Source organism: Triturus cristatus, chromosome 9, assembly GCF_964204655.1.
Source record: "Triturus cristatus chromosome 9, aTriCri1.1, whole genome shotgun sequence".
Lineage (NCBI taxonomy): Eukaryota > Metazoa > Chordata > Amphibia > Caudata > Salamandridae > Triturus > Triturus cristatus.
The window spans coordinates 166,997,840-167,069,928 of record NC_140592.1 but is presented as its reverse complement, the minus strand read 5'-3'; positions in this window follow the sequence as shown (position 1 = coordinate 167,069,928).

Below are 72,089 nucleotides of genomic sequence, written 5' to 3'. Positions count from 1 at the left end.
CTTGAACTGTACCCTCCGACGAACAGGGAGCCAGTGCAGAAGCTTTATGCCAGATGATGTTGGATGGTGTTTCGGGAGATCTAGCAGTACTCTTACCGCTGCATTCTGCAATGACTGGAGTTCTCACATTATGTTGCTCTGCAGTAGTGTGTGCCTGTGAGTGCATGTTAATGTGGATGCAACCTAATTGTTCATATACCATGCTCCATACATGGCCTAGTGAATATTGCACTTGATTATTTGGGGAGGATGGCAACATGGACATTTCTACAGCCATTCTTCAGCAAAAACAATACAAACGTTGGTCTGAGACTGGGTAATGTAAATGTGTGATACACTGCCTAGCATGCTGACTTCATGTCAAGGTGGTGTGTAGCCTTATTTCCACAGATCCATGACTGCATTGAAGGATGGGAGGGACATGCAGTGTTTTTGCAGCCATCCAGTAACACTGCTGGTTTGTTCAGTTTTAGTCTGAACAAACATTGCCTGTGCTATGTGATGTCATAGTGCATGAGGTTTTCACATGCTCATTTGTGACATTACAAAAGTATTTCGTCCACAGGGTACTGAAGAATGTGTGTACATTTTTCATATTGCCCCCATGGATATGTGTGCATTATGCACAAGATTAAAATGCTTGTGTGTAACACTCTTGGTGGGAATTCACCTATGAAACATCAGATAAATGTTATTTGGAGATATCATCCTTCCATTTCTTTCATTATGTGTTCTGTCTTGCATGTGTAGGCACTGTTTGCCCTCTCATCTTGTACATGCTTGTGAATTTTCTGATGCCCCGCGTTTCACCTCAGTGTGAGTCACCCTGGGCTGCACAGAGGCTGCACAATTTTAAAAGGACCCATCAGTAAATGGACTGAGTGAAACAAATGTGTTGTCCACAACCCTATTTCTCAATGAGCTATCTTAGGCCTGAGGATTGCACAAGACAGGCCTACACCTTGTGAGAAGAGTGTGAGAATGTAAGATCACGTCCCTAAATGTGACCTCCATGACACAGGTAGCCATTCACTGGCCAAGGACATTGAGGGGTGTGTAGTGTTGGACACAGTGAGTCTGCTCAGACACATCATGCCAAATACATTGTATGTATTGCTCACTCATACTGCATCACAGAGGAGGGCTTTCTTCACAATGGTTTCTGTGCAGGCACTCTGCATGTGTATGAGATGGCCAGGGACTGTGTGCATCATCGTACATGTATACATTTCTATGAGATTATTTGATGCGAATGTACTACGTCGCCTGCTGTATGGACTCTGCTCAACATTTATGTATTGGTGTGCTATGTTTTTTTCATGCTCCTGTACTGACACACAGTGGTACATGGCACAGTGTCACTGAAACTTCCTCTTCTTGTCTCCCTTGCCTGCAGCTTAAAGTCCACCAGTGTAAGGCCATATGGAGGGCCATTGCACGCAAGGTGCGGGCTCTGGGTGCCTCCAACCGATGGCACACACACTGTCACAAGAGGTGGGATGACATCTGCTGGCTGAGCAAAAACGTGGTAGAGATGACACTGGGGATGCTCCCTCGTACTGGAAGGTTGGTGCTCAGGAGCATGACACCACTAATGGCCCACATCTTGGCAGTGACACAGCCAGAGCTGGATGGAAGTTTGAGGGCCCATCAGCAGCAAGATGGGGGTGAGTATTCTGCGAAGGGTGACTTTGGGTGTGAGTGACTGCATGTATCCCAACCCTGAGCCAGTGTGGAGCTCTGTGATGTTTCTAGTATGATGCAATGGCTTCAAAGTGGCCTCTGTGTTGAGTGCAGCTGTCATGCATTTTTGCTACATGTACTTTCTCATGTGTTTAATACAATGACCCTTGACATTGCAAGATCAGATGTGGCCTTATGACATCTTCTGCATTATGGGTGTCATAGACATCACCGTGCAAAGAACAGCAGTGTGCATCATCTTAGTGTGCTTTTGTAGATGTGTGCAGTGCCTGAATTGGAAATTGTGAGAATTACACATCTGACACCAATGTGCAACGGTTATTGTGCTTCAAAGCACAACATGGTGGATATCAGTAGCTCATGGCCATTGCAAAAGGACATTTTGGAGTCAGTATCTGTGTTGTTCCCTTAAAGTGACTCCATATGTGACAGAGACAACATGTTGAGATGTATATCTATTTCACCTACAGGCACGTAGGTATGCTTACAGAGATCAGTATGTTAGGTTACAAGGAGGCATTTATGTCAGTTATGCATATTTCCATGCATCTTACAAGTTTTGCATTAAGGTTGCACATGCAGACCGCACAGGGTGGTGGGCAACATGGAGGTATCATATTCTAGTTTTGTGCTTTGCTTGCTTATGATGTTTGTGAGTATGGCACTATAGAAAACCTACGTCCCTGTCTATTGCAGCATCTACCGAGGGCAAGCAAGGACAGGGGACGGACACCAGTGGTGAAGGTTCTGGCATGACTGCTACACATGAGCTCACTGACACTGATGTGACCAGCGCCTCGTAGGGGGACAGGAGTGCCCCGGAAGAATCATGCCCAGAACCACCAACCTCAACATCATCTGACTCCAGCAGTGACTCCTCGATGTTGGCGGGCACAGGGAGTTCGAAATCTGCCTCTTCTTCCAACACACATCGTCCAGTACCCACCCTCTGAGCTACTACCACTAGTGCTGGCTGTGCCCACAGCACTAGTGTCCTTCCCTCCAGGCAACGCTGCCCCTGTCTTTGTCTCCCCTGCTGCCCTCAGTGTGGAGGCGGTGGACCTTTTGCGCCAGCTGTGTGTGGGGGCAGACTACTCTCCTGAATGCCTTGCAGGATCATGACAAGAAGCTGGCACAGGTAGTTGCCTTCATGGAGGGCACTCTTTCTTATGTGGGTGGGCTACACAGAACTGTCCAGCCTTTGTCCTCCCCAGTGACGGCAGCCATTCAGCTGCCACAGGCTCCCAATCCAGCTCCAGTCCCTTCAGCAACCACCTTGCCAGTGGCACCACCTGACGAGAGTGCCCACACACCACAGCCCTCAGGAGCCAAGTACTCCACACGCAGCACACAACAGCAGCATTCCAAGCAGCCCAGAGCACAGACACCATCCCCAAAATACAAAACAGGCACACAGGAGCGCAAAGGCAAAAGCCCTTCACGTGATACTCAGGGGCATCAGCCCAAGAAGCAGGCCTCAAGCTCACATCCATCCAAATCACCCTCATCCAAGGGCACTCCCATCCCCCCACCTGCTCCCAAAGACAAACAAAAATTGCCCTGTCTGCTGTAAAGCTGGTGCCTGCAAAGAGTCAGCACAAACTGTTCTCTAAGGCAGATTCACCTACAACATCAACTCCCACCCACACCCCTGTGAAGCTGGGACAGGAGAGGAAAGTGGGGAGTTTACCTGGACAACAGAGGATGGCAGGAAAAAAGCAAGTCCACCCCAAGCGTACCACCAGATCCAGCAAATCCCCACAGGGAGAGCCACCTGCACCTGATACTCCTTGTTGGAGAGTGAGGCTGTTGTGCCCACCCCACTTCCCACTCCTGCCAAGACAATTCTTGCCTATCGAATCCCCAAGAAGTGGAGACCCAGCCCTCCACATTCACCCTCACACACTGTGTCTCACGGCAGCATGTCTGCGCCTCCCCGTGCCACCATGCCACCTGGTCCAAGCAGCCCTCAGGCTCCCACAGCCACTGATGCCTCTACCTCAGTTGGTCCTCTCTCTCCCAGGTCCAGTCCTCCAACTGGCCCCAACAACCAGTCACCTCCCAGTTCAACTGACAGACAAGTCTGAGGCAAAGTTCCCCTCCCAAACCCATCTCTCCCACAGCGGTGCCTGGACTGCCCGTTTGTATCCCCGGAGCTGTGGTGATTCCCATGGCAGTGTACGGTGTTACCCATTGCCTGTGCAGTTTCTCATGCACACATGTGCACACCGGAACTATGGCCAGGCCAATGGCCTTGCTGTTTGTCACTTTGGATGCCCATTCTCTGTGCACTTTCTCATGCACACATGTGCACCCCCGAACTATGGACTGGCCAATGGCCTTGCTGTTTGTCACTTTGGATGCCCATTCCCTGTGCACTTTCTCATGCACACATGTACATACTTTGAATTTGTTCTGGCCAATGGCCTTGCTGTTTGTCACTTTGGATGCCCATTCCCTGTGCACTTTCTAAGGCACACATGTACATACTTTGAATTTGTTCCGGCCAATGGCCTTGCTGTTTTGTATTTCTTGATTGCTATCTGGGTCTTATGTAATAAAGACAGTTACTACTGTTGTCTCCTTTGTCAATGTCCTTGCTAAGTAAAAACATTTCTGTATGGGTATGGTTGCATGTGACACATGCTCAGTATGCCACTTTAACATTGCCAATTGCTTGTTTTCCTTTTTCAGAGTTTGCCAGAGGTGACAGGCACTTTTGTTCTTGTAGACTCTGAGGCTTGAGGGTGCAATGATGGTTGTTTGTGATGATTTACTGTTATCCTAATCAGTCTATGGTCAGGTTTGCTAAATTGTACATATGTCATGTTATGATGCAATACCACAACAGAGGTGAATTCTATCCACAGGATTATTTGCGAGGTGGCCAGGGTCCATTATATCTGTGTGATCTTTCTTGATGTGTGAACAGCAGTGTTGATGTATGGTCATCCTGTGTAGGCCTGTATTCCTAGTCACATGGGTATATTTGAATATGTGAACTTGAGTAGTCATACAGTGTGAATGGGCTGTCATTGTCAGTAGTGTTGATGTGTGTGTGCCTCTGCAATGCCAACTACACAGATGTATGATCCAGGTAATGAGTGCTTGTTTGTTGCAGTTGTCAGCCATGTGCTTCAGATTGTGGGCACATGTAGGAGTTGTAGGTTGGACACTGTGCAGTGTGTTGGTGTGTCCTTGCACGCCTGGGGGACACCTACTTGTTGTCGCTGCCAGTTGTGAGTATGCAAAGTGTGTGACTGCCAAGTCTGTGTTGTGTTTTGTTGATCAGCCAGGTGTCTTGTTACTGTTTGTGCTCACTGTGCAGACCTGCTCAGCCACACTGACATTATTTGTGAGTTTTCTCATACATTGCTGTCACATGACCCATTTGTGGCTCCAGTATGGTATGTGGAGTCATGCCATCCCCTATATGTGCTTCTGATGCCTACACATTGTGAGCGACTCCTCTATGTGATTGTGTACTGTACACTCCTCACCTGTCCACTACTGAAGTACACACCACTTCAATCTCATGTCTTCCACCCAGTACCAGTGTGTGAGCCTCCCCACCTTTTCATAGTGTGACACTATATTGTGGGACACTGATCTGTCTACAGGACCAATGTGCCACTCAGGACAGTTTCACAATTAGTAATGTGTTATTTTCTTCTACCATTTTGCAGTCATGGTTGCTCATGTGCAGTGCATATGTTTGAGCAGCACAGTCCTCTAATCGTGTTGTTTGCATCTGGGTTTCCCCGGGTTGTGCATCTGTGGGTGATGGGTAAGCTGTATGTGTGTTTGCTGAGGTACTGCTACCCTTCCTGAGTGTGATGTTATCTGTGTGCTGTGATGATTTGTGTTGTGGGAGTTCATGGTGTGGCACTCAGATATGTGTGCTACTGGTTTGGTTGGTGTGCACATACTGCTTGGTGTGCATGCAGTGCTGTCAGTGTATGTTTCTTTGTACTTGCCTGGTGTGCATCCCCCTGATGTCCAGCTGAGTTTGCTATGTGATGGAGTGGTATGTGCATCTGTTGTGTTTTTGTTGTAGATGTATGCAGTGTTTGGCCTGTGTTGGCTCTTTCTATTGACAGATGCTATGTGTGTGGGTGATGTTCTATTTGCATGACATTGTGTGTGAGTAGTTTGTGCATTGTGATACATGCAGATGTGTGTTGCATGCGTAGTGTGGATTACATGTGTGTCTGTCACATGCAGCAAGGTGGAGTCTTGTTCATGAGCTTGTTTTGAGTGCACAATGGTGGTTGTTTGTACTCCTATTTTTTACCTGTCACTTGTCAGGATTGTGCAAGTGCATGCTTGTGGTACACTATGACGCCATGTTCACTTGATGACTGGTGTGGTGTCTATGTCTGTTAGCTGATTTGTCAAATTGATCCCAGTTAGTGTTCATGATTGGCTTTTGATGATGCCGTTCTTGTTTATGTTGGGGTGTGGTGTCTGTGCATTGGTCCAGAGTGCCAATGTTGTGTATAACCTGTTCTGTTTAGGGTCACTTTGCCTTTCCACTGTTTGGCTGCTCATTGCTGGGCTTTTTGGACTTCTGTGGATGTTGTTTGTGAGATTTGTGTTTGGCTATTGTTTTTGTGTCAGCATTGGTTCAGGCATCCCTGAGTGTGAGTCTGATATTTGTGGATGCACCACAGGGTGTGTGATTGGTTGTCTGTGAACTCACAGGACATCATTTGCACCATTATGTGTGTTTCTCACAGGTGTTGAGTGTTGCAGGTGTGAGGTGGGTAGAGGAGGGGTATGTATGAAGGTCCTACTTGTGTTTGACAGTCAGGGAGTGTGACAATGAGCCATGTGTGTCGTGCTGATGACATACACATGTCAAGTAAGTTGACACAGATGTGTGGCTGGTCACTGTATGACTTTAGACACTTCCTATCATTCCTGTGCCCATGCATGACTTGGGTTGATGTATCCCTGAGTTGTTGCACAGAGGTCACTTTGGTTTAATTTCACTCACTGTGTCACCCATGTCTGATTTGATGGCCTAAGGGTGGTGTGATATGTTCATTCTCTTGCATGTGTTGTACACATGCTATGTGGCTTGCTCCATGGTTTTCCAGCACTGTCCACTTCACTTTTGGCTGGCCCACTTATTGTCCTCCATTGCTGCTGACCTATGGTATGAGTATGTGGCTGGGTGTCCGTGTGGGATGTTTCTGAGTGACTTGACAAGCAGTGTGAACAGTTCAGTGGATGTTCATATGCAGTGTGAGTCTTCATTTTGTAATTATACTCATTTTGATTCACATGAGTGTAAGGTAGGTGTGAGGAGGAGGGTTGTCCAGCCCCTGAGCTACTGTGCAGGGTGTTCCTCTTCACCCCTACCTTCCCAGTCAATCTCCCTTGTCCTTTGATGTGTGAGGTGCGAGGTCTGGCTACACCTGGCTGATTAATTGTGCAGGAGGGCACAGGAGGGGCACACAGCATGTGAATAATCGGGTGTGTGATGCGTACTGTGGGAAGGGTGAAGGTGGAGCCCTGTGAATCTAGGCGGACTGCCCATGCCTGGCACCGTCCCTGCCTACTACATTGTGTGCGGATTTTCCCGCGTCTTCACCGCTGCGGTGACTTTCCTGGGAGATTGCAGTGATTTCGCGGTTAATGGGTGACTCAGATGCAGAGATGTGGGTTTCTAACAGGTAGGACATGTGTGGGTACACTGGGGGATATGTTCCTGTCCCCACCAGAGTGTCTGATGTGGACAGGAACCTTATGTCAGCACAGGAGTTGTGTGTTGTGGTTGTATGCGGAGTTGTGTATTTGCGTACCTGCGGCGTTGTCCATGATGGTGTCTTATTTGCTGGTAGTGTATGAGGTACAGCAGTGGAAAGGCTTGAAGAGCTGGATCCATAGTGGTCAGGACCGCGTGGAGGGGACAGGGAGTCGAGTTTCGCTCTCCACTGTAGTGCTTCCACCATCTCCGGGTGGGTGGATTCTCCACTGCGGTGTGATGGGCTGTTTGCGGCATCGTGATTTGTACGGCGGACGGGACGTCATTCCGCATGGCGGTGTGTCTCTATTGGCTCCCTCCACCGCGGTTGCGGGCAGGAATTTCTGGCGGTTCACGTAACTACGCAAGGGATGGAAAATGGTCTATGTTTGCCCATCGTAATATGGTGGACGCGAGGACCGCAGCAGGAGTGCAGAAAAGGACATTTTCCACCAGCACCGTGGATGTGCCTCCATCCGCCATCCTAATGAGCCCCCAAGTTACTTACCTATAACTGCAGTTATCCAGTATTGGTATCTTTCATAGATTCACATGCGACCCATCCTCCTCCCCTAAGAGGCTTCCCCGTATAGCTTGGGAGTTATTATTCCCACTTGTGCTTGAAAATCTGAGGGACTCAGCCTCTGTTGTGAGTGTTCTAAGGGGATGCTGTCGCCTGATTGGTAGAAATTTAAGCTTGGTCCTTTCTTAAATAAGGACATAGATGGGCTACTAAACTAGTTTTTTCTTTGCCTTTATAGCCTATGATAGTAATATATACTGCTTTATTATGGTACTGTGGGACTCCCACCTCGCCGACGGGGAATGATTCAAACATGTGAATCTATGGATACTTGATAACTGCAGTTACAGGTAAGTAACTTATTCTCTTATCCGTCCCATGTCAGCCTATGCTCTACAGCCTCTTACCGTCTAGAGACCTCATGCCCCTTAACCCTTTGTTTTTCTGAGTATGTATTATCACTTATTCGGGTTGTAGTCGTTTTCAAAAATGAAAAATCCTCATAGACGTAACATGGGGACAACGTGTTTTGGGCCCCTTCTTTTTTCTCGGCCCCCGCTTGACCGATCACCCTGAAACTTCAACACAGTAGCTGAACACAAAATAGGAAGTTTTGTGAACATTTAGCGGAGATTGGTCAAGCAGCGCCAAAGTTATTGGCAAAACAAAAAAAGCTTTTCCTATGGAAATTTTGGTCCTAACTATAACTACCTACTGGCGACCGCATTGTAAGGTAGGCAGGGTAATGGTACTGCGTGGTTCCGGCGACTTTGTAAAGGCTGTTCCTCCTTAGTGCCATAGCTTTGAGGTTCTGAACTAAGGAACTTACGGACACCAGGTGAAGTTCAGGCAGTTTTGACTCTTTGCACAGAGAGTCTGAACTAAGGAACAAACTGACACCAGAGAGCAGATTTATAAAAAAGTTTCTCAACACAGCAAGACAACTTGCTGCGCTGCGTTGCATAACAGGGAGCGAGCAGATATGTTCCATAACTACAAAAATATTATGCATTCCTGCTTTCTACCTGCGCTGGTGCACTGATTGCTGCCTAGCGCCAATGCAAGCACCCTTGTGCCACGGTACAAGCAGGATGGTTTTTGTGTTACAGGCAGGATGGCTTTTGAGCAGGAAAGGATACCTTCCTGCAGAAAATCAATCCTTTTAAGCGATTTCCTCTTTCCATGTGACTTGACTTGTGGGAGCCCCCCTGCAGAGTGCATGGATGGGGCCCCCACACTCCAGACCCAGTCAGGTGCTCTCATGCCCACCCGAGCACAGTGGTGGAAGGGGCCTGTAGGAAGTTGGCTCTCAATATTCTATACCAAAGTAAGGTATAGTGTGCACAGAGTCCAGTGGATTCCCAGAGGTATAGCAGAGGATAAATGAGATAATCACTAACAGCTCTCTTTGTGGTAGTGTGGTTGAACAGTTAGGCCTATCAGGAGGGTGTGTTAAGCATTTATTGTAATCACTTCAATCAAGACTGATGGCATACACTCAGAGACAAAATCCAGACCAATTAGGTAAGTATAAAAAAGGTATACTTATGTTTTATTTCTAGAACCAAGCAAGGCATGGCACAGGTAGGTAAATTTACTTTACAAGGAAATGCAATTGTGAATGAGATTGGCTTTGTTACAGGTTTGTATTTGCTTTTAAAATAGTTTAGAATACATAGACATTAGTTTTGAATAATTTTAGATTACCTTTTAGTTACTTTGAGTTTTGGGTTGATACATCGAGATATCACCCACTGGGTCTTACAAAATACAGGTTTGGTTTTAAAGCAGTTACTTTTCTGTCATACAAAAACAGTTCAACACTTGGGATATTTTTGGAACAAAAACTCGTATCATTGGTTCCTATGGGAGAACGAAGGTTAACGATTTGCAGGTAAGAGAGCGACCTGCAAGAATAGCTTTTGGGCGTTAGAAACAAGGTTCCCCAAAGTTCCGTTGGGCACTCAATTCGCACCACCAGCAGCACTGGGGCAGCCGGGTTCCGAGTGCAGGGGCCCAATGTTAGCAAATGGGGATAGGGGAGCATTCCGTCAGGGGCTGCTTATGAGCAGGCCACTCTGTTATTGGAGCAAAGCTCCTGGGCTTAGGATCAGCACTGCAGGGGCCAACAATCAGCACAGAAGCTGCACCACCAGCGGCACAGAGGTGGCCGGATTTAGAGTGCCATGGCAACCTCAAGAGCCCTGTGATTTGCACAGGAGATCTCTGGTTCAAAGAAAAGGCTGCAGACTCAGGCAAGGAAGTTTCCTGAGGGCGACCACGAGCAGGAGAGGTATGTTGGGTTCTTGCCTGGACACCATTGGTTGGGCCACCCAAGGCCGTGGGGAAACGGGTGCAGGGGTGTCTTAATGCGTCAGATCTTCTTACTAGCTCCGGTCACAGGTGGGGGGACCCCTCAGGTTGCAGGCGTCGGTCTGACGCTTGAGGCAGGTCAGGGATCACCAGATCCCAGGTCAGGATTGCTAGGGAGACCTCCTCGTGGTGTTGGAACACTCGAACTCGGGCTGTGGGTGTCGGGCACAGAGTGGCGCAGAACCGCCTGGACGTGGGGTCTGTGTTGGAGTCTTTTGTTCACCAAATCTGATGCTCACAGGAGACAGAGTCTGTTGTATGAACGCAGGGCAGGTCCTACAGGTTCTGGATGGCTGCTGGACATGCCAGGATTTTGCTGTAAGCAGGTCGGAGTCTGGACAGGCTGGTAGGGCTGTGGCCAAAGCAGTTGGTGTCCCCTTCTTAGTGGGTCAGCACAGCTCTTTGGTGCTTCTTCTTTCTTCCTCGAATCTGAGGAGGCAAGGTTCAGGGTCGCCACTAAATATTAAATTTAGGGGCGTTGCAGGTGTGTGCAGGTCGGAACCAATATGTCCCTTCCTTGGGGTGAGTACACCCCCTATTATGCCATCCTCCAGTGGGGAGGGACATGAGCCTCTCCTCTATTTGGTTGTGTCCCCTCATCTTCAAGATGGAGAGGACTGAGATGTGTGCTTACCTCGCCTCCCCCACCTGAGGGGTAGGGTTGGCAAAGGTGGGCACACATCTCTTCCTCACTTGGTTTTCCCACCGATTCTCCCGCCCAAAGTGGGGGCCAGAACTAGTGGGAGTCAGTTGCTGGGGGCAGTAAAAAGCAGGGTCAGCTCACAATGGCAGCAGGCCTTTGAAGCTTCCACTTCGTGGACCCAGGCCATCCTAAGGGAGGAGGCTTGGCACCACTGCCCAGGATGGGCTTTGTTTCTGGACCAAGAGAGAGGAGGTCCTCTTCCCAGAGGTCTAGAAACCTGCCTGGTGGTTGCAAATGGCAGGCAGCCATTCAGGATCCACACCAAGGGTTGTCGTTTTTCAGGAGGCATCTTTAAGATGCCCTCTGAGTGCATTTTCATTAAATCCCACACTGGCATCGGTGTGGGTGTAATGTGCTGAGACATTTGCTACCAAACTTCCCAGGTGTCAGTAAAGCCATAATGGAGCTGTAGAGTTTGTAGTGACCAACTCCCAAACCATATACTCTTTATGGCTTTACTGCACTTACAATGTTGAAAAAAGGACTTAGACACTGTAGGGGTACAGTGCTCATGCAACTGTACCCTCACCTGTGTTCCAGTGCACCCGGCTAGAGGGGTGACTTACCTAGGCCACAGGCAGTGGACTGCAGGCATGGCACATGCCGACGCTTCACCTTTCTCTGCACCAAAACATGCAGCCAGAAATAGTAGTGAGTGGGTGTGAAGGTACAGGGCCTCTAAAAGGGTGGAACAATAGATGCTGCAGCCCTTAGAGGCCTTCCCTGGTCACAGTACCCTTGGTACCCATGGTACCTTTTACAAGGGGCTTACCTGTAGCCAGAGATGTGCCAATTGGGGGTAAAAAGGTACCGTTTTGGTAGGGAACACAGGCCCTGGAAACCTGATTGGCAGGGGTCCAGGGCATATCAAGTCAAAGTGCATCAAATAGTGGGGGGTAACCATGCAAAAAGGGGCACTATCCTACAAGGCCCACTAGAGCTCAAGCCCCTTTGCACTGCAGGGGTTGAAGAGGCTATTGTTACGCCACTGTGCAGAATCCTGCACACGTATAAAGAGGAAATACCAAGGACAAATAAAGATATTTCTCCTTGTTATGCCTCTGTTGAGAAAGTGTACCATTGTGACACAATCTCAGCTTTACTAACCTTAGTAAATCTGGGATTGCATCAAAATCCATGAGTGGACACATGGGAACGTCCATGCTCCTCTCATGGAACACCTCCCTGGCGGAAGGTAACGCAATACAGAGATTTTTGCCACCTTGCGTTACTCGGGATTTACTAAGCCATGCAGAGTCATGCAAGGCGGCTTTGCGTGGCTTAGTAAGTCTCATTAAAGGGCTTGTGGTGCCTTGCGTCACCTTGCGTAATGCAAGGACACCACGACCCCTTTGTAAATCTGGACCCAGGTGAGGCTCAGACTGTTAGTCCCTGTGCCCGTGCATGGGAGTCTGAACTAAGGAACGTACAGACATCAGGTGAGGCACCGAATTGTTTGTTTCATTGCTTGGAGTGTTTGAACTAAGAAACTTACAGACACCAAGGGCCTCATTTATGGGGTTTTGGCATAGGGCAACGCAGCGAGTTACCTTGCTGCACTGCCCTACGCCAAAGTGAAAGGGCAGGAATGCACTAATTTATCCGCAAATGTTGCATTCCTGTCCTTTACCTCAGCGCTGGCAACGTTTCGGCAGCCTAGCCCCAACGCAGTCATCCTTGCATCATGGTGCAAAGGTGCCTGTGTTGTAGGCAGGATTGTTTTTGTGCAGAAAGGGGTACCTTTCTGCACATAAACAAACCAGAGTTGTTTTCCTCCTTCTGTATGTGCTGCATTATGCAGCACACATAGAAAGAGGAAAAACCTTGGAGAAATTCCCAGGTTTACAAGTCCTTATAAATCTGGGAATGCGTCAAAACCCATGGGAGTTGTGTGGGAACACCCATCGCAATGTCCATGGAACGCATCTCTTGCGCAGAGTAAGGTGACTCAGCATTTTGTGCTGCGTTGCCTTACTCAAGATTTATAAGGCCACTCAAAGCCACGCAATGTGGCTTTGTGTGGCTTCATAAATCTGACTCAGAGCCTTGTGTCACACATGTACCACTTGGTGTGGTGCAAACTTGATGCAAGGCTCTTATAAATATGCTCCCATTGAACCCTACTTAGTCAACTAGTGGGAAAGGTATTGGCCTCTGACGATCTATCTTCTATCACTCTGGTTTTCCTTCGCTTTTCTTCTTCTTTCTCTCTTTTCTCTCCTGATCTCTTGTAAGACACGCATAATTCTTGCCATTCCCCACCGGCCAGTGGTTGTAGGGGGGTGTTTTGTTTAAATTGGTCAACTAAAACTGAAATAAAATGATTTAAACCATAAATATGCTCCCAGGTGAGGCTCAGACTGTTGGGCCCTCATTTATGTGATTTTGGCATAGTGCAGCGCAGCAAGGCACCTTGCTCCTCAGCCGTACGCCAACATGAAAGGGCAGGAATGTACCGTATTTATACAATACAGTGCATCCCTGTTCTTTCTCCCTGCGTTGGCGCTGTTTTGGCAATCTAGTGCCAACGTCAGCCGGCTTGCACCATGGTGCAAGGATGCCTCTGTTGCATGCAGGATTGTTTTTGCTGCCCAAAAATAATCCTGAGAGGCGTTTTGCTCTTCTAGAGAAAGAGGAAAAAACAAGGAGAAATACAAATATTTGTCCTTGTTACGCCTCATCTTGGGACGCTATGATTTGGCACTTCCCCAGATTTACATGATTTAGTAAATCTGTGGCAACGTCAAAATCCATGGTTGTTGCATGGGAAAACCCACCGCAAAGCCCATGGAATGCCTCCTGAGCGTAGAGTAAGACAATGCAGCGTTTGTGCTGCGTTGCCTTACTCAAGATTTTTGAGGCCACTCAATGCCAAGCAGGGTGGCTTCATAAATCAGATTGAAAGCCTTGTGTCACGTATGTACCACTTTACATGGTGCAAAAGAGACGCAGGGCTCTCATAAATATGCCCTAGAGTCTGAAGGAACGTACAACCATTGGGTGAGAGAGAGAGAACTGCTGGTCTCCTTAAAATGGAGACACTGAACTAAGTGACACATATTGGGGAGAGGAGTTGGCCTAACGGCTAGGGCGGTCGACCTCGAATCTAGGGAACTGGGTTCGAGTCTCGGCAATGACGCTGACCATCCTGTGATTCTGGGCAAATCACTTAATCTCCCCATGCCTAACCAAAATGAATGTGTGTCCTCGTGTAACGTAACTGGTGCTATGTAAAGCGCTCTGATATCCGAATCGGGTCAAATTCGCGCTATATAAAACTCTGCAAAAAAAAAAAAATACATAGATATCAGGTGAAGCACAGAGGGATTTACCAACCCACTCTCAACACACTCACACACCACGACCCTTGCCACGTGTGCTTGAACCAAAGATTCTTGGAAACATTGGGGTGAGTCACAGCTTTGGGCTCCCGATCACCTGTACCAAGCAGGGCCAGGCAGCTTGTTTCCAGCCTAAAACCACCTCTCTTCTGCAAAAGGCATGAGTCTGATAGAAAGACCTCCCCTGTCTGGCGCACACTGGAGTGGACGGGCCAGTCTCCCACTGGGACATCTCATTAAACAGCAGCTGACCACCGGAGATGGCGCTATTATGTTACTAACCCCGCTGTGCACGACGCTTTGTCAGCCGGCGATTATCGGGGACAAATTAGCTGTATTTTGGCCGCGGCCAAATAATAGAGGGGGGCTGAGGAAGAATTACCCTGACTGGATTAGTGCGATCTGTTGCTATTGTGGGGCGTGTTCATTGCATTAGGGTGGACAATGGACGGGATTTACCTGCAGAAGGGCTAACCTACGGATGGAATCATACATGTCTCGAGGGTCAGGGGATTCCCTGGGCATGTGTAATACCACCTTGGTTCTTCTCAGGGATGGGCGCTTTCTCAATACCCTTTGCCCAATCTTTAAATCCCGTCACAATGTATCCACTCTGCCGCTGCTTCACACATTCACAGGCTATTTGGGATTAGTTCGCTTCCCCCCTCACCCTGGCTTTGTCTACCTCCTCTAATTCTCGTGGGCAGCTCTGCTACTTACTGTTATTGGGAGTGTATCTGCGCAGCTAATGATGCGCGCCGCGGCCCGTCATGCACTGCGCGCACATCCCCACTCTCAGATTCTAAACCTCCTCTCCCATCGCGGCGTTTTGATGCTGTCTGTTGTTCGAAGATTATTTGCATTGTGACAGATATTACATCTTTTTTTCGTTTATTTGTCTAATTACTGAAGCGGCGCAGCCTAGCCAGGAGACATGGAAATGTATTAACCTGTCTCATGTGGCTCACATTCACCGAGTGCAGTTTGAGGGCAAAGCTTTCCTCAGAATAAAATAATACCTCTTTTGTTTACTCAAAAGGTGTAAGCGTCAAGGGAGCAGGGATTCACTTATGTAGGTGTTTGAGGCATTTTCCCCCCTGTGGAAAGAGGGAGGCGAGGCTGACCAGGGCCAGGCGATCCACTACAGATATGCTGATTAACCGATCGATTGAGGCGGTCTGTCTACAAAATATATGTATACTGTGATACCATGATATTTATACTGTTATGTGTAGCACAATGTTGAAATTAATGCATCACTGTAGATAAAAAAAGGGGGGGGGGGGTAAAAACAATACAAAGATTAGCAGAGCTGAAGAGGTACAAGATATAAGGAACAGGTATACAATGGGTTCGGATGGCAGTAGCCAATCAGCAGGCTTTGTTTACTTGCAATTGAGACATACCTATTTGCAATCCTAATTGTGCGATTCAAAAGAAGCATTTCAAAACCTCTGTACCTTGTGAATAAATGGGGCGTGTCCACAATACAAGGGAGTAAAATATAAAAGCCAAAATATTTCTGAAATGTGGAAACATTTGCAAAGAGGAAGCTGTCCTCGTGGCATCTATTCACCTCTGCTCTGGCTAACCTCTAACGTAAAAGACACACAATTGATGGATGGAATGCAGAACAAATCAAAATATTCACCCCCAGTCAAGATATCTGGGTTAAATCCAACATTCTTTTGCTCACCATGCCACCCCAGTTTAGACCTGGCCATATGCAAATCATTCTTGACCCTGTGCCTCATGGGAACAGTCCAGCCTGAACTGCCAAGCCAGGTCCTCCCTGGACCGGGCACGGCCCTGGACATAACCTTGCCAACCAATCCACTTCAGTGATCAATGTCTCAACCGAATCTCGTCTACCCAAATGTGCCAAGTCATTCCCTCCCAAGTGCAGGATATAAATCTTAGGGCGAGCCTCCTCCCTGTCTAGCAGATCCAACACCAGACCCCTGAATTGGTCAATGCGCAGTCCACCCTGCCAATGGAAGGATACACTAAAACCAGCCTGCCTCGCTCTCCTTTCGTAATTGCTTGAAACAAAAAATGTGTGCAAACGTTTCACATACGAATGGCCAATGACCCATACATTGTGCGCTCCATGGTCCCAGGCGTGCACCCGTTCCCGCATAGATCCAGACTATTGCTGTGCCGTCGCCAGTTTCCCCCTGCGTCAGAGACTTGAGAAACTACAAAATGAACAGAAAAAACATACCATCAGAAAAAAACGTCTGTGCAGTCTTATAGCATATGCAGCCGCACATAGCGCTTGTAGCAATTAGAGGACCACCTACCAGTCGTCTGCACTTCGCTCCTAGTGAAACCCCGTATTGCTGCTTCAGTGGCGGCCCCTATCCTGAATGAGTGCGTTCCAAATCTGCTGGAGTCCAAACCTGCCTTCTGCACTGCCATATCCATGACCCTTTTAAATTGAAATCTCGTGAGTGGGGTAACATCTGTGTGAATTATCAATGGCCCCCCTGCTCCCTCGGGCCTGCGCACCAAGAAGGCTTCTAAGTTGGTGATAGGGCAGCAAGGGCTCCCTTGTGCCCGTCACAGCACCAACCCTTCCCCACGGGCCTCCTGATTGGTCTGGGATCTCTGTATTGATATTAACAATGAGTCTCCCTGTATCCTGACATGGCTGAACTGTAGTCCCCCTGCCAATCCTGCTTATTCTTTGCCACCAGTTCCCAATCCTAAAGGCGCCATAAAATGCCAGGGAAAAAGCTGTGCTGAACAAGCAAGTTTCTGCCTCCGTGTTGCAAACCTGGCCTAGAACCTCCAGTATCGTGGCCAAGGTATTAACACCGATTGGCCGCCTTGGGTCCGGCTGCGAACTCAGGAGACGCTGGCATTCCTTTAAGGCTTTCTTTACCGTGAAGGCATTAGTGGGGTCCCTCCCAGCCCTTGCTTGCGCAAAGAAGGAGATAGCTGCTACATGTCGTCTTGCTGCTGCCACTGAGCGCCCCTCATCTTTTAGCGCCCCCAGGTGGGGGAAGACTGCCCCTGTGTCATGCCACCTCTCCCCCCATTTGTGCCCCAAGAAGTTGCAGTAAGCCCAAAACGCCCCTTCGTATCCCCTCCTGGTGCTAGGCTAGCTGCCACGAGGTCCGGTAGTTGGGGTCACCAAGCTGCCAAAGTCGTTCTGGAAAAGGCGTCGGGTTCTCTGCCGCTCCTGGGAGATGCGACCTGAATACCTGCATCTTAAAGCGAGAGAGTGCATCAGCAGCGTGATTTAACACCGGGACATGCTTAGCTCTAAATTGCCTAAACCTGGCGATAGGAAACTGTACTTCCAATTAAGAGCCGGTTCCTTACCACTTAGGTCCCTTACAAGTAGATGGTCCAGTGTTGGCGTGGAACTATTTCCTGCTTGCGGTCTGCAAGCTGAATCAGTTGCCCACTTTTTGTTTGTTTGTCCCGTATATGCTACCCCAAGAAGAGTCTGGTTGTCTCCAATGTGCAAAACCCTAGGTACAAGAAGCAGTACTGTTGCTCTAAGAATCTTACGCACAAGTACTCTACCGATCATCTCTATTGCTCTAGCTAAGTACTTGGGCTGGGTATGGTTTTTAAGAAAGAAGGTCCCTAAGTACATTCCGGTAGTATCCCTATGAAGTTATGTTAAGTAGGATTGTGGGTCTTTTACAACTGCTGTTTCCCATTCTTCTCTTTGTATATGTTGTTTTTTCAACATTTTAGCTCACTTTCTAGTCTTATCATCTGTTTAATGTCCTTTTAACAAATCTTTTAAGTATTTATTGATGGATTTCAAGTATTTTATATGGTATGCATTGCTTGTTTTTTTTTCTTTGTTTTTTTGTTTGTGTCTTTTATGATATTTTATTATCGAATAAAGACTATGATGATGATGATGATGCATATTCAGTTTCATGCACAAGAGAATTATTTCCTTCAAAAGACATAGGATCATCTTACACCTTGCTGCTTGCTGATTGATGCATTCTACCACCGACATGTTGTCTGACCAGAATACGACTGATTGATTCCTCAGACGCTCTGGCCACACCCTCAGTACCACAAAGATGGGGAACAGTTCTAAAAACCCAATGTTGCCTGTTAATCCGTTTTGGACCCACCATGCCGGCCAGCGTTGTGCCACCCATTCAGAACCTAGTATAGCTCTAAAACCCTCACTACCTGCAGAGTCGATCATTAAACCCAACTCTGCGGAAGGTGTGAGCGGGCTGGGCCATAGTACCGTGCCATTGAAGTCATGCAGGAATGCCATTCAAATTCGCATATCCTGCTTAACCTCGCTGGACAACCTGGTGTGACGGAGACCTGACATGGCTTGCGCCATGGATCGTGAAAATGGTCGCGCCATAGGGATGACCTTCAAAGCAAAGTTTAACTGACCCACGGTCTGTTGCAGCTGATGCAGTGTAACCTTTTCTTTTGCCAAGCATTGCTGTAAGGCTGACCTGAACTTTGTGATCTTCTCTTTGGGCAGCCCCACGCAACCTTGGGCCGAGTCCAATTCTATCCCTAAGAATTCAATCACTGTGGAGGGCCCGACCATCTTACCTTGTGCCAGTGGTACCCCAAAACCTTGCATGAGTGCACAGAATTCCCGCAGTGCCCACCCACACTCTGGGGAGACTAGCGCTCCCAGAAAGAGGTAGTGCAACACATAGTGGTGCCCTGTCACTTGCCTAAAGACCCATTCCAGAAAGGAACAACATTTCTCAAAGTAAGCACAAAAGATTGAGCACCCCATAGGCATGCATTTATCCATGTAGTACCTCCCCTGGAACTGGAAACCCAGAAGATGGAAATCCAAAGGGTGGACTTGCAACAAGCGGAAGGCTGATTCAATGTCCGACTCCAGGGCCCAATCCCCTGAGCATTTCAACAGCCTGATCAAAGGATGAGTACCTGACCAAACCCAGCTTATCATCACTGGCATTGTTTAAAGATTGACCCCTAGGCGCTGAGAGGTTATGAATCAACCTAAATTCCCCAGGATCTTTCTTGGGAACCACCCCCAGTGGAGAACAGACAAAAATGTTTTACTGGAACGCTGTCAAATGGGCCTGCCACTCTGCCCAAACAAAGCTCCTTCTCAATTTTTGCTGCTGCTACCCCAGGATTGGCCCTCACGACAACTGATTCTTGTATTCTGGTGACCCTACATAATCTGGTGCGGGAATCCTGAAACCATCTTTGAAACCTTCTAGTAACAACCTGGCAGATGACGGACAATCATATCTATTTAACCATGGAATCAAAGCACTCGTTACAATGGGGGAACGGGCTTTAGCAAGTGAAATACCATAATTCATGCTTCTTTCCTGCCCTGTCTTTTGACTGCTTAAAACACTTGGATTCAGGGTGGGAGGTATTGCCACAGAAGGAGCATGAGTGCTTGAACTTACACGTGCCTGCAGCCCTGGTGCATGTACGCCTGTTGAAATCCCAACATGCCCCCTTCCCCCTGCCACTGGCCGGAGGGAATGACCGAAAGGACTGGCTTTTGGCACTGTCCTGTGCCCCATGCCCCAAGTGGTCTAACCACGAAATCATGTCAATTTGATCCCATGTGAGGGCAGGATCAGAAGCCTTCGCTCTTCTAAAATCCTTATCATACTCCTTCCACCCTACCCCACCATATTTGTCGTGTGCCCCAGTGATCCTGCTCTGGTAGCATGCCATTTCAGCCGCTAGGCTTGGGAACCATTTAACCATGACTGCCATATAGTCTGAGAAGCCCCTTACCCAATTAATCAGAGACTCCTCAATCCTATATTTCTGCAACTCACTTGCCCATTCCCTTGGGAGCATCCAATCCTTCTTTTTCTTGGCCTCCTCCCTTTCAGTCTCATCCAGCAGTAATGAAAACATATTGACATAACTCCCCTTCCAAATTTTTTCTTTCATTTCTTGTGTCACATGTCTCGCCAGCCTTTCCCTGGGCGTGCGCGCTTCACCCACACCTAACACTGGCAGAGTCTGCCGCTTACCTGATGCAGCTGCCCCTGCTGGCTCTGCTGTCTTCTCTTTTGCTGCATCCACACCTGTGCTTACTGCCGGTACTTCTTTACTGGCCCCAGGAGGGGTCGCCCCATTTACTGAAGCGCAAGGAAATGGAGCTCCCTGCCCTTCGCCTGGCTTGCCACCTGATGCCCCGTCTATTTGAGCCACTATCTTCCTGGCCTTATCAAGAATGTTCTTCCTGCTGCCAGACATCCCAGCTGCCGGGGACCAGTTACCCACTTTCTCTAGCCAGTGGAGGACTGCTGCTAAGCTGGCCACCAAGTCCGGTTGAACTGAAGGAACATCCGCCGGGGCCCCTGCCGTAGGGACGCACAGGGCCTGTGGGTTGATACCTGACAGTCCCGGCTGACCCCCTGTACCGAGTGGAGTATTACCCCCACTGCTGCCTGGCGGAGCACCTCCCCCAGCCGGCCCTGGCTGCCCATCCCCCCTGACTGCCTGTGGGACTGGCACAGGGGCCACTGGTTCAATGGGTCCGTTCGCTTCCTCCCCTGCTATTTGTGCCCCCCCCTTCTTGGATCTACTCCTTTTGGGCACAGGAGGGAATGCTGCCCTGGGGGCCACCGTGGTTCTTCTGGGCCTTTCCTGTGTCTCTTCATGCCCATCAACCTTATCCCTTAAGTCTGCAATGGCCTGGCCCATTTCATCAACCTTTTTTAACCTGTCCTCCATAACCACCATTTTACGCATCATTGCTTCCATAAAATTCTCCATGCGGTAGCGCTGCTCGCTCCACATTGCCTTAGGGGCTATTGCACTATGAACATCAAAATGCCTGCCACACGCCAGTACAGATAGGTCAACCACCACACCAGCCTGATAATGCCAACCCCAAAAAGCTAAGGCACCCTTGGCGTAGCCCACCTAGACTAGTACTAATCACGAGTACTCTCCCACAGTGTTACTTGGCCTGGGACAATGGCCCCACCCTTACCTGACAAACGTAGGGGGTACACGACCGGCCGTAAGCAACCACGCAACCAGTGCCACGCCCACCAGCTAATCCAGTGGGTCAGGTGAGAATTCTCAAATCCGCGTGGCTCCCGGAAGCGCTGGAATGCAGGCCTGTCCATGTCCCCTAGAAACACCACGAGCGCTGGAGACCTCCAAAAAAGACTCCAATCAGCACCCTAGCTGCTGCTCTCTGCAGGTACTGTGACTTTCAACCTTCTCTTCCTGGCGCTGTTAGCCTGCAGTTGGAGGAAACCAGAAAAACAGATCACCCTGCTCCCAGCTGCCTGCTGGTGTCCCTTGGTGACCTTCTGTCAGCTGCTGCCCTGCGAGCTCTCTCCCTTTAATGCCGAGCCTGGAGATCAAAGAAAAAGTTGCCCTGACTGCGACCGAAGCTCCAGCTGCCTGCCGCCTGCTCCCGAGATCGCCGACCTGAAATGACAAAAAGAGAAATTGATGAGGCCTCCTAGCGAGGCCAGAGGAGCAATGCTCCGTGTCAGCTAGCTGTGGGGGTGGCGAGCAAAGAGGCAGTTCTCGCCGCTCCCCAGCCTTTTATGCCAATTGTGAGCCGGAAGCCGGTTCTAACCAGCTCACCTGCGTTGCACCTACGCGTGCCCTGGAAATGATTCTCATTACTTCCGGGTCACATGCAGCTCAACCAATGTAGAAGGGAGGCGAGGCCGCCACGTCACCATTGTGCGCGGCCCCAGCTTGCCTCCCTGTGACGTAATCGGGGGCCGGCACGACCGCCATACATGCAGCGTGTCCGATGCCGGCCCCTGCCTTACTCTTCTATCCATATCATGCTTTAAATCGCCCCACTTCTCATATTAATTTCCCTTACTCCTCCTTGTTATCTTCCTGGGTACAGCCCATTTGTCACACTCTACTAGTGTTCTGGGAATTGTATGTCCGAATATCAATCCCAAATATATTGTGCCACCAAAATATCACACAGGGTCAAGACTGATTTGCATATGGCTGGATCTAAACTGGGGTGGAATAGTGAGCAAAAGAACAATGGATTTAACCCAGATCTCTTGACTGGGGGTGAATGTATGATTTATTCAGCATTCCGTCCATCATTTGTTTGCGTAGCACCAAAATATCCAAGGCAGAATATTGACGGCCAAAATATTGTGAAGGTAACTGGCAAGTATAGATCTACTATTCTTAACTCCACATCTATGTACTTTAAAGATATATACATCTTAAGGATACATACATTCGGGTAGTATATTTTTATGGTATTGCAAACAGTTTTTGTATTTCCCCCTTCCTGTTCCTGGCCTATGCAGCACCAGGTGAATTGAAATAACTTTCCTAGGCAGCTCAGGACCCACTGAAAATTAGGTCTTATACATAACCAACCGATAACGAACATAAGATCAGTGTACCACACAAAATCAATTAAAATTCTGTGATTTTGTTCTTACAAAAGTTAAAATTGTGACATAGACACACATAATGGAGAATATACATAACATAACATATAAGGAATGTATTGACTGACTAACAAATACATCTAACAATGATAATTCACAAAACAAAGACAAATAATCAATTCAAGTGAAAATGACCACAGTGGCAGAGATGTAAGAAGAACTCATTGAAGAACTTACAAATGTTATTACATCTGTGCCACTGTGCATATTCTCCATTATGTGTGTCTATGTCACAATTTTAACTTTTATAAGAATACAATGACAGAATTTTAATTGATTTTGTGCGGTACATTGATCTTATGTGGTTATCGGATGGTTATGTATAAGACCTAATTTTCAGTGGGTCCTGAGCTGCCTAGGAAAGTTATTTCAATTCAGTTGGTGCCCTGTCCTAGGAACTCCTAGAGTTTTCAGGGGGTCCCTCATTTTGTGACATTCTATGCAGCACCAGGACCATTTCTACTTCCATTATTTGTTGGGTAAAGGGGACATGGTTGAACCTGGCCTACACAGCAAGGAGGTTCGCCCAGAACTGGTGTTGAGTGCTTAATATATTAAGTAATAATTATTTTCACTGCCACTTTTGCAGCAGGAATCAGAATATTAGTCATTTACTAGACTGTCTTATCATCATTCATGACAAAATCTTAAGAAAGGTGATTATATTTGTTCATGATGGTTTTGCATTAAAATTATGTAATGCCATTTGGAATATAGTCTACTGTTGACAAAACTATATAATATTCAAGGTTTTCAACCAAACAATCAATCATACAGGACTTATAGAGAGCGACTAATCACCTGTGAGGGTACCCAGGCACTGGGCACCCCCTGCTTCAGGAGTGATAATTCGAACATCCAGGTCTTGAGTCCTTTCCTGAATTCAAGCAAGGAGTAGCATGTCCGGAGGTGGAGAGGGAGGACATTCCATGATTTGGTGCCGAGGTAGGAGAAGGAGCGACCTTCACTGATGCTTCAGCAGATGCGCAGGGTGTGCACGGGAGAGGGAGGTGAAGCGTACAGGCGCGTAGCTAGGGGGGGGCGGTGGGGGCGGACCGCCCCAGGCGGCACTATATTTAGGGCGGCTGTGGCGGCCTTTATAATTTATGGAAACATGCACGCTGTAGAGATGTTGTGTGGAGTACTGCCTGTGAGATTTCCCCACTAATGTCAGCACAGAGCAGCATGACGGGCCAGGTTGGCACCAGTTATGTTCCGTTTGGTAGCAGCAAGTGCAAGTCCTTTTGCTGTTGCGTTCGCTCCGTTTTTGTTGTGCGCCGTGTTGCCAGTAAAACATATAACTTCCTTGATCATGCCGCCGCCCGTGCGAGATCATGGTGCCTGCAGTAGCTACCTCATGAGAATGCTCCGTGAATTTGACCTTACCGGACCTCGGACCCTGCGGGAGCAGTCATGGTGACTCAGCTCTGTCCCATAATGGTCCTCGCTCTGTGATGTAAATTAGTGTCAATATATTTACCTCCTTTGACAAACTTCTTAAATATCAATTTCTAGTCCGCCCGGCCCCCAAAAGTTATTTGCGCCCTGTGTCGAGTTTAATTATTACAGGAGGAGGCCGGTGTTTGGCCTGTCACCTCCAGACCTCGACACTTCCTGCCTGCTTAGCCCCTGTCCTGGAGGATCGCTGAAGGTTGTGTCTCGTCACAGCGTGAGTCTTTGAGCAGGTGCTGTGTCTTTAAAAGGCACAAGCACTGTTCTCAAGACAGCGGTGCCATATAGCAGCTTTTCTCACGGTCATACCTGAAATATATCCCGATTGCCAGCAGCAAGAAGGGTGAGAAACTCCAAGAAACTACAGAGGCCCATGGCCAACAGTCTTTATATCTCCAGCTGCAGCACTGTGACTCAGAGTCTTGGTAAGTGTGAAAAATGAAAGCTGCTGACATTATAAATGTTCCAGCTATGGTCGGAGTTGTAGTTTTAATATCATGTTAGATATTTATTTTACGGTATGATCAGGTTACAAGGGCACCAGGTTCGTGCCCAAAGAGCTGCATACAAACATGAATGGTATAGATTTGTTTTGTGATATAGTTAGAACTTCCTCAGACTTTCATCATTCTAATGTTGCTAAAATAAGTATGTTTGGGCAGAGATACATTTTTATCAGTAAAGCTGACCCCCATGGAATACTCTTTTAAATCCTAAGGTTGTGTTTCCCCAGACCAAACCCTCTCAAAATATACTGCCCACCAGTATGGATGACATGTGATTCCTACACCTTGTAATCCTCATTGGCTTATGTGACATTCCCTGTAGACTGATTTACATACTTGTATGATTCATTGTCTCTGTATAATGTGTTCGTGGTGTAAAGTGCTGACACACTACAGGGATATGAGTAGCGCTCTACAACAAATGCATATGAGAGAGGGGCTACGGAGCGATGAGGGGCACTGGTGGAGGGTGGCAGTGAGGGAATCTGAGGAGGAGGTAGTTGGAGGGGCTGTGGAACGATGAGGGGCACTGGTGGAGGGTGACTGCAGGCCTCGAGTCGGGGTACCAGGCGGGTGGATGGCGTCCCCTCACTTATTTTAATGGGAGCTCGATTACTGGAGCAAATGGAGCAATACATTTACTCTTTGGCCTCTCTGGGGCGAGATCGGAGCTCATTCAGAACGCTGCTCACACGCTGGCTTCTCTGATGCAATGGCATCTAAGGGGTGAGCGAGGGGAGGCAATGAGTCTGATGGTGCAAGCCACCTTTCGTGACATCACTTGCTGTTGTGACGTCAGCGTCCCCCCACTTCTTTTTTTAGGACTTGTGCTCTGGGTGACAGTGAGGGAATCCGAGGAAGAGGTCATGGTGCGGAGGGGGAGCTAGGGTGAGATGAGGAGCACTGGTGGAGGGTGGTAGTCAGGGAGTCTGAGGAGGAGGTCATGAGGGGGAGGGGCTATGGGGAGATGAGGGGCACTTGTGGCATGAGGCAATCTGAGGAGGAGGTCACTAGGGGGGCCATGGAGGGATGAGGGGCACTGTTGGAAGGTGGTAGTAAAGGTATTTACGGAGAAAGAGGTTATTAGTGTGGCGCCAAAAAAGACTTTCGCATCAGCGCTAAAGCTGTCATCGCCTTTCTGTTTTTGTTTATTTAATTAGCAGTCGGGTCATAAGGGCTACTGTGGAACATACTTTAAAGTGCATGCTAACAATACAATTTTCTGCTGCTGCTTGTTACTTTTGCTTGCGCTTTTGCACTCGCTTTGTGATCTTGCATATTTTTTAAAACAAATAATTTTACTGTTACCTGCTTTCCCGCTCACAAGATTGCTTTGTTCATTACTGGAATCCGTTTCCTCGATTCCGACCGGAACTAGTGCTGCCTGCTAGAAGGTTAGCAGTCTAGTCTTTTCCTATTGGCGCCTACTTAACGCCGCTATGGAGCGACCGCGCAGCGGACGCGCGCAGCGGGCGCGCCGGCGGCGCGCCAAAGGCGCGCCAAAGGCAAGCCCGTCTGCGCCCGTCCGCGCCTCGGTCGCGCGGGTCGCCATCCATAATGTTGCATCCACTTCTTTGTCAGGTGAGGCGTTGACCACCGCACGGCTCTGTTACTCACGGACCGAGTTGTTCGAGCTTGACAGGGGCTGCTCGCAGCTAATAACACCGGAAATAGAGCCTGCACTGAGGAATGTATCCTTATCTCACGGGGCAGGTTTGCAATGTGGACTCCTTAATGTCAGATCCCTTCCCCGGCACTCTACAGAAATTCAAATGCTAATCGACGACCATAAGCTAGACATTCTGTTTATGACAGAAACCTGGTTAGCGCCTGGGCTTGACTTAGAACTGGGCACTGCCTGTCCCATTGGCTTTAAAGCTTTTCATAAGCCTAGATCCAGCGGTAGAGGGGGCGGTATTGGGATCATTTATAAAGACATTTGGGATCTCTCGCAATTTGATATTGATGAGATTGTGCAGTTTGAAACACTGGGTTTCTGTCTGAAAGACAGATCCAGCCATGCCGTGACTGGGATTCTTTGTTATAGACCCCCGGGGACTATATGTGAACAATCACAACAGCAACTGCTGGACGTGATTAGCAATCTGGCACTTACTCATCAGAGACTGATGATTCTGGGTGACTTTAATCTCTGGCCTAGTGCAATGCTGAAAACAGCCTTTTATAATATTGTACAGTCCTGTGTTAATTTAAACCTTCCACAACATGTGCTGGAGCCCACTCATATGGCAGGACATGCACTTGATTTAATATTTGCTGGAGAAAAAGTAGTGCGTATCGACAATATTTTACCGATGGATTGGTCTGACCACCATCTGATCATCTTTCGACTGCTCTCAATCCCTAGAATTAGGTTTTTCCCTATTAAGGATAATTTTGTCCAGACTAGGGATTGGAAAGCCCTCCGGCGGATAGCGCAATCCGCTCCTCTTTTCGATGCAGCCCCCTTCCCGGACCCAGGGAAGTCGGTTGATGTTAATTACGGGGAGCTATGCAGCTACATGGCTAATACCATCAATCTGTCTGCCCCTCTGAAACGGCGTAGGAAACGAGGTTTTCCCTCGGCACCATGGTTCTCGGAGGAACTCCGAGCCCTTAAGATTCAGTGCAAACACGCTGAGAGGTGGTGGCGCAGGCAGTATCTAGCCAGTGACAAGATTGCCTGGCGAGAACTGCTAGTCAGGTATAAACAAGCCAATGCAGCTGCTAAGGCGTCGTATTTTGCGGAACTTATCCTGAACGCCCCGAACAGTGCTAAATGTGTCTTTAACATCCTGAAAGGCCTTACTAATCCAGAGTGTCTGGGTAATAAGATCATCCCTTCCCAGGAGCTTTGTAATGGACTGGCAGCCTTCTTCCACAACAAAATAGAGGGTATCATTGAGGGTCTACACTCCGCCCCTGTGATTGGTACTAAGGTTGGAGCGGATCTGCCGCAAACCGATCTGCCCGGCGGAGCAGGCCCTTTGATAGAGTCTGAGTCTATGGCAGGACCTTGGCTAGATCGCTGGACCTGCCCTTCCATGGAGGAGTTTTCCAATATAGTCAAGATAGTTTGTTCGGGTTCTCCGCTGGACCCCTTGCCGCAGAAACTCTGGAAGGAAGTAGGATCGGATACCTTTCCGTACCTCTACCAGATTATCAATCAGTCACTAACTTGCGGTGTGGTTCCGGCTTGTTGGAAGGTCGCTCTGGTCTCCCCTCTTTTGAAAAAACCCTCGCTGGATCCCGCCTGTTACGAGAACTATCGCCCTATCTCTTTGCTGCCTTTCCCGGCCAAGATAGCTGAGCGCTTGGTGAGCCATGAGCTCTCGTGCTTCTTGGAGAGCAATTGTAAGCTGGAGGAGAATCAATTCGGTTTCCGGCCTGGGCACGGAACCGAAACTGCATTGATTACCGCCTTGGATGATCTTCGAGTGCGTGCGGATAAGGGGCACTCTGCAACCCTGATTTTGCTTGACTTATCCGCCGCATTCGACACGGTCAATCATAACATCCTCCTACACAGACTCGCAGAGGTGGGGGTTACTGATCTGGCTCTGAAGTGGCTCTGTTCCTATCTCTCAGACAGACGGCAGGCAGTAACTCTGCCTCCGTACCAATCAGATTTTCTGCCTAATAAACATGGTGTCCCTCAGGGTTCTTCAATCAGCCCGATTTTGTTTAACGTTTATATGCAACCACTAGTTAAACTTATCAATTCTAGCAACATCATGGCTGTCAACTATGCTGATGACACGCAGCTGATTGTTTCCCTGGATGGTGACCAGGTGGACTCTTTAACTTCCTTCCACAATTGCATGCGGGAAATGACTTTGTGGTTGAGAACTAATACCCTACAGTTCAATAGTGCCAAGACCGAGATTTTACATTGCTCGGTAGGTAAAGTGCCACAAGTCTTACCTTCTAATTTCTGGCCCCTCCCCTTGGACACACCCTTGGTCCCTGTGAAATCCGTGCGTAATCTGGGGGTCTGCTTCAATGAGAAGCTGAGTCTGGAGTCACACGTCAATAAGGTGGCCTCGCATTGCCACATGATTATGAGAGGCCTACGTAGACTCCTACCACTGCTCCCTCCCCATGTTAGAGGAACAGTGGTTCGGTGTACAATTCTCAGCCGGCTGGATTATTGTAACGCTCTGATGCTCGAATCCCCAGGATATTTGATCCAACGACTCCAACGTATTCAGTCAGCTGCTGCAAAACTTGCCCTTTTGAGACCTCGCATTTCTTCTAGCACTAGGGCACTTTCTGATCTCCACTGGCTCCCGGTACAACAGAGAATTCTGTTTAAATCTCTGTGCATAGTCTTCACAGCTCTTCATGGCCTTGGCCCCGGGCCGCTACAAAATCTGTTCGGTTGGTATACTCCCATGCGCAGCCTGCGCTCTTCGGCAGCCAGGCTGGCAAAATTCCTAAGACAAAGAGATCTACTTTGGGGGGACGTGCCTTTAGTGCTGCGGCAGCTCGTCTCTGGAACAGTCTCCCTTTGGAGCTCAGACAGGTCCAAGAAGTGTCATCATTCCGTAGGCAGCTCAAGACCTGGCTCTTTCCTAGAACATAAACTCTCGTCCTCCTTCCCTTCACTGTGTCGTCAGCGCCAGGATGCCCGTAGGGTTGCAGTGCGCTTTATAAATATTTTATACATACATACATACATTTACTGCTATATTCAATGTTTTAAGTTTGAAGGGGAATTTACTAATGTTTTTACCGGGAAAAAGCAAAGTGGAGCCTGATGGTGCCTGATATGGGGCTGGGGCCCAAGGTCAGCTGTGAGATAAGGTGCACTGGAGAGAGGAGTAGTGGATAATCAAGCCTGTAAGGGAGAGGGTTGCCGAGTCCGGGGTCAGGTGGAGGTAGTAATGAAGAGGGATTCTCCCTGAAGGCTTGCACAGAGGGAGCCTGTAAGGGAGTGCGTTGCAGAGTCCGGGGTCAGGTGGAGGTAGTAATGAAGAGGGATCCTCCATGAAGACTCGAACAGATGGAGCCTGAGTTGTATCACTTGCCTGATACTCCCACCTCAGAAACCTCCTCTTCCCATCAAAGGAACATTACATGGAAAGTGATAATATTTAGAAAGAGATTTGGAAAAGAGTGAGTTTTACTGGTCCTTATAAGACTAAGAAGAGATGTATGGTCATTTAATGTCAGCTGTAGATGAAGGTTACATGAACAGTGTCATGTATGTGCATGTTTGCATTGTGTTGAGGGGATTGCCAGGTAATTGTTCACGCAGCTCTCTGATGGATGTCACATGCGGTTTTTCTGAGTCCCCAGATTGATCATGCAGTCTGTGTGTTCTTTTTTGTACTGCCAGTCACCGCTGTATTCAACTGTGTAGCCTTGGACCGTGTCATGTATGTGCCTGTAAGTTGCATGATCAAGGTAACTATTAGCGGCGATACTATGTGTCTCTCGGACCTCTTTGAAGTGCATGCCCTTCCCACCCCCGGGGGGGGGGGCGGCAATCTGAGGGATAGCCCCGGGCGCCACATGCTCTAGCTACGCCACTGGAAGCGTATGTGTCTGGAGGGTTGGTGGAAGTTTAGGCAGTGGTTGATGTATGCTGATCTTTGATTGTGATGGGCCTTGTAGGTGTGGATCAGCATCTTGAATTGACGTCTCTTCTGAATGGGGGGCCAGAGGAGTTTGTTGAGGTGGGGGTGATGTGGGTTCGTTTAGGGAGGTCAAGTAGGAGTCTGGCTGCTGAGTTCCATATGGCCTAAAGCCTCTTCTGGAGGTGCGAGGGGATTCCTACAGAGAGTGCATTGCCGTAGTCCAGGGGGCTAGTGACGAGGGCCTGAGTGACGGTACGCCTTGTGTCGACAGGGAGCTATTTGAAGATCTTATGGAGCATGCGAAGAGTGAGGAAGCAGGCGGTGGAGACTGCGTTTATCTGGCTTTTCATGGTGATCTTGCTGTCCAGGATGATGCCAAGGTTGCGGGCATGTTATGTCAGAGTGGGTGAGGGTCCTAGCTCGGAAGGTCACCAGGAGTTGTTTCACGGGGAGGAGTTGTTCCCGAAGATCAGCACTTCTGCTTTGTCTATGTTGAGCTGTAGTCCGTAGTCTTTCATGCAGTCAGCAATGTTCGTCATGCACATGCGAAAGTTGGCCATCATGTTGAAGGGGCCTTTTGATAGCAAGAGGGTGATCTGGGTGTCATCAGCGTAGGATATGATGTTTAGTCCATGGGTCCGGACGATGTTGGCCAGAGGGTTTATGTAGGTTTTGAATAGTGTAGGACTGAGGGACAAGCCTTGAGGGCATCCACTGATGATGTTCTTGGGTTCTGAGATGAAAGGGGGTATGTGGAGACTTTGGGTTCTTCCTGTGAGGAAGGAGGCGATCAATCTTAGGGCTTCTATTCTATAATTCTGATGTGGTGAAACCTCTTGATGAGGGTGCGATGGGATACCGTGTCAAATGCTGCTGAGAGGTCAAGGAGGATCAGGGCCACAGTTGCTACCCAGTCGGGGAGGGTTCTGATGTCCGTGGCAGCGATCAGAGTGGTTTCTGTGATGTGGTTGGTGCAGAATCAGGATTGGGAGGTGTCCAGAAGATTGTTGTTCTCCAGGTTTTCCATGAGTTGGTGAGTTGATGGCCTTTTTGAGTACTTAGGCAGGAAACAGGAGCAGAGAGATTTGACAGTAGTTCTTGAGTTCGCTGGGGTCAGTGGACGGTTTCTTTTAAAGGGGTTTGACTTCTGCGTGTTTCCATTCATCGGGGAAGGTGGCTGTGGTAATGGATGAGTTGAAAATGGTGGTGAGCACAATGCTTATCATCTTGCTTCCGAGGTTGAAGATGTGGTGGGGACAGGGGTCCGTGTGTGCTCCTGAGTGGATGGAGTTCATGATGGCCATGGTGTCTTGTGTGGTGAGCTGGTCCCATGCGGTGAGCAAGTGGTCATGGTTTGGGTCTGTGGATGCGGGGAGACTGGGTATTTCAGCTGCTGTGGGCTGAGGTCCGCAGTTTTGGTAGATGGTGGAGATCTTGTCATGGAAGAAGTACACCAGGGTGTTGCAGTGTTCCTGTGAAGGGATGATGATGTTTTTGTGGGCTGAGGGATTGGAGGACTCTCTGATGATGTAGAAGAGTTCTTTGCTGTGGTTGGAACTGGCTTGGATGTGGTCTGCAAGGGCGCTCCTTTTTGTCTTTTTCAGGAGTAGGTGGTATTGGTTAAGGGATGTCTTGAAGGTAGCCTAGTCTGTGGGCTCCTTGCTGGTGCGCCATTTCCTCTCTAGCCGCTTGCAGTTGAGTTTGGTCATTCTTAGTTCTGCGGTTTACCAGCTGGTCTGTTTGGAGGAGCTCTTGAGTTTGGTGGGCTTGATGGGGGCGACTTCGTTGGCTTAATCAGTGATCCAAGTGGAGAAGTTCTTGACAGCCTGTTCTAGGTTGGTTGCAGTGTCCGGGTGGGATGTGCTGAAGGCGTCGGTCCATTGGCCCTCTGTCACTTTGTTCCTGCTGCTGTGTGAGGTGCTGGGTAGCTTGATGGCGGTGCCGGAGGGTCCTGCGATGATTAAGTGGACTATGAGGTGGTCTGTCCAGGTGATCTCGGTGATATGACTATACTTGACTCTGTGGCGGTCCGTGAAGATGGGGTCGAGTTATGACCTGTGCTGTGCATGGGGTCGATGACTAGTTGGGTGAGGCCGATGTTGTTCATGCTTTCGAGGAGGTTGGCAGTGTTGGTGTCGTTAGGGTCGTTGAGGTGAAAATCCAGGTCACCGAGGAAGATGTAGGTTTTAAGAAGATTAGTCCTGTTGTGCCAAAGTTGGTGTCATGTGTTACTTTTTAAATATTTCAATTTATAAATTATGAAAAGTCAAATCTTCATGTTTCATTTATGGTGTAAGAAGACTGTTGAATTCGGTTCCTTGGACACACTATATCTTTAACAATTCAGAGAGGTAAAACCCATGAGACAAATATCTCAGTGAGTGATAGAGTACTCACTTTACTAAATTTCTAATAAGATTGGTGGAACTATTGCCTTTCTTCTTCTGTCTGGCTCATAATAGTGGGGGAAAAGGACGTGTTAGTGTCATGTGTTACTTTTTAAATATTTCAGTTTATAAATTATAAAAAGTCAAACCAATCAAAGTTGTTTGTAACACATAATCTTCATGTTTCATTATAGTGTAAGTAGACTGTTGAATTGGTTCCTTGGGCATACTGTATCTTTAATAATTCGAAGAGATGAAACCCATTAGACAAATATCGAAAAAAGGACCTGTGAATTGTGGCATGCCTTATTCTTCACATACAATGTGATGGTTTATGAATGTGTGAGTGGAAATGGGGTGTGTGATGTAATGTGTGTCTTGGTGTGAGATGGTTTTTCATTGCATCTGTTTTTTGGTATTAGATGGCTTGTGTGAACTTGTGTGTTTTTATGATGGTGTGTCATGATCTGTGTTTGTGTGTCGGTGTGCGATGAAGTGATGGAGTCATTTGTGAGTGTAGATGTGATGGTATCTGCAAAATATGTAATGTCTGAGGGCGTGTCAAATGGTTTGCATATTTGCTGATTGTGCATATGCTTGAGCTGTGTTTGTATAAAATATTGTGCATATGCTGTGTATGTTGGTGTCATATGCATATGCTGTGTATGTTGGTGTCTTATGTATCATGATGTGTGTGTGCTTATGTGTTTGTGTGATTGTATGTATTTGATAATGTGTGTGAGGTATGCGTGTTTCAAGAGAGAGAAGGTTTGTGTTGGTATGATGATGTGTGCGTGTTGTGTTTTGTGTATTCTGGTGTGATGACATGTGAGATTGTATGCAAAAGTATCTCGGTTTAGTGTGAGATGTGTGTGATCTGTGGTGCTTGTCTGTATCAAGCTCTTTGCATGTTCATGTGACAGTGTGATGATAGGAGTGAGAGATTTTGTTGGTGCCTGTAGGTTTCTAATGTGTGCAATGGTATATGCTGGTGAGAAGCTTCTGTGATCATGTGTTGGACTGATTTAGTGCGTTATGATGCATACTTAATAATGTGTTGCATGTGCAGGATAGTGTACACATTTGTTTGTGTGCATGTACAAGCCAGTCCCTGGTCCACTCCTTGGCAGCCTCTTTCGAGGTATCAACCTTGGTGTCTGACAAGAGTTTCTTTCTAGAAGACTTACATTTCTGGATGGTCTGACCTTCAGTCCCCACCATGAAGGATTTTACCTGCCACTGAACTCGCACTTAACAATTTTCACTCTGCCTGCTGTCCTCTACTACTATACTACACTACTCTACTCCTACCATCTCTCCTGATGTGACCTCTACCCCTACTTTAATCCATTATCAACCCTTTTTATGCCAGAACCACCCAAGCCACCCCATTTGTTGATGAAAAACACTCTGAACAATTCAAATGTGCACCCATCGACAGCATCTACCTCATGGCCCAACTCTCCACCTCAAAAGAAACCTACTAACAACCAAGGAACATGATGTCTGTCTCCACTAACATAGACATTGCCCTCTGCTCTGCTTCTTTAATGCCACAGTGCCCCACTTGTACCATTACAAACACACATTACCACAAACAGTGCTGCCACTTCGTAGAGCCTGGTGCAAAGGTGTAACAAAAAGATGTTCAAACAATCCCAAATATAATATTTAATATTTAATAACCCAAAAGTTCCTCACCTGCTGGATCTCCATTATCTTCAACAGACCTATGGAAATGTTCCAGAACTCTGTAAAGACAACATGCACTGAATTATTCACCTCCTTTTCCTAAAACGTTCTGTAAATGCCTGAACTATTTATTTACTTGTAGCTACCCTTTGAATAAGACTGCTTTTAAACACGTTTAACTTGCTCTGCATCCACCTAACAGTCAGGCCAACCATCTTTTGTTCAATTGTGACTCACTTCCATGTTTCCTGGTCTCACAGAATTGCAATCTAATCACATAATGCCCTGTAAAGCTACAGACAACACTGTGCTGCCCGCCTTGCCTAAGAAACGTATATCCACCCATGCCCAAATCCTATCTGGTCTCTGAAACTGCTCCCTTACTTTAGGACCAGCACCCACATGTATCAAATGAGCCACACCCACCACACCTCAAGAAACCTTTCCTTGGCGTACGCTCCTCCCTTTCCATCAGTCTCTTCCATGTCTTCATGCTCCCCCAATGTCACTGCTAAGAAACCTTGGCATCTCATTCCACTTCTCTCCTGATCGCACCAGTAGTTTACCCAAATTATCATGATTTATTGTATGGTGCCGATTGTCTGTACACGACATAGGAGTTACTACAGGGTGCAATTCTCACCTTGAGAAAAGCGGTAAACAACTTTTGTTTTTTTCTACAACTCTCCGCAAGGGACTAAAGACATCCCAAGAAATATTCTACCCACCTCCTGCGCAAATGTGCTGAAGGGTGTGGTCTGTGCATGTGTGTGCTGGGTGTGTCGTGTGTGCATTACAAATCATACAAATAAATGAAATACTGGCAGCCCCATCCCTATGCTGCCCTCCTTGTCCACCAAGTGATGCTACACTTTCAGAGGCGGACTGGTCTATAGGCAGGGCCCGAGGGGCTGGGCTAAAGGTTACTGTGTGGTCCCGATCTTGGCTGTTTATAGGACTGTTTTATGGTCTCCGGCCTTTTTTCTGTTTATTTCCCTGATATTGAAAAAGCATTGCCTCAGCAAGCTCAACACCAGCAATCCTGGCTACTTTGGGGCCTCTTTCATTTTAATGCTCGGCCAATTTTCTGTCTCAGTCTGTCCCTGAACAACACACACCACACACAATTTTTCCTTTTCCGTTGATAGCAGAAATCCTAAATGCCATGAAAGAGCAAAAACCAAGGCCGAGGAGGAAAAAAAAATCCAGAATGGACTCCTAGGCTTTCAGAAGTGTTCAGCATGTCACTGGTCTATCATTATCTTTTTAGTGGTATTTGCCTAGACTATGGAAAACATATTACACATCTCCTCCAGAATCATGCTTAAATGCATATTCTCCTGGGTTTATTCATCGAGGGTGGGTGATGCGCCAGAGTCTTCAGAAGATACTGTCCTCAGAGACAGGACGATGATGCACAGAATGCGGGGTTTGGTTACGAAGCTCCATGCCTCCGTGTAGCCACTGGTGAGCCGCGACTCCACCCCCCCCCGGCATTGGCGGTAGCTGGTTACTGAGTTCGGAGTGCCGCTTCCGTGAAGCGATGCTGGCGTTCTTCTTCTGGTGCGCCATGTGCGAAGTGCAGTTCCGCGTGAGGAAGGGATCGTGAGGCACAAGTAACGGAGAATCTACGGTGAAGGATTTTTTTTTTCCGCGCCCTTCCCCATGGCGGGGTCGGCTCGGGAGTGCAACGCCTCTTGAGGCAAGCCGGCTTCTCCCCCCCTGGGGCCCGCTCTTGTGTCAGCAGCAGCTGGGAGGCTGTTTGAGACAGCCACATGCCACAATTCTAGAACGAAGAGACACTGTCATGCCTAAAGGATAAAACGGAAACGAAGAAACGTGAAAAGGAGGTGAGGAGGAGGGTAGGAGGAGCTGGACAGTAACTCAGGTTGTTTAGGAAGGCGTGAAATCATGGAGAAATTTGTTCAAGCCTAATCTGAATAAAACAAGAAAACCGAAGTTAAGTGAAAAGAGGTTAAGGGAGATTAAGGGAGAGCTGTATAAGGATAGAATTCACAAGATATTGAAAGTGAAGAAAGGGGGAAAAAATGGGTAAGCTCCAGAAGGAAGGAAATCCTGCTAGTAAACATAGTAAAGCAGATGTTGCGGCTCGCCTTAAAGCAAAAACACGCCAGGCCTTAGCTAAAAAAGCTGCACTCCGGGCTGCAAAGGACAAAGAAAAAGAAAATAATTCCACTTCCCCGGGCCTTGACAGCACCCTTGAGAGCTCAGAGGAGGAACCTTCCCTCACCATGATTTCTCCACAAGGTGAGTGGCAGCCTGAAACAGTGGTATTGGCTTCTGATCAGTCAAATAACCAGTCAAACGACATATTAGAGCAGTTGGAAGCCGCTGCTGTATCAACTAGTCCACCGCCGGATGACCTAAATAAAAAGGTAAAAGAAATTAAAGAGTTTCCACTGTTCGTAAAGAGAGCCATCTCACAACCTTTACAACCTTCATACCCCCAACCCTCCTCACCAACCTTAAACTCAGGCTTAGTTATAAAATCACCTAATGCCTTATTGCAGGAGACAGGATCAGAGGCTCTTGAGGATCAGGTAGCAATGCAACAAAATCCTGAAATAGATCGCTTAGGAGTCCAGCAGCAGCATTTGGAGTTAATTCAAGCACAAACTTTGGTAATGCGCCACATGTGATGGTAAGGTCGCCCTCAAACTCAGGCAAAACACTTTGTTTAATAAATGAGTTCACCCACTGTAGAGGTTGGGAGCCTTCTATTCCTTCAGGTACCCCAACAATTCGGAGGTTGGATCTACGAGAATGATTTTCAAGTTCTCTAAATAGTTTTTCTTTTTCACCGCCTCTTATGCCACTCCCATGGCCGTATTTATTTGCTCCTCCAACACGGAGATTCTAGCTTCTGCCTCCTGTAATCTTATAGGAAAGCCGGTCATCACTTCCTCGATTTTGCCCAATCTTAGATGAAGAGCAGCAATTTCAACTTGCTGCGCCTTTTTCATTTCACGTATCTCTTCCAAAATTAGATTCAACATGTCTCTAATATTTAGCTGGTAGACCCCTGTAGTCTCTATATTATGACTAGAGTTGTTTAATGGGTCATCTGTGCCGATGCTCGAGCTTCCCATCTTAGGATCTATCTGCACTGCTGCAGCTTCTGACATAACATGTCCTTGAGGTCCGACTTGAGGCTGAGAATGGGATAGTAGCTGGAGCTGGGGCTGGAGCTGTGAGGGCATCATATTCCCAGAGATTTTAATTGTTCTCTTTCTGGCTGCTGAATCTGCTGAGTCTTGCGAAGGATCTAACCTTGGCCACATGAACTTGTCTATTCCTTGATAACTCTTGCTCAATTTTCAGTGAAAGGAACAGAGAGTAAAATGTGGGGTTGTTGAATATGCCGCTGTGCACACTAGATGAGGCATCTTCCAGGTGGTCTCTGCCATTCCTTATTGTAATGTATTTATTTTGTTTTTTTCATCACTTCTGCACCCTTCGTTATTCAAGCAAATGCCAAGAAGTAAGCAGATCATTCTCAAAGCTACTTGTCAGATTACACTGAACAAATAGGTGTCAGAATGAGTTCATAACAAAGAACCAAACAAAGTGGTTACATTAGTCAGAAGGGATGGGTTTTTAGCTACCTCATAAAGGAGATGAGAGTCTGTTGATTCTCTAGGTCCACTCGGGAAGTGTTCCAGAATGATGTTGTCAGCTTTGGAAATGTTAGATTGATTGTGCTTGGGTGATTTAAAACTTCAGAACTTCCAAGAGAAGCGATTTCTTAGTTTCAAGTCCTTTGTGACCTCCTGAGATGGTGAGCAAATCTGTTAGATGGGTGGTTTGGTATCTCTCACTGCTGGCTCCCACTTTGTGTTGTGCTTTCTTGTATGGACATAAATGGGGCACCTCACCAGGAGTGGAATGTAAACTGCTGCTAAGGCTTCTCGCAACAGATGTGGGAAGGAAGGTTATTTTGTAAAATAGTGCAGAGCTGGAAATGGTATGAGGAAACCTCTTGTGGTACATGAGGTGGTGGATGAGATAGTGCTTAAACTGGGCCAAGATACGAGTGTCAATCCATTGGCGTGTGGGGTTATGAATAAACATGAAGTCGACATGACTCTTGTCCCCAGCTGACAATAATTCCTGAGTAAGTGAAGTCAGGTAGTTTTGCAGGCAAGTATACTTTAAGGAAGATGGGTGGTTATGTAGGTCGCAAAATCAAAATGAGAGGTCATTTCTGGGCCACACTTTAGTATGCAGGAATAATAATTCCAGCAAAGGTGTGCGTGTCTTGTGTGGGCAACTGCATTTAGGGTGGCCCCATCAGACAGAGCTGGGGTGGTATCTTGATCCCAGTGCATCTCCTCAACTGTAAGTATAGGAACTGGTGGATGAAGGGGCATGGTTCCATGGGGTATTTCCAGAAGTATTCAGTAGTGAATTACGTTCTCTAGGATATGTGCATGGAATCAGACTGAAAGATGGTTTCTTTCTGATTGCACCTGAAGTCAAGTGGTTGCCACTTGGTTTGCATGAGGAGGTGAAACAGGAATTGGAGAAGTCGTGTCTGATTGGGATCAGGGAGTGCATAGAGGCCTCTGAGTGGTTAGAACAGATTGCCGTGGCTAAGAAGGTCTCTGGTGATATTCATCTATGCATTGATCTAAGGGCTTTTAATAAAGCAGGAATAGTGGGTAAATATCCCCAGCCTAACATCATGGAAAATATGTTGCTAATTTCTGTTGCAAGATGCTTTACCACCTTAGATCTCACCTTGCCCTATCACCCCATTAGGGTAGACAAGAGTAATTGCAACCTTGTGGCATTCATAATGCCATTTGGAGCTTTTACATTATTGAAGATGCCATTTAGGATGATATTTGCTACTTCTGTCTTTCAGAGGGTGATGCAGAGAATGTTGGGAGATTTAGTTGGAGTGAGATTTTATCAGGATGACGTTTGGTGTTTAGCAAATGAAGGAAGAACATGCTAAAAGGGTTACGTTGGTGTTGTTGGAAAGATTGAGAAGTAGGGGTTTGACGCTGAAGGCAGAGAAGTGTCAAAATTGAAATTATTTGGAACATTTAGTTATTGAGCAAGGCATGCAGCCCAATGAGGATATGATCAGGACAATGTGCCTAAGTTCAGGGAGGAACTGTACACTTTTCTAGGCATGGCTGATTATTATAGTAGGTTTGTACAGGAGCTAGCAAGTAAAAGGGTGGTCATGCAAGAGTTGTTGAGGAAGTAGGTGGTCTTTGAATGGATTAAGGACTGCGATGAGCAGTTTCAGCAGGCAAAAAGGGATCTTAGAAATGCTCCTTCCAGATGCTAGTTCAAAGGTGCTGGGGACAATTCTATTGCAGAAGGTGGGCAAAGATGATGTAACTATTGCTTTTTCATCTCGGGCACTGAAAGTAGCAGAGTTAAATTACTCTGTGTGGAAAAAGAGGCTTTAGCAGTGACTTGGGCAGTTGTAAAATTCAGGTGTTTTGTGTGGGAGGCAAGGTTTGCAGTAAGCACTGACCACAAATCTCTGAAGGAGATTTTGGCAAAAGAAGGTTGGATGTGATTTTGGGAAGGATACAGTGTTGGGCGCTGTGTCTCCAGGAATATAACTTTGAGGCTGAATATATTCCAGGTAGTAGTAGTGTAACTCCTCACTGTCTTTCCAGCTTTGTTGAGGGCAACAAAAAGGAATAGTGAGGGAGGGTAGAAGTCGATAACACAGTGATTAGCGGATGAAAAAAGGTGGAAAAATAAAAGTGAAAAGCCGCCGCAGTACCGAGTATCGTAGCCGCATATGGATCTTATACATGGATCTCACCCCCTGACCCCTCCAACCCGATACGTCGCCTGGACTTGCTATTCATGTATAGGCTGGCTAGCTGTATATCGAATTTTCATCAACTCTCTTACCTCTGCAAATAGACCCGACCGCTGTGCTTGTGCGCGCCGAGCGGGGTCAAAGCAATCCCGAGACGTTGGAATGCAAGCTGAGCTCACGGCAGAAATGGCCCCAAAAGTTGCTGCTCCCTCTACTGCCTCCACTGCCTCCACTGCTGCTGCACGCGCAAGGGCAGCAAGGCAAGCCCACCGCGAAGCTCTGGAGCACCGGGGGTCGGACAAGACGACAGGTCAGGCCGATACACAGCATCTGAAAGCAGCGACGGAGATGGCGGTAGCGGTTGATTCCTCTAAACCAGGGGGCGCAACCCGGAAGAAAGCCACACGAAGGGAGCTCACCGGACCATCAGTCGTGGACCTGCTACGGAAAGGCTCCTGTTCGCTTCCAGGTCAGGAGAGGCAGCGGCGGGCCTCGCACTCCGAGGGGAAGTCTCCCCCTGTCCCAGACCTCGCAAACGGCCCACCCTCTCTAACGACGACAGTGGGCGATAAAATCTGTACTGCAACGGAAGATCTCCAAACTCAACACGCAAAAAGGGATCTTGGCAACCCAGTCTCATCTCAGCAGCAGCCACATTCAAGTCTTGAGGTGAGCATGTTACCTGTTGTACCTGATATGCCTGATATACACTCTAACTCAGGGGTCTCCCTAGATAACGAATTGACTAACACTGCAGAGAACGATTTGGTGTTAAATAAATCTGCCAAAATAAATGCAAGCATTGAGTTTGGGCTCAACAGACAATCGCAGCAGCAGAAGTCTCTTAGCTCAAGAACCCAAATGCAGACAGAGCCGCCAGCCACTATGAAGACCATGAACACTAACCCCGATTTGGCTGAGAACATGCCTGAGAACATGCCTAAAAATAGGGGTGCAACACCTGCTCTGGAACACCTCGGCACTGGCAGCGCAATTCGCAATGATCTTGAGAAGGAGGCTAGCGATTTTTTCTCCTTCTCTGATGAAGCAGAACTAGGAGAACTAGGAGCAGCATGGGGCGATACATCAGCTTCGTATGTGTCTGATGAATCTGATAGTGCGACAGATGCGGGGGCAGAGCCAGTCACTATCAAACTAAAGCAAAAGGTCCTCAACAAAAGGGGGAATAAATCGCATGGAGCGGCTTTACACTGGGATCATACACACTCCGAGCAACTAACTCCACTGAATTCTATAAACTCGTCTGCTCCAAACAACCCTGCGGCTGCATCTATAGAGGCTGTCCTGCAGGCTATAGCCTCGCATCGTGAAGAGACCTCACAGGATGGGCGAAAAGCGCAGGCAGCATTGCGTAAGGTGCAAGGAGTGGTGAGAAAGCTGGTTAAAACATGCAGTACGTTCGGCGATCGACTAACCGAAATAGAGTCCAGAACCTTGGCCAACGAAACTGAAGTTGTCGCAATCCAAGAGCGGGTGGAGTCAAACGAGCTGCAGATAGGGGACATCAGATGGAAACTGGAGGATTTTGAAAATCGTCAGCGCAGAAACAACCTGCGTATACTAGGAATACCTGAGAAATCAGAGGGGGAGGACATCCGCTCATTTATGGTTAACATTTTTAGAGACTCTCTGCCAGAGCTATCAAATTGGAATTGGGACGTCGAAGTCCAGCGGGCACACCGAATGCCTCTTGTTCAAAAAACCCCCGACAAGCCCGGTGCATACCCAAGGGCTGTTTTGGTTTATTTTGGCAATTTTTTGCTCAGACAGGCAGTGTTTGAGAAGGCAAGGCCTGAAGCCAAACGCACCTCAAAGGATATTACCTATTTTTCACGTCCTGATTTTTGTCATACAACCGTTGAGAGAAGATGGAGGCTGCGGCAGCTTATAAAACCCTTCCAAGACAAAAAGGCAATAGTGTACCTGAATAACCCTGCACGGCTGAAAGTTATATATGGAGGGCAGGTGAAATTTTTTGTCTCGGAGATAGCAGCACAAGAATACTTGGACAGCCTAAAATGATTGCCTCCGTCTGATAACTTTATATGAGCTAGGGCACGTCTGAGTTGATCTGATCGAGCTATCTAAGCAATTCAAGGCACTCTCAAAACATATTAACATAATGTGAATTATGTGAATACTACTAACTGGGGGAGAGGAGGCAAACACTGCGGAATATTCATTATTATATTATATTATATTCATTAATTTAAGGTGGGGGGCCAGTGGTTCGTGAGATATCTGCTTAAAAAGAAATATTCGTAAGGGGAAAAAAAAAATTTTTTTTTGGAAGAGGGGTCTATAAAAAAATTTTAAAAAAAAAAAAACCATGACGGCTGACCGATCAGGAACCTGATAGCGTGATGCACGTCCCTCACCAAAGGACTCTTATTGAGTCTTGTTGCCTATGTTGGGAGCAGGGGGGGGGGCAGGAAGATGGGGGGAGGGTGGGGAGGGCGGGGAAGGGAGCAAAATGGGGAAAATGCTGACAACTCCAAACAAAGGAACTCAAACTATCATGACACATCATAAAATATTTCGGTATTACAAGACAAATCTAGAATCAAATTCCATTACCAGTAAAGAGACTGAAACCTTAGCTATATGGGGAGGATAAGTATCTGTAGCTGGAACATTGCAGGGCTACACGACAGAGGTAAGCGAGGGCGGCTTTCTGAGATAGTAACGCAAAATTCATTCGATATTATTTGTCTGCAAGAAACACACCTACCTTGGTCAATGCGAAGCCTATTAAAAATACAGGGGTACAACATCTTGGCCACTACAACTCAAACAACTAATAATCGAGGTGTGGCGATATTAGGTAAGAAATATTTAGGAATCCCTATACGCCAAGCAACTGACCAGCATGGCAGGTGGATAATTGTTGAGCTTGCTATAGGGCTAACCATCTGTGCTGTATATGGACCAAACATAGACGATCCATCTATGTTTGAAAGCTTAGAAGTAGAATTGGCTGATTGGCCAGGCCCGCTGATCTTGGCTGGCGATCTCAATATCACACTAGATTCAGTTCGGGAAACTCTAGGCAGGCATAGGTATTATGGTCGTAAACCTAGGGTGTTTAAAGCTGTTAATTCACTCCTTACGAGTCATAATTTAGCCGATATCTGGCTGCTCAAACACCAAGGGGATCCGGGGTTTACATTTTTTTCAAACCCACACAATAAATACAGCAGAATCGACTATATATTTTCCACCAGAAATATCTCGAATTCAGCAACCATCGTCAAATATCCTAAGTTAGTCTCTGATCATAACGCCCTAGTGCTTACTATCAATCTAACAAACACCACCAGGAAACCTTCAGTCTGGACGTTTGATAGGAAACTACTGGCCAACAGTGACTATGTTGATTTTATCAGGAATTGGGCTCAGGGGTATTTTGATATTAACCGCTATAGCGCCCCTAGAAATATAGTGTGGGATTGTTTTAAGGCCTCGCTTAGAGGGGAAACCATTAGCTTTGTAGTTCGGACCAAGAAACAACAGACCGCTGAGCTCACTAAGAAATTGGGCGAACTAGCCAATTTAGAAACCGCGCATACCATATCACTAGCACAAAAAACGGATGGCTCAGATCTACTACGACAGATCCTGATCTTAAAAAACGACCTAAATAAGGCAATTTCAAAAAAGTCTGCTGAAACTTATAGAACACAGCAAAGAAATCTCTACGAGAATGGCGAAAAGGTCGGCAGGCAATTGGCCTTACGGACAAGACAAAAGGCATCTCAAAACACTATCTCCTTAATTAAATCAAACGGACAAGATTATACGCAAATTAAAGATATAGTCGACATTTTCCAACACTACTACCAGAACCTCTATCAGAACGACATCTTGTATAATAAAGAGGATATTAATACATTTTTGGGTAACTTTGTAGCTTGCTCAGATAGGAGGCTAGATAATGCTATCAAAAATAATCTGGAGAAAGAAATATCAATAACCGAGGTAGAACTCGCCCTAGCAGAACTAGCACCGGGGAAAGCAGCAGGCCCAGATAAACTGCCGCTAGAGATCTATCGAGTCTTAGGTAAAATAATACTACCATTTTTATTAGATCTATTTCTCGGAATCCAGTGGAACGGCCAAACGCCAGCAGCATGGCAGGACACAAATATTGTCATTTTTGCTAAAAAAGGCAAACCTACTGATTCTCCATCCTCCTACCGCCCAATCTCACTGATAAACTCAGATTCGAAACTCTACTCAAAATTACTCGCCAATCGGCTCAGGGGGGTCATTGGGCATCTGGTCACGCCATGGCAACATGGCTTCATCCCAGGAAAGGGCACTACCGACCACATCCGTAGAGTAATTACATTATTTGATATCACTGCAACAACGGGTGGCCAGATGTCAATGATTCTCCTCGATGCCGAAAAAGCATTCGACAGAGTATCATGGGAATTTATGTGGGCTATTTTAGAACGGTTTAATTTTGGGCAAGGGCTTATCAAATCAATCAAGGCAATGTATATTGACCCAAGGGCTAAGCTTCAGGTTATGGGGTGCGAATCTAACACCATCCAAATCTCAAGAGGAGCAAGGCAGGGATGCCCGTGCTCCCCGATATTATTTGCCCTCTACATTAATCCTCTGATACTCAAAATGCTAGAAAGTAACAGGATTACACCGGTGGTGACAGGCCGATATGAAACAAAAGTCCTAGCATATGCAGATGACATTGCTATTGTTACACGTGACCCCGAGACAGCCATAACCGAGATAGAGGCAATCACACAGCAGTTTGGTGCCTATTCAGGATACTCCCTGAATAAAAATAAAACCATAATATTATGTACAGCAAACACACAGTGCGTGGATGTGAGACGGGCCGAACTAGCAACATATTTAGGGGTCCATATATGTACAACAGCACAAAATATTATCAAAATTAATTATGAACCACTGATTGACTCAATTAGCCAAGATCTCACAAGGGTAAACAGTTTGCAGCTATCTATCATAGGGAGAGGGAACTTTATCAAAATGACTGTTTTTCCTAAAGTATTATATCTATTTCGTGCTATCCCTTTGCTAGTAGACGATACAATTATTAAAATTCTGGATTCACAGTTCTCTAAATTCGTTTGGCAAAATGGCAGGATCAGAAGATCGCTGAAATACTTGTCTCTTCCACTTGACAGAGGGGGGCTTGCAATTCCACAGCTACTTCTTTATTTCTGGGCTTGCTTTTTGAAACAACTCACCCCAATGGTTACCCTAGCAGATAACCGGGAAGAGCTAGATATTCCGTCCATATATGAACTAGCCCTCGGACATAATGCAAGAGGACTTTTGTTAAGACAACTCGAGCCCAGTTACTATAAGAAAGTCAAATTCAAGATTGTCATCGGGGCATGGAAAGTCTGGTGCAGAATCAAAAAATGTATGAATATCCCCAGACTTAGTCGATATACTCCACTCTGGCATTCATGTTTATTACCGCAAAACATGAATGATGCTATCTCTGCCAGGTGGGAGAGACAAGGAATTATATCCCTTTATGATTTCCTGGGTATAGACATGAAGGCCAATTTTACTGCTCTCCAAAGTTGCACAACGTAATCTGGACTAGAAGCCCTATTATTGAAGCCACCACCAGTCCTTCTTCCAGAATCGGCACGATCTATACGTTTCTACACGAGAACTCACCAGATGATATAATACAGACAGAACTATTATGGGTAAATAGGCTCGATAACTCAGATATAGACATCAATAAGGTTCTTGCCATGTCAACACAACTATTACTTTCCACTAATCTGAGGTCCCAACTCTACAAAACTATCTATAATCTTTATTTCACTCCAGCCAAGCTATTCTCATGGGGGAAAAGAACCAATGATCAATGTCCAAGGTGCAATTGTGGACCCGCAACGTTAACCCACATGTTCTATTATTGTGCTAAGCTGACATTATTAAAAAAAATGATCTGGGAATTTTGGGAGGCGATCTTTGGGCATAAATTGCCCGAGTCCCCTACGATTTGCTTGCTTGGATATGATTGTACGGTAAAATTGAACTCCAACGAGGAAGCTATCCTTTTCATCGGAACTGCGATATATAGAATTATTCTTGCTGCTCTATGGAAAAATTGTGATGCCCCTAGTTTCCAAATGTGGCTCTCTAGATTTCTGTCTGTATATAATTACGAGCTTGCAATATACGCAACTAGGGGCCCTAAGTCCAAAAGAAAAGGAGATAAGATTTGGTCCCCCGTCACTTTATGGTGCATCGCAGCTGTCCCAAATTAATTTATAAACCCTTGGTACTAAGTTTCTCACAATGCAACAGTTCCTATTGTCTATTTTGGATTATATACGAATTCTTATGCTCCCATTTTTCACTTCGATTGTACCGGCATTGATGTAAGTTTGGCTTCCTATTTCTTTTTTTTCCTTTCGCTATTGATGATCTCATTGTCTGTGATTTTTTTGGAGTTGTCTAATAAATAAAAAAAAAAAAAAAAAAAAAAAGTGAGGGAGGGTAGAGGATGTTTCTATTGAGAATGTGTGTGTGATCACTGCTGATGTGATCTTGGAGAAAATGTGGAGGCAGGTGTTGGACAAAGATGGAAGTGATGAATTACATAACACAAGATTGGCCTGGAAAGAGTAGCGTTCAGGAGGATGTAAAGCTGTTTTGGGGCATCAAGGTGGAGCTGAGTGTGGTGGAGGTTTCTGGGGTGCACATCCGACTCCTCCAAAGCTGTTAGGAACTAAGTTGATCAAGATAGTACAAGGGATATTTGGGGATTGTGATGGTCAAAGAGAGAGTAAAGTTGGACCTTTAATGGCCAGGATCAAATCTGGAGGTGGAAAGGGAAGTGAGGGATTGTGGATTGCTTGCAAACAGTGACAAAGTGGTGAAACTTACAGTTCCTTTCATGGTGGTACCAAACAAACTGGATCATTCATGGGAGGAAGTAGCTTTGGATAGCCTTGGTCCGTTGAAAGGACAATCTGCCACCTCTTATATGTTGATGTTGGTGTATTTGTTTTCTAGGTGGGGTGAAGCGCTGTTAGTAAATTAGACCACCTCTTTAAATGAGGTGATGGTTTTTGGAGGAGGTGTTTGGGAGAGAGGGCCCACTCACGAATTTCTTAACAGACAATGAGACTCAGTTATGTTCGGGGTAGATGTAATGATTCTTGTACAGTCTTGGCATGTCACAAGAGGTGTGTGTTATATCATCCACAAACCAATGGAGCAGTTAAGAGATTCAACAGAACTTTAACGTTGATCAAGATAATTTTCAAGTATACTTGTATTTCATATGTAGATACATTAAAGAGAAGTCCTCCCCCTGAAGTAGAGAACTTAGCTACTCAAGATATAGAATGAAAAATGTTGGTGCTAGGATCAGTCCTTGAACAATACTGCATGATATCTCAGTACCTTTTACGGCAACATTTTCAACTTTTACCGGGTGATGATATTTAGACAGAAGGACTGTAGTTAAAGTATATCACACTTCTAGTAGATATTCTCCACAACATTACCCCTTGATATTACATGGAGAATCTTCAGATTTTTCTTACATAATCTTGAATTCTTACTGATATACCACCAATATAAAGGGACAAGGGTGTGGTAAACCACCCGCTATACCAGCTTAAGCGGGGGTGCTTCTGGAACAGATTATACATTGCTTTAAGGCTCTTCTTAACATTTACTTTTACTTTAAGTAAAATGCAAATACTGAAAGAAGGAAAATTAAAGCATGAAGTAAAGAGGGTACAGATGAACAAAGGAAAAAGATGCAAAAGAAGAAAAGGAAGGAAGAAAGAAAACAAAGAATGAAGGGTGGAAAGAAGAAAAGGAAAGCGCAAATAACTAAAAAAGAAAAATTAAGGGAAAAAAGAAGGAAAGCAGAAAAATATTATGATAGAACAAAGGAGAAATGTGAGACTAAAGGATGGGTGATTGACAGAACGAAGATAAAGAAAGTATAAATGAATGGAAGGAATGCAAACAGAAAAGATGCCAATAAGTTGTGAAAGAATGCCAGGAGCTACATAAAAATAAACATATTTGGAAGGATGAAAAGCTAGAAAAAAGGTCTGATGGAGAGAGAAGAATAGACAGAAGGAAAGAATGATGGAAAGAAAGAATGGAATATCCATAAAACAAAAAATGATGATGGAAATAAGAACATAAAGAAGCACAAAAAGTAAGAAAATGGGAAGGATAAATGAGAGAAATTGTTCAATACAGGCAAATGTGTAGTTTGGCTAAATTCCTTTAAAATTAAGCTATAATAGTCATAATTTTCCATCGTATTCTGCAAGTGTTCCCCAGGGGTACAATTCCCATGACACTTCATAGGAAGGTTTGGGATTCCTGACTTTACTCACACAGTTTTTGCTATATATGGGTGAAAGGGGGGGGGGGGTATTTTATTTTTCTGGCTACTCCCTTGTAAAGGGAAGTTTTATGGTATAGTTCCAAGTTTGGAGCGTTATAATGGGTGTGTAGGAAAGTAGGATCTGCTTTATGGTTACCCCAACTTTTTGCCTGGTGCTATGCTGTTTTTGCTTGTCTGACTGGGATCCTGCTAATCAGGACAGGCCTGACATTACAGCCTGTGTAAGCGAGTGCTAACACCACTTACAACACATATAGGTTCCCTATATCTAGGGTCACTGAACTTAAAACCTATAAGGCACCCCTACAGCAGGCCTTTTCAATCCTGAAGGCAGGGTGCTCGGTTCTAAGTGTGAGGGTGCCCCCTTCATGAGCAGGACACCCCTAAAGCCTTCAGAGTCCATTACCCTGGGTTCTAAATGAGACAGCCATATAACATATAGAGGGGCACAGTGTCATTACACGATAACCATCTCGAAACTGACTTTAATGAACCCTGTCATGTTTGGTATCAAACATGTTGGGATCATACCCCCACACCGTAAACTGTGTGGGAGTATGATTCCAAGCACTATAAAGGCCCTCTGTTCTAGACCCGAACAGCACAATATTGCTGCTGCCGACCAGAGACATGATTCTGCCCTCGTGCTGCTGAGCCAAGCTCGAGCAGGGGAAGACAGAACAATAGGTATCCTGTCACAGGGAGGTGTGGCCGCCTCCCAGACAGGGTTTAGTATATTGGGCCCTGGTGGGAGTTCTTGCCAGCGCCACTCAGTCTGCTTGCAGGGCACATTTGGTGCCATCCTTGCATAGTCCAGTTCAAACTGGCTCAGGGAGCCGTTGGCTCCTGCTCTGGCACAAAACTAGACAAAGGACAAAGGAGTATCCTCCCCACTGTCCAACCCCTCCCCTGGGAGGGAACCCTGAATCGTCCCAACCCTTTCCTTAGGGTACTTAAGGGCTTACCTGAGGGTGGGTCCCTAGATTCGTCGTGGGACACGCTACAATTCAGACACCACTTCAACTTCGACCGTTTGGGCACTCTGGACTTCGCTCTGGGCATCAAGTTTGCAACCGGGAAGACTCCTGCTGCTCCTGATCTCTTTGCCCTGCTCGTCTACTGCAACGTCCGTGCCTGTGATCCATACAGGAAAGCTTCCAAGGCCTGTGGGCATACAAGACACCTGAAGAAATCTCCCTTGAAGTGAAGGAGTCACGTCCCTGCATCTGCAGGCACCACAACTAAGCTGACTGGTCTGCTGATCCTGAGCTCCCACAGACTCTGAAAGGCTCAGCAAAATAGGGGGTGGTTCTTCACATTCCTCGAGGCCTGCCCTGTCCTCTCACCAAGTTTGAGGCCAATATACCTTGTCGGAGCCGCAGGAACCGAACCCATGTGCTCTGTGCTGACTTGCAGTTGCAAAGGCTTGTTGACTTCCTTCCACCAAGATCTTCTGGTGCCAAGTAGCCCCAACCTCAAGCATCTCCAGTGATCAGAATCTTCAACCACACCTCATCGCTTGCACCGTGGACCTGCTTCTTCTGGTGAGCTGCTCAAGGTACTCTTGCAACTCCAGTGCCTCTGGTCTGTGGGTTCTATTGAGGGTCACCTTTGAATTATTTGGGCTCCCCTGATTTTCCGGAGCCTGCCCTGACTCCCCTACTTGTGGTGAGTCTCCTGGACCTTGCTGCTCCTGACACTGTACCTTCTACGCTTTCCACATTGGTTGCAGTTGCCAAGGCTTGTTAGTGCTCTTGACGGACACCGACCCCTCAACTCTCTACATCCGACATGGGACAGCTCATAAACGGATCCTGGTCTTCCACAGTGTTGCCTGGTCCTCACAGCTGCATCTCCAAGGTCACCGTCAACTCTTCTACAGCACCCAACATCGGTGGGCATTAATCTTCCGTGCCTCCTGGTCACTTCCATGTGGCATAGACTTTGTCCCCTCTGCTTTCAGGTAACCCTCGACTTGAATCCACCTTCAGGTTCCACCGGACACTTTCACCTTCTCCAGCAGCGGCATCTTTCTGAAGTCCTCAATTGGGTTCGACTGCGGTTTCCGATGCCACTTCACACCTATGGACCCAGATCCCCTGGAGCAGGTATCCTGGTTCCTCAGGTATCCACGGGTATGGTGGTTCTCCAACCTTCTGTCTTCCGCTGGGTTCCTTCAGGATCCACTGGGAAGGGGCCTTCTTCTTTAAAATTGCAACCGCGACTTACACGTTGATTTGTACGGAGAACGTGGTTGTGTTCCTACACTGCACACGACCTCCGTGAGGCCCCTAGATACCACTATTTTAGTATGTGGTTTGGTCTCCCCCTGAGGACCACAGTGTATTCTGTGCTACTTACATGTTTCTATTACAAAGTATAGTGTGCATTGTGTATATCTCCGGCTAGGAGATATCTGTATGTGTTAGTGAGTGTCTCATAATAAATACATATTTTTATAAATACACTGTGTGGATCATTTTCACTTAATTTATACCAATAGGCTTATGTTATGGTAAAACAAGCTGCTTTACACTCATTCTGGACTAAGCCTGAAGGCTGCTCTCCACAGCTACCACTTAGAGAGCTTTCTAAGGTTGTCTAAGACCACTAAAATCACCATAAGGGTTGTCTGGATAAGTGCAAGGTGTCCACTTACATAAGTGAACATCATATACTGAGCCAACCTCTCACAGGGTGCAAGAACACTGGGTGAAATACTTTTTCTATACAGTTGCACTCAATTATAACATCGGCAGTAATGAGTGTGAATATCATACACAAACATTTTGTGATGGGATTTTTACTCTTGGCTTTGCCCCTGTGGCACCGTTTTGCATTCTTCATTTTCTCTCGGTAGAGACTGAAGGAAACTGCATGTGCAAACCTCAGGAGTGAATGATATATATATATGCTTGTCCCATAGTGGGCACACAATGTAAAACCATGACCAAAAACTATTTACTTCTAATTTTCTACTTTGTGCACTACTCAGAATGAGACCATTAGTAGACGATAAAAGGCAATGACTTGACATGAAATAGATCTCACTATTAACTCATATAGTGATTAGTTCTTTTTGATACTGATCTGACTGGAGAGGTAGATAATGTTGATTTTAAGTTTCACTTTCTCCTTACTAAACAGAAAATGCAAGACTTCTTCACTACCACTAATAGGGCAGAATAAGTAGATGCCCTATGATCTTAATATGAGCCCTTACAAATGTTTTTACTTAGCAGGGCATGCAGGTAAAAGTGCAATTTGGTTAGACAATATTTTTGCCATTCTCCATCAGCAGCACTAGTTACTCCATAGCCAGTTCATGAGTTTTCTGATTGCCTTCCAGGTGATTTGGCGTCATCAGAGCATCTGCTTCACCAGCAAGAATTTGTGATACCTTTCTTCATTATTTTTCAGTAGTAGTTAAGGCTAACACAAGACAACTGTTAAGCGCTGACCAGCTCGTTTGAAATAGATAGACCATCCTGTAAGGAGGAATTTATTTAGGTTACCACTATCCAAATATTTATGTTCACATCAAAATCAGTTCTTAGTCCACCTGCAGTTATTAGGTCAACATTGGCAATTTCAACTGGACGGCCTATGGAAGGCCATGTATAGTTCACAGGCAGGGTGCAATGTATTTAAAAAGTAGGACTTGCACTTTTAAGTTTTACATATCCTGGTAGTGAAAAACTCTTAAAGAAGTTTTTCACTACTGCATGTCCTACCTCTCGCATAGGATAACATTGGAGTTTCTCTATTACATTTTATAAGTGTAATTTCCAAATGGAAATAGGTGACCAGTTTATGTTTGGTGTCTCTGGAATCCTAATTTAAAATCCTAACGTATTATGAAGTTGAATTTTAAATTATAAATTTGAAAATGCCACTTTTAGAAAGTTGGCATTTTTCTGCCTTAGCCATTTCTTACCTGTAGTCTGTCTCTGTTTACATGACTGGGTGTAGCTGACAGTTGAGCTTTGTGTATTCCTCCTAGACAGCCACCCATTATTATGAATCGTCCATCACTGGCACAATGGGAGGGAGGAGCTGTACACAGCCCCACTTACACTTGAATAGACTGTGTGCTGCCTCCACACAAAAGGCTGTATACCCCCTGTAGTTAGCCTGGAGCCAGGACAGGGGACCCAGGATACCCAGGGACTTAAAAGGGAAACCTCTAGAAGCTTCTCCCCCACTTCAAAGGCACAATTGGGTCTATATATACTGGACCTCAGATACCACCACTTCAGTACACTTCTGGACCTGTGGATACTCTGCCAGGTAAGAAGGACTGCTGTGCTGCTGAAGGACTGCCACTCTACTGGACTGCACTATGCCAGACTACTGTCTTGCTGTGCTGACCTGCTGCACTCTTGCCTGGGTGAGAAGTAATGGACCAACATGTCTTAAACGCAGAACACCAGAGTGACTCCAAGAGCTAGTTTGCTGGCCCCCCTGACTTGATTCTCCAGGACAGAAGGCTCCAACAACCTTGCTTCTGATTCTGGAATTTGCCATCTGTGGGTCTACCCTGCCAAGTGTCCTGGACCCTCAGAAGTGGGCTTAAAGTGCTGTTCCAGCCTCTGTGGACCCGACAAAACCGACACATCTCCTCTGCTGTGCAGCGCAACCCTGAGCAGAACCGACACCTGAATGAATGAATGAATGAACGGCAATTTATATCGCGCAAACTAAGCCCGAAGGCATCAAGGCGCCTACCAAATAAGATCAGAACACGTAGGCCAGCTCACGGGTATGCCATAACAAAAAGCCAGGTCTTTAAAGTCCTTCTGAACAGGGGGACTGATGGTTGAGCTCTGATTTCAATGGGAAGAGCATTCCAGAGCTTGGGCGCCAGGTAAGCGAAGGCCCTTCCTCCCCACCTAGTTCTCCTGAAACGAGGTACCGATAGTAGATTTTTATCTGAGGACCTAAGGGTTCTGGCGGGGGCATAGGGAATCAGAAGTTCCTTAATTCCTCTTGCTCCAAAGCCTTGCATGGTCCCATAGGTCAGACTAAGAATCTTGAAAGTGACCCTGGCCGAGATTGGAAGCCAGTGTAGGCTCTTCCTGACAGCAGTGGCAGAGGAGAGCCTAGGGGCGTCCGTGACAAATTTGGCAGCCGCATTTTGCACAGTTTGCAATCTCAGCACCAGGCCCTTGTCTATACCAGAATATAGGGCATTACAATAGTCGAGGCGTGAGGACACCAGGGCTAGAACTACTTGTTTGCGAGCATCGGGAGCAAGATAGTGTTTTATTTTTCGTAAGATTTTAATAATGCCCCAGCAGGTCGACACCGTCCTGTTTACTTGTAGGTTCAAGGAGAGAGAGGGATCAATAAGGACACCCAGGTTACGAGCTGAGGAAGTGGGAGAGGGGCACACTCCCAGAGAGGGGGGCCACCACTTGTCAGACCAAAGGTCACTCCCACCACCGAATATGAGAACCTCAGTTTTCTCTCCATTTAATTTCAGGGAGTTACAGATCATCCATCTAGAAACTGCCTCCATGCAGTTTCTAAAACCGAGTGCAGAAGAGTCATCTGGGTGGGAGAGAGACACCATAATCTGGGTGTCGTCAGCGTAGGAAACCACCTCCATCCCAAAAGATCTTATTAGTTTGGCAAGTGGGGCCACATAGATATTGAAAAGGGTAGGGCTGAGAGCCGACCCCTGAGGGACCCCACATTGCACAGGCAGGGATGGAGATAGGAATTCATCTAGTTTGACCCTTTGTTCTCTCCGATCCAGAAAAGAAGCCAGGAGGTTCAGGGCCGATCCCTCAACCCCGATCTCCCTCAGGCGGGCAGTCAGCGTCGCCGGGGATAGCGTATCGAAGGCTGCTGTAAGGTCCAAAAGGACCAAAAAAGAGGTAGGGCCCTGATCCACCTCCCAACGGATGTTATTTAACACCACGGTAAGAGCGGATTCTGTACTGTGGGCCCTCCGGAAGCCATGTTGGGCTGGATCAAGAAGTTCGTGGTCGTCTACAAAGGCCATCAGATATTCATTAAGATGAGTTTCTAGCATTTTGGCCGGTGCCGGGAGCAACGAGATGGGGCGGAAATTTTTCTGAGTTTCAGGATCAAGGGATGGTTTTTTCAAAAGGGGCTTAACTACTGCCCTCTTCCATGCATCCGGGTACACACCTTCACATATGGCCCTATTCATAATCTCAAGAAGAGGGGGTAGTAGAACGTCCCTACAGTCCTTGAAAACTCTGAGCGGGCAAGGATCTAAGGGAGAGCCTGATTTAATTTTGGTAAGCAGCCTATCCAGATTTGCCAAGTTCAGGGGAGGAAAACGAGACAGATGGACTTTAATAGAATGCTCATCTATTTCCGCCTCTGGAATGGCCATATTACACAAGGGGGGCAGAGAGGCCCGTTGAGATTCTAAGGCGGAATATATATCCGCAATCTTAGAATGAAAGAACTGAGCAATCCTGTCACAGAGATCTTGAGAACTCACAGTTGGGTTGGGGATCTGCAGGGTGCACAGAGAATCGACAGTACGAAAAAGGTCTCTGGGGGACTTAAGAGAGGCAGTTAATTTGGAGAAGTATTCCTGCTTATGTTTAATTACTTCTGCCTTATATCTTTTAAGCACAAGCTTGTGTTTTTCCCTTTCTGTTTGGTCCCAGGTCGCCCGCCACGCTCTCTCCTGTTTCCTACAGTCCTGTCTGAGACTTCTCAGGGTTTCAGAAAACCAAGGGGCCGAAGGACTCTTTCTGGCTGAATAACACAAGGTAATAGGGGCCAGAGTATCAATTGCCCTGCTCAGAAAAGAGTCAAAATTGGACACTGCCCAGTTAACGTCACTGACATTAGGATGGTTGTTTGTAGAGATCAGCGGGCCCAAAGTCTTGTTAGAGATAGCTCTAAGATTCCGCCTGGGCTCTCTTCATCCATGGCTGGAGGGTTTGGAGATAGCAGGGGGACACTGAAACTCCAGAGGCACGGCCAGATGGTCGGACCAGACCAGCGGAATGGGTAGGCCAGTCGAAATTCTGGAGTCGTTGGAGAAGACCCCATCCAAAGTGTGTCCGGCCTGATGGGTAGGAAATGTGACCAGTTGTTTTAGGCCACACGCAGACAAAGAGTCCAGTAATGCGAGGGAGTCAGTGGAATCCAAATTTTCCAAATGAAAATTGAAATCCCCGAGAATCGTCATGGAATCACACCCAAAATAGGGCTCTAGGATGGTGAACAATTTCTGACTGAAAGCAGTTCTAGGTCCGGGAGGTCTATAGATGAGAAAACCAGTAAAGGGGGGAGAGGAGGGAGAGGTGATCACAAAATGTAAGGCCTGGAAAGAGTCTGAGGGGGTAGAAAGGGGGGTGGTACGGCAGGAATAGAAAGTTTGATATACAATCCCTAGTCCACCCCCTCTACGACCCTCCCGGTCATGTCTACTGAGGGCATAGCCTTCGGGGATGGCATCTATGAGATGGGGACCGGAGGTATCCGAGGCCCAGGTTCTCTCCACAGCGCGTGAAAAGCGAGTCTTCTGGCCACACTGCCCAATCAGAAGACTCGCTTTTCACGTGCTACACATTGAATCCGGACACGGCTTGCACTGGTGATGCAGACAACTTTAATTCTAAACATTAGGCGTGCGCAGTCACTTTAGGTCACACAGCTGGCGCTGAGGATACAGACCTTCTCGAACTCTAATATTAGATGTGCGGAGCGAAGACAGGTCGCACAGCTATTGATTTACTTAGTACAATCTGCACTTGGAGTAGCCAAGAAAGTTATCCACTTTTCTACTTGGATGCCCTGAAGAAGCCCAGATATGGGCAAAACGTGTTAACTGTACAGAGGTTTCCCTCTTTCTAATGAAAACTGAATAGAGGATCAAATATTTGAAATACAACATGTATTTAGCAACTTTGCTTGAAACCTATTGCATGTTGTGTTAGTTGCCTCTCAGATTTTATGAATTTTTTTTTCACTATTTGTGGTTCAAATTGGTGGCGAACCATTTTTTGAGGTGGGCAACTTTTTGTTTGATGTATAACCAGGTACTAAAAGAAACACGTGGTTTGTGTGACAAACGGGTCCCCTAGCCACCTTTGTTTATTTGGCATCTCCACTGCTGCATGGACTGGACCCGTTGCAAAGACCTTCATCGCCACAGCAGCCCACATTACCATCTGAACCACTGCTGAACAATGCACCCTTGGCGCAGACCCTCGAACTGCTCATCGTCGGTAGGTTCTATGACGACCCAGACTCCACATCGCAGCCTTGCAGCTCCTCAGACCTGGCACATTGCCCCGACTGCTCGACACATCCTCATCTCCAGACTTTCCATCACAAGCCCTCGTTGATGGGATCTTCGAAAATGACACAACAGGAATTCGCACCGCAGCCTTGCCACATCTCGGAATTGATGCATCGCTTTGGCTGTGTAATGCAACTTCGACATGGATCCTCGCAACACCCTGCAAACTAGGATTAAAGGTCATTTGTTCAGTGGGCCTAAATGGATCCTTGTAGCCGGCCCATGCTCCATCGCAGCCGGCCTGAACTTGTGACTTTGTCCCAGTCCCGCAAAACCAGATATCCACAGCTGACATTTAGCACCTTTTGACATATTTTTTACTACAATCTAAAATTGAATATCTTCCATTTTACTAATTAGATTTTTGTAGTTTTGGACTTGGTTTATATATTAACTCTATTGTTCTAACTCTGTTGTGGGCTGTTTTGTGGTGTGTTTTCACTGTGTTACTGTTTGAAGTGTTGCAAAAACACTTTACAAATTGCTTCTGAGTTAAGCCTGACTGCTCTGAGGGTTGAGCACACCTGCTCAACCAACAACCCAATTTCTTACAAGTGGGAATATTTCAGATGTTATGGAACATGCCATTGGTTTCCAATGATAAAGCCATTCAGACCTGGCTAGTAGTCAATCAATCAATCAAACATTTGTAGAGCACGCTACTCACCCTTGAGGGTCTCAAGGCGCTGAGGGGGATGGGGGGGGGTGCAGCTGCTGTTCGAACAGCCAGGTCTTGAGAAGTCTCCTGAAGGTCAGCGGGTCGTGGGTCTAACGCAGCTGTGTGGGGAGGGTGTTCCAAGTCTTGGCGGCGAGGTAGGAGAAGGATCTGCCGCCGGTGGAGGTCCTGTGGATGCGTGGGACGGTGGCGAGGGCGAGGTCGGCGGAGCGAAGCTGGCGGTTAGGGGTGTAGAAGGTGGGACGTTTGTTGAGGTATGCTGGTCTGGCGTTGTGGAGTGCTTTGTGGGCGTGGGTGAGGAGCTTGAAGGTGATCCTCCTATTGACTGGGAGCCAGTGCAGGTCTTTCAGGTGGGCATTGATATGGGTGTGGCGGGGTATGTCGAGGATGAGGCGTGCGGATGCGTTCTGAATGCGTTGGAGTCTCTTTTTGAGTTTGGCCGTGGTTCCTGCGTAGAGGGCGTTGTCGTAGTCCAGTCTGCTGATGACAAGGGCCTGTGTTACCGTTCTTCTAGTTCCAGGGGGGATCTAAGTAAGATAAAGCTCTACAAATGCCAATACAATGTGGTGCATTTATAAAGCCTCTAAAACGTACTTGACTCCTAAAGAATATCCTATCCAAAACCTCAGTCTCCCACACAACCATTACCCAATTAATTACTTGCCTACTGTATCGATCAACCATTCAAATAATATTCAAATACTACACCACTCATTCAGTTGCTAATGTGCTCAAGTGTTAATCCTCCCAGTAGACCCTAGATGTACCTCTCATGATTACTGCAAGTGATCCTCATTTGAAAATGTTGCAGATGTAACTTACTTTAGTTATCAACAAGACTTATTGCAATCTCACAACAACACATTTGCCTTTTAGCGAAGAGGTATTGGGGTATACCGGGTATTCACAACATTGAAGAATGATCATGCCTACTCTGTGGCATTCAGGGCAGTGTGCACCCCGCTTGGGCAGGGCAATGGCATTAAGTGGAAAGGGTGGATTCACCCTTCCAGCCTGGCTCAGTGCCTGAGTCGTGAGCTATGCACCAGTTCTAGTTCCAAATCAGTGCCCTCGAAACTCCCTTCTGGGCACGGTGACATCAAATCCAGGCTGGACCGCCAAAAGACAAGTAAAGTATTTAAGGCCAAATGAACTTGATCTTTCCCTTTATTCCTTCCCACGTTCCACTCCTGTACCACCACGTCTTCGGCATGAGGATGACACACATCATCTTCTTTATCGATCCTCCCTACTCTACAGTCCTCTTAATTTTTTCCTAGGTAGATTATGTTGTTATTTTCTTAGGGTAAGAAAGTTTGTTGTGGTCCTTCTTATGGAACTGTCAGTGTATGTGCCTTCTTTACTCCTTCTTGGTCATATTTATTGGGTGGTGGGTTATGAACTCTTTGATTGAACCATTGGCAACATATTCTCCTAAATGTTACTGCTGAGTGAAAGCCTTAGCGGCATTTTCACTCTGTGTTTTTTCCTACAGGTATACGGTTGCCGAGACAATGTTGTGGGTAGCCACGAAGCATTAGCCTCTGATTACTATGCGATGAACCTGGCAGTACCGAGGTGAGAGAAGGCTGGAACTGGCACTTGCATTCTATTGAGCCTCACCGTTCCTTAAACGGCAGGGCAGAGGTGAAGAAGATTCTGCAGTGTACTTGCATGGATTCATCCTTGATTTACTACAATGGATCTTGTCAACTATGGCGTTCCTATGTTGTTGTCAATGTCTGATAAAGCGTTTTGCTGAAAGCTGATGATCTTAATATAAATCCAATCTCTTTTAAGTCAATCGTGTCTAGTTGATTTGTGTGACACCAATGCGGGGTCTCATAGCCCGAGTCCATGTGCCAAATAACAAAACCACCTTCTCATAATCGCTCATAAGGACACCAACACCAGGGGAGCTACGAGAAGTGCATGCTTCCTTCCCGTGTACCTTGAAAAGTGGCCCTGTCCACAAAGAGAGACAAAGTGTTGTGCACCAACAACTACTCAACATGTAATATGAACAAAACCAAATTGTTTGCGTTGGGCGCTCTAATTGCAATTTCACTTCGTTGTCGCTAAAAAGCACACACAAAAGGATAATTAAGGGGGCAGAATTGTTTATCCTCTCAGTGAGCACCTTAATACGGACACAACGGACCTCTTAAGCGTCCCCCATTTACTGATTGTTTACCACCGTGAGCCCGTCACGAGGGTCGGCTGTGGACATCCTTTCACAAAGGAGCGGAGTGCGGGGCTCGGCCTCGTCGCCACCTCTATGTGTCTCCTGTTTATCTAGTTAAATAAACTCGGTCCTTCTGAAAAGGAGTCACGTTTCCGCCAATTCATAAACCGGCGGACAAAGGGTTTTTGTCATGTAGGCACCGTAATTAGTGCTGTTTTAATTTGCATTACCTCATTAGAGTGTGGCCTCCCAGTCTGAGGAGGGTGGGGGAGGGGGGCATGGGTTAAGTGCCGCAGCTGACGGCGTGCTGTGACATTCACAGGAGGAAGAGGTGGGGGTCTGGGTGTTTCACCGTTGCGAAAGCCCCCACTATAGGCCTTGAGACTTCCGGGTAGGATCTTACTCCACCCTCAAACATGTTACTGTAGGACGGGATCATTCTTGCTGAGAAAAATGAAGGCGGGCGGGTCTGTATACATATTGAGATATTTCCATATGGGCAAAACATGTCACTGACTCTGCCCTAGTTCTATCCACCTATTAAAGTCACTGCCCTATCGTTGTATCTACTCTACTTATACCTGTCAACCAGTGCGTGGGTCATTTAGAGCCTAGCGGTGTCCAAAAATCCGTAGTAGGACTCCTTCTCTGCATTGGTTCAAGTGTGTCAAATCAAACGGAGGAATAGTGGATACAGGCTGATCTTATACCAAAGGTGGGAACCGCAATACTCAAAACAATTTGTGGCAAAGCCGATAGGTCTCGCGTTTGGGACCTATTGGAATGCCTTTTGTTGATGCTCTACACTCAGTTTCTGACTTTTTCCTGATGCTGTGCAGCACTGTAAAAAAAAAAAAAAGATAAAAAGGCACAATTATGTGACTGCCACAATAGACATGTGCGGGCTGCATAACGAACAAGCATTAACAAGGCAATAGGTCTTGCCTTTTATTAAGTTAAAGCCATTTGCTTTGCTATACAATACCATTAGCAAAGCAAATGGCTTTAACTTAACCAAAGGTGAGACCTGTTGCATTTTCAATGCGTGTTTACATTGCTGCTGGCAACCATGCCTAAAGCACGAAGATCATCACTGCTAGTAATCTTGCATATGGTGGCCAGTAATCTTGTCTGATATGGTTACTACTACATCTCTAAAAATATAAGTAGCTCAGGAGGATTTTCATTGAACACAAGTAGCTCTCACTACAGAAAAGGTTGGAGACCCCTGTCCTAGAGCAACGAGTATAATAAGCAGACAAGGTAGGTTCCTCTAATACACAACAAAATTGTTTCATCCAAAGATGGCCTCCTTTGTTTCAGGGGAGTATGATACTCAAACAACAGCGAAGGAATTGGTTTCAAGCACATGAATCTCAGTATAAACCTCCAAGACAGTGGTACAGAAGCCACTGACAAATACTCAATTGTGTCTAATAAGATATTGAGCAAAGTTGTGGCAGCCTCTTATACAGAAATACTAAAAGCCACAGATGCAATATTTTATTTTGTCACTATCTTGCGTCCCAAGCCCACTTCTTGATAAATGCTGCCAAAATCAGTGTGATAATATATTTTTATTTTCCAGATAAAAAAGGGAGCGTAAGGTATGGGTGTGAGATATGTGGAAGGGGGGGAGGGTGTGTGTGATATAGAGAGAGAGAAAGAGAGAGAGCTGTGTGTGTGCGATATGTGGAGTGGGGTGTGTGTGTGTGAGGGAGAGAGTTGTCTGTGTGAAGTGTGTGGAGTTGTGTGTGAGGAGGTGTGTGGAGTTTGTGTGTGTGTGTGAGGAGGTGTGTGTGTGTGTAATGAGGTGTGAGGAGGGGTGTGGGTGAGAGGAGGGGTGTGTGTGAGGGAGGTGTGTGTAAGGAGGTGTGTGTGTGTGTAAGGAGGTGTGGGTGTGAGGAGGGGTGTGTGTAAGGAGGTGTGTGGGTGTAAGGAGGTGTGTGTGTGTGAGTGTGTGTTTGTGTCTGTCTACTACTGTCTTACAAAACTTGAGGATCGCCGAGTTCCGGGAGATCCTTTGTTTAATCTTTACACGTTGCTGTCAGGTGAAACACAGCTTTAGCCCTTACTTCCAGCTTCGCTAGCTTAATCTTTTAAGAAGGTTACTTTAAGGCGAAATGTTCGGGTTCTCGGTACACGGGTTCTCTTGATTGTACAACAAAGTGTGCTAGCCATCGGCCAAATATTTTCCAAAGGAATGAATGGCATCTGCCAAGGGTATCGACAGAATTTGTAGTACCAGGTTTATAAAAAATATATGACAACGATCTGTAAATTATCAACAGATGCAAAACAGCTGAACTAGAGGAGGAATTGTTTTAAGTTGTACTAAAACCCGCCGTGCACCAGCTGTAAAGTTCTAAGCTGAAGCCAGATATGGAGATTGGCCACTGAACTTCCTGAATTATTCATGTATTCCTCTACGTTAACTTTTATAACAAGCAAGGAGTTGTTATTGAGAGAGGGAGACAGAGACTTGGGAACGCTGAGATCCTGAAAGGGGGGGGGGGAGCAGGAGACCACGGAAGAGAGAGTCCAAGCGAGAGGGAAAGATGCAACGGCGCCGGACAAGCAAGAGTAGAGAAAGCGTGAAGGGAGGAGACCCGGACACGAAAGGGCAGGGAAAGAAGGGAGACATTGACAGCTGTTGAAAGGGAAGATTGGGAGGCAAAGGATACGAGAAAGAGGCAGATAATGAGAACAAGGAGACAGACGAGAAGGAAGAGACAGGGCGAAGACAAGCATTGAAAATGTTGTTGATTAAGTCAGGTGCTGCTGCTGCCCTGAAGATTGTCATGAGTCCACTAGAGGGCAGCACATCAAAAGTTAAGCATAAACTCTGGGCCGGAATTTAAACAAAATTGAGTCGGCCTGTCCACATCGGCGTGCGCGTGCACATCTCTGTCCATCGGTACGCGTGCATATTCAGCTTTGGCTGAATCGATTACAAAAGGCCCTCGCATGGCGAAAGCAGCAAAGCGCTGCTAACGCCAGGCAAGACCTAAAAAGGCAGCATGGCACCCCATTTGAACCTGGTTATTCCTTAAAATAAAGCACTGATGCATTGAAGTCTCTATTTTATTTGTGTATATGTTGTCTCATATAGATCAACAAGGCCCTGCGGTGTGAGAGTGCTTTACAGAGTATTATGGAACGACATAAGTGTTTACAAGATAAAACAAAAGGGTTAAAGTAGGGATAACAGGGAGAGGAAAGATTCAAATTGATAGAACACAAGAGAAATAAAAGACAGCATATACTGATAATCAATTACTGTGCTAAAATAGAGAAAAGTGCACAATGTGCGGTAATTAGTACAGGTAGAACGTTGGAAATTAAAGAGAAATATTCTTATTTACAAGCCCATTGCGCCGCCTGTGCATCACTTTTTTTGACGCACTGGTGGCACAATGGGCTTGCCCATATTTACAAGGCCACTTTAAGTCTCCCTGCATGGCTCTTCATGGCCTGGTAAATATTGCCCCCTTTCACGCATTATTATGCATGAAAGGGGCGTTCCATGGGTGTTGCTGTGAATGTTCCCATGCAACATCCATGGAACTTGACGCATTCCCAGATCTACAAAATTTTGTGAAACTGGGAATAAGTCAAAATCCTACACCTCCCAGGAGTCGCGTAGGAATGGCGCAACGAGAAGAAATACTTGTATTTCTCCTCTTTTTTTCCCCTTCCTATGCATGCTGCATTCTTCAACATGCATACATAGAGGAAAATGCCATTAAAGATTGTTTTTGTGCAGGAAGGTGTGAATTCCTGCACAAAAACAATCATACCCGCAGCGCAGGCACTCTTGCAAAATAATGCAAGGGTGCCTCTGCTGGCGCATGGCATTCAATTGTGTGCCAGCGTAGGGTAAAGCACAGGGATGCATCGTATTGTTGTTAATACAACGCATCCCTGTGCTTTGAAAATTGCGTAGCACGGCGCAGCTAAACGGCTTGCGGCGCTGCGCAGCTCCATTTTCTTGTAGATGAGGCCTCAGTGTATGAATCTGCAAATGTAAGAATAAAATGCTTGATTGGGTAAATCAGTTAATATTAACAGAACGTTCAGAACAGAAGTTTGTGAAGGATAGGGTACTAACATGTTTATTTAGGGTGATGTTAGAGGGTCATGTAGTACATTTGAATTGATTGTTTACAAGTCCTGATGTATGCAGTGTGAATAAGATGGTGAGGTTTATAAGATATATTCAAAAACAAGACACTCGTTGGCTTTTCTAAAGAGACCATCAAGTGAAAGATTTCACAATACATGTCAAAACCCCAGCATACATCATCAAATAAAGCAAAATTTTTGCTTAGCTCAACCAATCAACATTGACTAATCGCCACACAGACCAGCCAGATAAATAAAATTGGGAGGTGCAGCTTTCTTGTTGGGTGCAGCGAAATTTTGTGTGGTATACTTTTCCTCTGATTAGACACAGATCCCCTCGATTTTTAGAATAACATTCTGAAACCTGGCTTTTCAGCTCTTCTAGCAATTTGATCACTCACCTAGCAATTTCATTTGTGTTTCCTTTCAGCAAGTCCTCTTAAAATCGAGAACCTCAGACATAAATTCTAGCTTATAGAACATAACATAAGAAGATTGACCAGTGTTCTTGCATGCAGGAGGCTCCAATAGAAGGGTTTCAGCATCATTGAAAATGTTGTTGATTAAGTCAGGTGCTGCTGCTGCCCTGAAGATTGTCAAGAGTCCACTAGAGGGCAGCACTTCATAAGTTAAGCGTAAACTCTGGGCCGGAATTCTAACAAAATGGAGTTGGCCTATCCACATCGGCGTGCACGTGCACATCTCCGTCCATCGGTACGCCTGCATATTCAGCTTTGGCTGAATCGATTACAAAAGGCCCTTCCCTGGCGAAAGCTATGATGCGCTGCTAACGCCAGGCGAGACCTAAAAACGTTTGTGCATGCACCAGTACGCAGGTGCGCCAGCATATGATGTGTGTGCGATTTAATTTAATTTAATATTTATAGCTCCAAGATGGCCAATGCCGCTTTTGCCAGTAAATAACAAAAATTATGTGCTTTTTTAGCGCAGAAGCGCATATTAAAACAAGCATTGGCATAGCCAATAGGTCTCGCCTTTTAGACCTTATAAGTGTTTAGCCATGCAACAGTTGCATAACTAAATACTTATAAGGTCCCAAAAGTGAGACCTATTGGCTATGGCAATCGCGATCGCGATCAAACATCAAAGCGGCCGTGCGGGCGCGAAAGTGAAAGTAGTTGCGGTCAAGCGCGGCGCGCGCGCTCGCGCACATGCACTGTAGCTCTAGGCTGGCCTGGTAGCACTTTTTGGAGCCCTCTCAAAAAGTCTCACCAGACCAGCGCATGCTCTGGGTCAGGCGAGACCTAAAAAAACAGACCTTGTGGTGAGAGGGGTAACAGAGAAGGGAATGAGGGCAGTGGGTCGGGCTAAGGATGGGAAATGTATTGCACAAGGGAGAACGCAACACAGGGGTGGAGCGAGAAGCACACAGGGAGAGACACATAGAATGCGAGTGGTGTGGGAGAGAACCTTACAAGAGAACGAGAAGCACACAAAAGTGACAGCAACATGGGGAGAAGCACAGGAGGAAGAGAACAACACAAAGCTCGAGGGGGGGAGGAGAAGTGCATGAGAGAGAAACACGACCATATGGGTGGGTGCATTTGGGGGAGCACACAGTAGAGAGAAGGAGAGGGCTGGAAAACACATGCCTTCTCCTGTAGCGCTTAACCAAAAAGATAATGAAGTTCTCTGAAAGTGAGTAGTGGACGCGTAGAAGCCACCAGCCAATCAGAGAGATGTTAAAGAGGTTTTGGAGAGTGACAAACACTCAGTGGACTAGCTGGGACAAGAAAAGCCATACAATAAGAGCTAAGCAAATAAGAGTAACATTAAAGCCAACCATTGGAAAAAATTAATGAATTGCATAGCTAAAAGATTGGCCCATGTTTGCCAATTGTGGCAGTTTAGAACTTGTATAGACACGCTGCAGAAGTGTTTTGCAAGGTATGGAAGACTGCATGAATTTGAGCGTGCTACAGACACTGTTTTAATATCAGGGAAATCAACTGCAAAAACTGGCCCAGCAGACCATAAAACAGGTCCACAAACAGAACAAGCATTGGCAAAGCCAATAGGTCTCGCCTGCGCAAGAGCTATTGGCTTTGACAATGTGTTTTAGCAATTATATACACCAGTGTGGCTGCTGTTTAGCATGGCTAAAAGAGGCATGGAGTGGGGTGGGGTATATTGGGGTAGAGTGGATTACAGTAGAGTGGAGTGGGGCAGATTAGCGTAAACTGGAGTGGGAGTAGAGTGGGGTAGAATGGAGTGGGGTGGATTGGGTAGATAGAGGTAGATTGGAGTGGGATGGAGTGTTGCAGATTGGAGTGGGGGACTTGGTTAGATGATATTGGTTGACTGGAGTAAGGTATATCAAATTGGGGTAGACTAGGGTGGAGTAAGATAGATTGCGGTGGAGTGGTGTAGATTGGAGTGGGGTAGATCGGGAAGATTGGGTATAATGGGGTAGGATATATTGGGGTAGATTGGAGTAGAGTGGGATAGATTGGGGAAGAGTGGAGTGCAGTTGATTGGGGTAGATTGGAGTGGAGTGGGGTAGATAGGAGTGGAGAGGAGTAGATTGGAGTGAAGTAGATTAGGGCGGAGTAGCGTGGAGTGGGGTAGATTGGAGTGGAATAGATTGGGTGGATTATGGTAGGGTTATTGAAGTGATGTGGGGGTAAATTGGAGTGGACTGAGGTAGATTGGAGTGAGATAGATAGGAATGGGGTCGTTTGCCATGAGCTAGAGAGGGGTAGATTGAAGTTGAGTTGGTTAGAGAGGTGTGGGATAGATTGGAGTTGTAGTGAGGAGATGGGGTTAACTGCAGAGATTGCTAAATTAGCATAAGTAGTATATGCTTGGCTGCCATTCTGCTGCTTTTGAACACAACACTACATGGCTCTGTTGTCATGAAATACTTTGCTGGCGCTGCTTCACATGAGAACTGTCTACCTTTCACATATCCAGCTGGGCACCGTGCTCTCTGTCTGCACAGTATGTTCAAGGTCGAATAACAATGTATGCTGTTGATTCACTTTGGTCAGTCCCACGCACATAGACATAACATGAAGCACAGCAGCCCCACTGAAACGCGGGTGCTTTTTAATATGGCATTACATGCATGAGAAGGCACTTGGAGAAAACCTTTCCAACATAGAAGAGCTGTGCTGATCCTGGGATGTAATTCATTGCATCTGATCTCGTAGGTATGGGGTCTCGCTGACAAAGCCCAGAGGTCTTCTAAAATTATTCTAAACTAGCTCATGAGCACGGGATGGTGGTAGAAGGCGCTATAGTCCTGTTTCCACTGTCATTATAATATGATTTCCCCTTCTATGCTTTATGGAATTGTAGCAATGCTGATTATATTGTTCTTATGCATTATGCTGCTCGTATTGGCTAGAGTACTGCACCTTAGAAAAAATAAACATTTTAAACTATACAGTGTCTCTGATTACTCACGTTGTGGACAAGTACGAGTGTGAACGAAAGAGTGTTCTTGTTTCCCACTATTCCTGAGAGTTTACTAAGTCGCATGTTCTGTGTTGTCTAATCATTGGTAGCTTCGCTGTAGTATGGAGAACGTATGAGACACTATTGCTAGTCGGATTGGGGTTCTGGGCACTGAGGTGGCTTTTTTGGTACACAACAATACACAGAGGTCCTGGTTTCCTGTGCATAGTTCTGTACATGAGCAGAATCCCTGCAACAAAGTGGGAGAGATTGGAGTAGGGTAGAGTGGGCTAGAATGGGTAGGTTGGAGTGGGGTCGATCAGAATGGGGTGGATTGGATGGGGTATATTATAGTAGGGTAATTTGGGGTGGAGTGGTATACTGTAGATTGTAGGGGGACAGAGTGGGGTTGATGGGGTGAAGTCGGTTAGATTGGGGTGGAGTGGGTTTGATTTGACTGGAGTGGGGTAGATGTGGGTTGAATGTAGTAGATTGGAGTGAAGTGGAGTGGGCAGCGTGCAATGGCGTGTAGTAGATTAGTGTAGAGTCGAGTAGGGTAGATTAGAGTGCAGTTGAATAGATTGGAGTCGAGTCGAGATTAAAATGAAGTGAGATAGATCGGGGAAGAGTGTAGTAGAGTGGGGTAGATTGGAGTGGAGCATAGTGGAGTAGATTAGGGTGAAGTGGAGTGGGGTAGGGTAGAATGGGTGGATTAGAGTAGGGTAGATTGGAATGGAGTGGGGTAGATTGGAGTGGGGTAGACTGAAAAGGGAGGATTAGAGGGGGACGTTTAGAGTGGGGAAATTGGAGTGGGGTATATTGGTGTGTGGTGGGTAGATTAGAGTGGATTGCGTTTGATTGGGGTGGAGTGGGAGGGGTGGAGTGGGGTAGAGTGGGTTGGGGTGAATGGGGTAGATTTGGGTAGAGTGGAGTGGAGTAGATAGGGGTAGATGGAATGGGGTAGATTGGGGTGAGGTAGATTGGGGAGGGGTAGATTGGAGTTTCGTAGATTGGGGTGGGGTAGATTGGGGCGGGTGGGGTGTATTAGGGTGGAGTGGGTTGGATTGGAGTTGTGTCGGATAGATTGGATTGGGGTAGATTGGAGTGAAGTGGCGTAAGGTAGATTTAGGTAGAGGGGAGAGTGGTAGAGTGGAGTGGGGTAGGTTGGATGGACTGGAGTGTGGTAGATTGAAGTGGATTGAAGTGGAGTAGAGTAGATTGTGGTAGATTGGAGTGAGGTTGATTGTGGTAGATTGGAGTGGAGTAGGTTGTGGGAGATTGGATTAGGGTAAATTGTGAAGGAGTGGGGTAGATTAGAGTGGAGGGGAGTTGAATGGATTGCAGGGGAGTAGGGTAAATTGCAATAGAGTGGGGTAACTAGGACTGGATTGGAGTGGATAGGGGTAGAATGGAGTCGGTTGGATTGCGTACATTGGAGTCAGATGGATTGGAATGGAGTAGATTGGAGTTGATTGGCATGGGGTAGACTGGGGTAGATTGCGGCAGAGTGCGGTAGACGAGTAGAGTGTGGTAGCTTGGGGTGGAGTCGGGTAGATTGCAGTGGGGTGGGATTGATTGGGCTAGATTGAGTGAAGTGGGTTAAATTGGAGTGGAGTGAGTTAGATTGGAGTTGAGTGGGGTAGATTGGATCGTAGTGGAGTGCACTGGGGTAGATTGGAGTGGAGTGGAGTGGGGTAGATTGGATTTGAGTGGGGTAGATTAAAATGGGTTAAATTTGAGTGGGGTGGGGTGAGGTGGGAAAGATTGGGGTAGAGTGGGGTGGGTAAATTGGGGTGGGGTAGATTGGAGTGGAGTGGTGTAAACTGGAGTGGAGTGGGGTAGATTGGGTGGAGTGGAGTGAGGTAGATTGCAGTGGAGTAGATTGGGGTACATTGGAGTGGAGTGGAATAGATTGGAGTGAAGTGGGGTAGATTGGAGTTGGGTATAGTGGAGTGGATGGGCAAAGAGTTGAGTGGCGTGTTGTGGAGTGAGTGTTGTATATTGGAGTGGCATGGATTCGAGTGGCGTCTTGTAGATTGTCTTAGAGTGGAGTGTTGTAGAGTGGAGTGGCATGTCGTAGAGCAGAGTGTCGAAGAATGGAGTGGCATGCCATAGAGTAGAAGGGCATAGAGTGGAGTGGCATAGTGTGAAATATGCATGGTGTGGCAGCACACTGCCATTACAAACAACACATTTTCAATTGAAATGACCATTACATCTGCATCGCAATATAGTTTTACTGCACACAAACGATAATGTGTACAAATGTCATCATCTACTGTATTGATGAGTTTTGAGTGTATTGAAATATTTCTTTCCACAACACTTAAGAATTAACAAAAAAGTGCTTCATTTATACTGATTCTGAAATGTTCTGAAAGATCAACACAGTTCATTTGTTTTCTTTGCTAGAAAAAAAAACATCTTCTTACATGGCTACTCAGCAGGATTGCCACATAATTCTCTCACTTTGGAGTCAGGGAAAGAAAAGTAAACATCAAGCTCCTTTGGAAGAGAGAGCGTGACATTTGACCGCTGTCTTTAAATGCACAGCAAATGTGACAAGATAAGAACAAGATTTAAAGGACTGTTTACCAAATGCGAGTTCATGGAAGAATACAGTAAACAAGGTTTGGGCACCAGGAGGGACAAACCCAAGCTGGACAGTCTGAAGAAAATAAAGACAGCAAATAGAAAGCCAGAAAATGTGAGTTACAAATCACAATGCCAATGGTAAGCAACAGGCAGAATGCATTCCTAGATCATCTTTCTGAATGGCCCTAAGATGTCTTTAGTCAGCCAGGTAGGTTTCAACATTGTCTGGTTGGTTTCAACCTAAACAAGCATTGGTAAATGCATTAGGTTTCACGTATGTAATTGTAATTGCATTTATATAGCGCTTACAACCCCTGACGAAGCGTCAAAGCGCTTTTTTGGTGAGAAGCATGCTAATCCAGAACTCATAAAGGATTAGTGGTGAATTAGTATAGTGAAAGTATAAAAGTAATTTGAATGGTGAATATGTTAGTCAGTTATTTGGATTGAGAAGGATAGTGGAGGGATAGAAAAGGGAAAAAGGTTTGCATTTATATACCACTTGTTATCCTTGACGAGGTGCTGAAGTGCTTTTTCGGCGAGTAGCACGCTACTTCAGTACCCAGAAAGGATTAGTGGTGAATTAGTAAAGTGAAAATATGAAAATAATTTGAGTGGTGGATATGTTAGTCAGTTATTTGGATTGAGAAGGATAGTGGAGGGATAGAGAGGGGAAAATGGTTTGCATTTATATAGCCCTTGCTACCCCTGATGGGGTGTTGAAGCACTTCTTCGGTGAGTAGCCAGCTACTTCTGAACCCATAAAGGATTAGTGGTGAATTGGTCTAGTGAAAGTATAAAAGTAATTTGAGTGGTAGATATTTTATTTTAATTATTTGTTTATTGCATTTACAAACTTAGTTACTCTTCACAATAAGCGTATAAATGTAAGCAAAAGTTAAGTACAAACTAAAAGGAAACATACAGAAATTAACAGGACAAGGTAAACACATTTGTATAATCAGGACGTGTGACATTAACTGTTGATCTTGGAATGTTAAAGTCAGGTATTCTGAGTGGTAGATATTCTAGTCACTTATTTGCATTGAAAAGGATAGTGGAGGGATAGAAGAGGGAAAAAGGTTTGCATTTATATAACGCTTGTTATCCTTGATGGGGTGTTGAAGCGCTTTTTCAGCGAGTAGCATGCTACTTCGGGACCCAAAAAGGATTAGTGGTGAATTAGTATAGTGGAAATATGAAAGTAATTTGAGTTGTGGATATGTTAGTGACTTATTTGGGTTGAGAAGGCTAGTGAAGGGATAGAGAAGGGAAAAAGGTTTGCATTTATATAGCGCTTGCTACCCCTGATACGGAGTTGAAGCGCTTTTTCAGTGAGTAGCACAATACTTTGGAACCCATAAAGGTCTAGTGGTGAATTAGTATAGTAAAAATATGAAAGTAATTTGAGTGGTGAACACGCTAGTCAGATTATTTGGATTGAGAGGGATAGTGGAGGGATAGAGAAGGGAAAAAAGGTTTGCATTTATATAGTACTTGCTACCCTTGATTGATTGATTGATTGATTGATTGATAACAAACAAACACCTGATGGTGAGGTTGATTGATTGATTGATAACAAACAAACACCTGATGGCGGGGTTGAAGTGTTTTTTCGGCGAGTAGCACGCTACTCTGTAATCCATACAGTGTTGTTTTTTGTTGTAAATTGTAGCTTGCTGAGTAGTTGTACAATATAAGTTGCAGAGAGTCTGTTGAAGTGTTACGACTTGTTCATGTACAACAAGGCAATATATTGTGCTGTTACTAGTAGTATATTGTGGGTAAGTAATAGTAAAAATGTGAAAAATGAAATGAATGAGGGAAATAATAGAATTAATTGATGTAATAGCACTATTTTGTGTTTAGACAACTTTTGGGCCCAGTACTACTGCACCTGCTGCACCATTCAAATCCTTCCCCTAGTGCCTGCAAGATAACTGCGTTTGTGACTGCCTGTTTAGTAGTAAAATATTGCAATATTTGGTGTTTAGAGGGGTTCCTAGAGCTTTGGGCCCCGGTTTCTCTGCACCATTGAAATCATGACCCTAGTGCCTGCAAGGTAACTGCACTTGTGACTGCTTATTTAGTGGTTAATATAGCAATATTTG